We start from the raw sequence: 72,089 nt of genomic DNA on the forward strand, positions 1-72,089 counted from the left end.
GAAAGATAAAAATCATATTGTCATCTCAATAGACACAGAAAAAGCATTTGGCAAAATACAACATCCTTCCATGATAAAAACTCTCAACAGATTGGGTATAGGAAGAACATACCTCAACATAATAAAGGCCATTTATGACAAACTCTCAACTCAATGGTGAAAGATTGAAAGCTTTTCTTCTAAGATCAGGAACAAGACAAGGGTGCCCACTCTCACCACTCTTATTCAACACAGTACTGGAAGTCCTAACTAGAGCAATTAGGCAAGACAAAGAAATAAAAGGGATACAAACCAGAAAGAAAGAAGTAAAATTGTCATTATTTATAGATTATATAACTTTATATATAGAAAATCTTAAAGATTCAACCAAAAAACTGTTTTAACTAATCAATGAATTCAATAAAGTTGCAGGATATAAAATCAACATACAGAAATTCATGGCATTTCTATACACTAACAAAGAAACGTCTGAAAAAGAAATTAAGAAAACTATCCCATTCACAATAGCATCAAAAACAATTAAAATACTTAAGAATAAATTTCCAAGGAAGTGAAAGATCTGTACACAAAAACTACAAGGCTTTGATGAAAGAAATTGAAGACACAAACTAATGGAAAGGTATCCTATGTTCAAGGATCAGAAGATTAATATTCTTAAGATGTCCCCACTACCCAAAGCCATCTATAGATTCAATGCAATCTCTATCAAAATTCCAATGGTATTTTTCAGAGAAATAGAAAAAACAATGTTAAAATGTGTATAGAACTACAAAAGACTCAGATTGGCCAAAGCAATCCTGAGAAAGAAGAATAAAGCCAGAAGCATCATACCTCCTGATTTCAAACTATACTACAAAGCTATAATAATTAAAAGAGTATGGTACTGGCATAAAAATAGACACACAGACCAATGGAACAGAATCAAGAGCCCAGAAATAAACCCCACATATATGGTCAACTATATTTGGCGAGGGAGTCAAGAACACTCAATGGGAAGAGGATAGCTCTTCAACAAATGGTTGTTAGGAAAATTGGAGAAACATATGCAGAAAAATGAAATTGGACCCCTGTCTTACACCACTCACAGAAATTAACTCAAAATGGATTAAAGACTTAAACATAAGACCTGAAGCCATAAAACATAGGGAAGCTCCTTGACATTGGCAAAGAATTTTTGGATATGACACCAAAAGCATAAGCAACAAAAGGAAAAATCAACAACTTAGACTACATCAAACTAAACAGCTTCTGCACAGCAAAAACAAACAAACAAGCAAACTAAACAGCTTCTGCACAGCAAAAACAAACAAACAAGCAAACGCAATCAATAAAATGAAAAGGCAACCTATGGAATGGGAGAATACATTTGCAAACCATATATTGGATAAAGGGTTAGGATCCAAAATAAAGAGCTCATACAACTCAATAACAAAAAAAAAATCTGATTTTAAAATGGGTAGAGGAACATTTTTCCACTTTGGACATTTTCCAAAGAAGGTATACAAAGGACCAAAGGGTGCATGAAAAACATGCTTAACATCACTAATCATCAGGGAAATGAAAATCAAAACCACAATGAGATATCACCTCAATGGATATCATTAGAAGACAAATGATAACAAGGCAAGGATGTTGAGAAAAGGGAACTCTTGTGCCCTGTTAGTGGGATTGTACTTTGGTTTAGTCACTATGGAAAACAGTATGGAGGTTCCTAAAAATTAAAAAATAGAACTACCATATGGTCCACCAATCCCACTTCTGGGTGTATATCCAAAGGAAATGAAAACAAGAATTTTAAGAGATATATGCACTCTTATGTTTATTGCAGCATTATTCACAACAGCCAAGATATGGAAACAACCTGTGTCCATCAATAGATGAATGGATAAAGAAGATGTGAGATATAGACATACATATATATGGAGGATATCCACTTGCAACAACATGGATGACTCTTGAAGGCATCATTCTAAGTGAGATAAGTCAGACTGAGAAAGACAAATACAGCCACGCCTTGTTTTATTGTGCTTTGTAGATATTGTGCTTTTCACAAGACCCTCCACCAGCAAAAAGATTACAACTCGCTGAAGGCTCAGGTGATGGTTAGCATTTTTCAGCAATAAAGCATTTTTTAATTAAGGTATGTACATTGTTCTTTTAGACATAATGCTATTGCACACTTAACAGAACACAGTATAGTGTAAACAAAAGTTTTATATGCACTGGGAAACCAAAAAATTCATGTGACTCGCTTTATTGCGATATTTTCTTTATTGTAGCGGTCTGGAACCAAACGCACAATATTTCCGAGGTATGCCTGTACAGCATGATATCACTTATATGTGGAATCTACAGAAGCTGAGCTCATAGAAACAGACTAGAATGGTGGTTACTGGGGGCTGGGGGAACCGGGGAGATGTTGTTTAAGGGTACAAACTTGCAACTAGTAGATAAGGAAGTCCTGGAGATCTAATGTGCAGCATAGAGACTACAGTCAACAATACTGTATTATATACACGAAAGCTGCTAAGAGACTAGATCTTAACTGTTCTCGCCACAAAAAAGAAACGATAATTATGTGCTGTATTAGAGGTGTTAACGCTATGGTGGTAATCGTACTGCAATAAATAAATGTATCAAATTAACACATTGTACACCTTAAACTCACACAGTGTTATATGTCAATTATATCTCAATAAAAAAATTAAAAATCATAGAGATTATTTTGCACATCTCTATGCAAATAAATGTGAAAATAGGGTAAAATGGATATCTTTTAAAGGAAAGTAGTATATCAAATTGAACCCAGTTAAGTTAAAAAGTTTAAGAAAATCAATTTCCACAGATGAAACATAAGAAATTATCAAGGAACTTTCCCTCCAAAATACACGAGACCCAGATGTTTTCACCAGGGAATTATACTAAACATTCAGAGAACAGATAGTCTCAGTGCTATATAAATTCTTTCAAAAAAAATTAAAGACAATCTTCCAAATTCTTTTTATGAAGCCAATACAATATTGATATCCAAACCAATAATGATTGCACGCACAAAAATAAAATTACCTATGAATAAAAACCTAAATAAGATACTAGCATCCATATGTCAACACCACATTAAGAAAATAATGCACCACGACCACGTAAGGTTTATACATGAAATGCTAGGATGGCTAAACATTTTTAAATTTATTAATATAATTCACAATAAGTTAAGGGAGAAAAATCAAATCATTATCTGAACAGATGTTGAAAAACCCATCAACACAGTTCAACACAATCTATAATGAGAACCTTGAGAAAGCAGAAATAGATACTTCACCAACATGATAGAATATACACACATCAGTTCATAAGCCACCATCATAGTAACAGGAAAACACAAGAGGCAATCCCATTAAGGTCAGGAACCAGGCAAAGACGCCTCCTACCTGCATTACTACTTAACATTGTCCTGGAGGTCCTGGCCAATGAGACAAGAGGAAAACAGTCAGTGGGAAAATAACTGGAAGTAACGTGATTCCTATCTGTAGATGCACATGTAGATGACGAGGGAGCTGGATAGTTTCTTACGGGCGCTGCAACAATTACCATAAACTTAATGGTTTAAAGCAACACAAATTTATTCTCTCATAATTCTGGAGGTCAGAAGTTTGAAATCAGTTTCACTGGCATAAAGTCAAGGTGATGGCAGAGCTGATTCCTTTTGGAGACTCTAGAAGAGAATGCATTTCATTGCCTTTCTAGCGTCTGGAGGCTGCCTACGTTCCTTGGTTCACGACCACTTGGGCACAGTACTCCAACCTCCTGCTTCATTCATCGCATCTCTTGCTTCTGAAGTCAAATATATCTCTGCTTCCCTCTTATAAATATATTTGTGATTTCATTTAGGACCCATCTGGATAATCCAGGATAATCTGCAAAGTCCCTTTTGCCACATAAGGTAGCATTCACAGATTCTGGAAATTAGGATGTGAATAATTTCAGGGGCCATTCCCTAGCCTACAACAGTAACATACTTTACAAATCTCTCACTGAAGAGTTTCAATGATAAAACTAATGCAAACAGTAAAAGAAGTCAGGAAGGTAGCAGGATATAAAAGTAATACACAAAAACCAATAGCATTCATATACACAAATAATAACCATTTAGAAGATATAATGAAAAATAATATGCACTTATTATTACAATAAAAAGATAAAATCCTTCAGAATAAACCTAAGAAATGTTCCAAACATACATGTAGAAAACCATGACACACTCCCAATGAAAATAAAAGTAGAATTGAATAAAAGGAAAGATATTCCTTCTTTTTGATTAAGACATCTCAACACCACAGGATATCAGTTCTCCCTAAATTTATAAATTTAATGCAACCCCAATAAAGGTACTGAACTTTATTATGAAGCTAGAAAATTTGACAGTAAAATTCATATGGAAACATAAACATGTAAGAATAGCCAAGACAACACTAAAAAGGGATATGATGAGAAAATAGCCCTCTTAGACATTAAAACATCTGTCAAAGCCTCTATAATTAAAACAGTGTGGTACTGGTGCATGAAGAGACAGACCATTGGAAAAGAAACCCCTCAAATAGACGCAACACATGTAAATAAAGGTGAAATCTTAAATCAGTGAGGCAAAGACAGTGTTTTAAAGAAATGGTGTTGGAAGAAATGGATGGCTGTTTGGAAAAAAAAGATAAAATTAGATTCATTACACCATACATAAAAATAAAATACAAGTAGATTTAAGGAAAAATGAAATTGTACAAGTATTAAATAAGAGTGAATTCCTCAATAACCTGCGTGTGGCAAAAGGCTCTTTAATTATGATTCAAAATCCATATGCATGTCACAGGAATATCAAAGCCTGCTTGAAAAGACTCCCACTGGCAAAATTTGAGACAATTTGATTATCAAAATAATTAGAGAAGTTATATATATACCACTGAAAACAAACGAACAAATAAGTCCATACTGAAAATGAATGAATGAGAAAAAAGGACTCTTGCCTCTTGCTTAGAGTAGAATCTCTAGAACTGAATAGCAAATGTGGAAAGAGTCCACGTAGTTGGAAAATTAGCCTTTTGACACCATCAGAGTAAAGACTGAGTCAGGACAAAATAATCAATGGATGCTAAATCTAGGGGGGAAATTTACAAGAACCAGAGTATTTGCATGGCCTTAAAGTGTCTTCCCACAGATTGCTTGTCAATTGTAAGAGGGAGAAAAAAAGTAACCACTCTGTAGAGAAATCAGACAATACTCTGGGTGATCAAAATTAATATCACCAAGAAGGGGTAGATGGACATCCTGTGCCTCTGGAAGTGATGCCTAAAATACCCAGTATTACTCATGGAGCATTTCCAACGGGGAATGCAGAACTTGAATCTAATCATGAAGAAACATCAGACTAATCCAAAATAAAGAATATTCTACTCAAAAGGAGAATAAATTCCTCAAAAATGTTAATTTCCTAAAAGGCCAGGAAAGAGTGACAAAATGTTCCAAATTAAAGGAGACTAAAGTGCCATAATTAAATGCAGTAACTGCCACTAGAGTTGACACTGTACTAAAGGGGAAAAAGCCATAAAGAACATTTTGGATCAACTGATAAAATTCGGTTACAGACAATAGAGTGGATAAAACACTATTATTTAAATCAATTAAAATGGAAAACTTGGGGCTCGCCACATGGCCTAGCAGTTAAGTTCGCCGTGCTCCACTTCAGCAGCCTGGGTTTGGTTCCTGGGCACGGACCTATACCACTTGTTGGCGGCCATGCTGTGGCAGTGACCTACATACAAAATAGAGGAAGATTGGCATAGGTGTTAGCTTGGGGCAAATCTTCCTCAGCAAAAAAAAAACAATAGATAGATAACTGTACTGTGGGTACATAAGAGAAAATCCTTATTATAAATACACATTAAATTATTTAGTGATAAAGGGCCATAATGTATGCAACCTTTTCATAACTGGTTCAAAAAACATATGTATGTATTTACATAAAAAGAGCAAATTAAAATAAAATAAAGAGGGCAAAAATCTTGATAATAGGTATATCTGGGTAAAGGATATATAGGTGTTATTTGTGCTATTCTTATTGGTAATTTTTGTGAAGTTTTGATGTTATTTGCAAAGAAAATATTAAAAAACAAATGTATGAAATATTTAGAAAACAAAAAAGGGAAAGGATAATAAATATATATTAAAACACATTACCAAAAACAAGAATTAAATCATCTTCAGTGTACAATAAAAACATAAAAAAATATAGGGACATTATCTAAACAGTTACATTTATATTCAAGAAATATAGACTTCTTATCATAAACATAAATATAAAGCATGACAGAAATCAGCTATGTCATGAGAAAAATTAAATATAAGGTAAAATTAAATTTAGATTTTCACTTCACTTCTTTAAAAAATGACTCTGTATATGGCAATATTTCAATAAGTTTGAATAAATGGACACATATGTATATTTAAGACCTTGGGTAAAGGGGCTATTCAAAATGTTATATATTTACATAAACATAATACTAATCTAATATCTATAACATATACGGTGACATTGTAAAATACAGATTTGCTAAAAATTTTTAAATATGAACTATATAGTGATTTTAATTTAAAAAAACACATAAAACCTCAACAAAGCAATAAATGATGTTGACCAAAGGTGAAATGAATTTAGGCAATATAGGTATGTATGTATTCATAGGCAGACATATATTTAAATGGACATAATATAACTGGTTTTCCACTCAGCAATACCTGAGGACACATTCCAATGGAAATTGATTGTAGATCAGTATCATCATATTTAATGGATACAGCATTGCATCACAGAAATTTGCCTTAATTTATAGATTTTATAAATGTGCTTTGGACAAAAACACTGTGCATTTATCCTTGTTATACCTTTATGCATGATGACGGTTTGCCTAAGAGAACTTGATAGAAATGAGATTGCCAGCTGAAAGAAATGCCCACTAAAATTAATTTTGTGCATGCGTATAAAAGTCACACATATACCCATTGTCCCCAAAACAACGAAAAATTTAAATTTACCAACAGCCACAAGTTTTTCACCACAGTCATATAAAAGTGCTTTCAGCCTATTCCCTATGTCAGCAATCTGTGACATTGCTGATCGCTCCTTTATTCCAGAGAGCAGAAAATGATTTCATAAACCTACATATCATGCTCTTTCTCCTATTTTCTTGCTCTATCTGCTAAACTGAGACAGTCATATCATCTTCACCATTTTTCTTTTGTGATCACATGCACTGTATCAACTCTACTGATCACTCTATATGTGCCAGGGTAATAGTACAACATATTAACCAGTATCTTATCTTCACCATTTCCTCTTAATGAGCCTTTGCCTCTTGGACAAAATGCGCGGGTCTCACAGCACCTCAAGGGAGTATGCTTACAGAAGAAACAGTGGAACAAAATTCAAAAAGCTCAACCTTGGACTGACAAATGCAACTTCCAGCTGCTGCATCCTGAGGCATTGAGAGAACGGGTTATGTGGCACAGCCAGTTTTTCCTGCTCACTCTTGACTAAATGAAGCTGCACACTTGATGAATGAATAGAAATCTGAGAGCAAAGCATGGGGGTTAAACCCACACACCTATAACCATCAAGGTGAGCACTATCAGTCAATAATGAAACACTCACATAGTGTTCAGGGTTTAAACAGGAAAGGTTCTCTTTTCCAGGTATGGATAATGGCGTTCCTAGAATCTCCCCAACTCATAAAGTGAGCAAATCAGGGAAGAGATGGCTGTGGGCATGTCTAGACAGGGAAGGCCTGACATTATAGGTCTGCAGAGACCTTAGACGCATTAGGCCAGAAGCCAATTGTTCTCATGCTCCTGATGACGTCTGAGAAGAGCAGTGGAAATGGAACTGAGAGAAGCCCTACATGTCGAATGAGGGAGACAGCTGTGATTTTTGAAGACTGAGGACTGAGGATCAGATGGACCCTGTACAAGTCATTAGAGGGCAATGTGAATGGATTATATCAAAATAAGAGACCACTAAAAACAACCACATGGTATTACATTTTATGAGCTCAATCTAGGTAAATTCAAAACCCTAACTGTGTGGGGGAGTGGTGAGAACACCCTGAATTGACTGAAGAAACTCTGAATTTCTTAGGTTTATCCAGATGTGATGGAGATTCAGTTTCTGTCACCTGACAAACTGAGGACTCAAAAAACCGAATGCATTATTTAAGCGAATTCTCATTTGCTGAAACTGAGACACTGAGGGGTATTAGTGAAACAGGTAACGTAAATAACACTGAAGTATAAAAATTCACCTCTTCCACTACATATCTTTCTGTAGAGCATTCATCGTTTCTTTAGTTTTTTAAATTTAGCTACTGGAATAGTGGACAATAATGCCTTTATGAGACACCAAAAATAGAGACATTGCTTTACATAAAGAGGTTACCTGAAAAGGAATATGAAGACTGTCCCTTGGAGATAAGAACCACCCAGGAGAAGAATTACTCCAAAGATGTTAACAGCGAGATTCCTTTAGATGGTCATAACATAAGCTGATGTTTCATTTCATGTCTATCACATCTGAGATGTTAATAAACAAACTAAAGGTGAACCTCCTCTCTGATCGGCCGATGTGTTACTCCTGATGGTTTTCACCTGCCTTGCTCCTTTTCACTTACCTGAGCTTATGGCTCGTGTCACCATTCTCTCTTCCATCCATGGCTCTTTCCCATTCTCAAGTAAGAAGATTATAGATGGCTTAGGCCTTCTGCTTCCTGCTTGTGAGAAGAAAAAGAACTTGTCAATGCTGTGAACTTCCCAGAACTGGGAAGCGATGCTTTGGTAATCCAGGAGGAGGAGAATTATAGCTACTCTGGAACCAACTCGATCAGAATGCAGATTCCAGGGACACAGGTCCAAGGTTCTCAGAGGCAATCACCATGGGACAGATCTTCGAAGTCAGAATTTTTACCACTCTTAAGGAGATTTAATATAAACAGAAGTTTTAAAACCAACGGCCACAGAAGGATATGCAGATCATCCAAAGAATGGGTAAGATCAAAGTCCCAGCATTCCGAACATTATGAAACAGGCCACGTGAACCTGCCCATTTCTAATTCCACGGAGCACCTAAAGCTGCAGAGAATAGGAAACAGACATACTGGCAAGCCAGTCATAATTTCCCCCAGAGTCATAATGTAGCACCCAAAGGAATATGGAAATCTTGAGTTTAGGAAGAATGATGTCCTTACACCATGAAACCAGGTTGTTGCCGTTCTCCACCCTCACACTCCTGTACAATCTCTCTGAGCAGGGTCCAGACACGCCCACTCCTCCCAAGAGAAGGTGATGGAAACATTCCTGAAAGTCACCAACCCCTGAAGTGAGAAACCTTTTATGAGCAGGACTGTGCATGCCACTATTATTACAGGGAAAACTTTTTATTAAGAGCATTCATAAAAAGTCCTAGTTTAAGGATTGCCTATATTAGTGTTTATGGTTTTTAACTGCTCCAAGAAAGGTAATTTTGAGCGTCTACAATAATCCTAGTTTTTTAAACTCTCCCTTAACTGCTTTGGATTTTACTATATTTTAAAGAACAAAGAGTTTTTACACACAGGAAAAACAGTAAACAGCAAACAAAACAAAGATTTAAAAACCAAAGTCTATGTTAAGTACAGTGAGTACTTTAAAATCCTTACAAATAAGAAATGAAGGTGGCCTATAGCACAGACCTGCATGCAGTCTTCCATAAATTCCAGGGGCAAATCCCAGCATTCCTCAAAGAGACAACGAGCAAGGAAGGGCTTAAGCTGTTCGCCACAAGACAAAAGGCCAAGCAGGCAATGGTAGAGAAAGAACTTTAATAAGCGATAAGCTACCATATTGGAAGATGGTGGACTGTCATCCTAAAAAAAAACATTTTAGGGGGCTGGCCCCGTGTCTGAGTGGTTAAGTTCGCCCGCTCTGCTTCAGCAGCCCAGGGTTTCGCCAGTTTGAATCCTGGGCATGGACATGGCACCGCTCATCAAGCCATGCTGAGGTGGTGTCCCACATGCCACAACTAGGACCCACAACTAAAAATACACTAAAAATAGTGGGGGGCTTTGGCAGAAAATAAAATCTTTGAAAAAAATAACAACCCATCTTAAAGGGAACTGATTTGGAAGTGACTTATATAATGCAGATGGGGTTGGGGAGGGGCTCAGAAACGTCAGGTGATGGATGACCCCAAAACATTGGGCCCCTCTCCATAGCAGATCTGCTGAATGCAACATTCCTGTGGAATCTAAGAAAACCTCAGTTACCTCCTTATCTGGGACAGAACGAACAGTTTGGGAAGAGGACATAAATTTTCTGCTAGCAAGCTATTCTTTCCACTGGTTACAGATTAACGTGCCTATGTGCAGTTCTAAGCGTTTTTCCAAAGCACATTGTGAGAATAAGACAGGGAGGGGGAGCATGTAGCCAGTCCCCTGCGCAGGGGTGACTGTCCCTCATATTTCTTCATGAGCCACAGGTGCAAATCCAGGGTTGGGCGTCCTATATGTTGCATGCGGTGGATCTTTGGTCTGTGATGTGTCAACTTACAATGGGTCATTGTAGCTGCTCAGTGCTCCTGCGCGATGCTTAGGCAGGCGGGGAGCTGTCAGCAAGCTACTTTCTTCATCAGCGGTCCTCATGTTGTTCTGCAAGACAAACTCAGAAACTTTGGTTACTTGGTTTCCCACATCAACCTTGTGGATACAGGCTCAGTTTCATCCTAATCCAAGGAAATTTCAACTCCACCTAACTAAAACTAAATTCTTGCTCTTATCCCTCCCAAAATGTATACTCCAAAATATTCCTTCTCTAAGTAAATGACAACTCCACCTCCCATTTACTCAGGCTGCAATCTTTGGAATCCACCCTGGATTTGCCTTTTCTCACATTCCACAATTAATTTTTCAGGAAAACTTTGGCTCCTACCTTAAAAATATATCCAGAATCCTGACACTTCTCCCACTTTTACTAACAATAATTAATCACTTTTTTGATTATTGCAATAACCTTCTAATTTTATACTTACAACTTTGCCCACAGATTTTAACAGACAAGCCAAAGTGATATTTTTTCAATATAAGCCAATCATGTCACTCGTCTGTTTCAAGGTAGCTCATGGCTTCCCATATCACTCAGAGAAGAAAAATCCCCGCCATTAGAGTTGCCTACCAGTTTCTACAATCTTGGCCTGATGTTAGCTCTAGGACCTCAGCTGCAACTCTCTTCTTTGCATCTTCAACTTAAGCCACAGAGGCCTCCTCCCTCCCTGGGAGTCCTGTCACAGTCAGACAAAAGTTCCTTTCGGAGCATCTGAAATCACTCTCTTCTCTACCTGGCATAGTTCCCCATCTCTACAAAGCTTCCTTTCTCCCTCTCCTCCTTCCTGTCTTTCACAAAGGTCATATTTACTGACACCCCTATTGAAACTGCATTTCTCTACCAGATTCTATGTCCCTCCCTTGCTTGAATTTTTCTCCATAGGTTGTATCAACATATGACATATCATATATTTTATTTCTCTCTGTGTTACCTATTTTTCTACTAGAATGTAGACTATAACGAATGCAGGCTTTTTTTTGTGACCCATCCTGAGACTTAGACAAGCGTCTGTCCCCAGTGATGACCAGTAATGTTGGTAGAAAAAAATAAATGGATAAAAGGGTGACAAAGATTTCTCAGTCTAATACTTAAATAAACTAAGAGCTTACTATATGCCAGGTTCCATTTTAAGGTCTTTGCTTTTATAGAATTTAGAAGTTAAGAAAATATTAGAAGTAGATAACAGTAATAGTCATTTTATAGATGAGAAAATAGCACTGGGAGGTTAGTAACGTGAATTAATCACACAGCTGGGGGAGGTCAGAATGAGAAGTGGACACCAACATTTATCATGAAGAAAATTTGGATACCATTAAAAAGATGTTCAGGGGGCTGGCCCCGTGGCCGAGTGGTTAAGTTCGCACGCTCCGCTGCAGGCGGCCCAGTGTTTCGTTGGTTCGAATCCTGGGCGCGGACATGGCACCACTCATCAAATCACACTGAGGCAGCGTCCCACATGCCACAACTAGAAGGACCCACAACGAAGAATATACAACTATGTACCGGGGGGGCTTTGGGAAGAAAAAGGAAAAAAAAAAAAGTTCATAACTATGGTTCCAATCACAAAATACAGAAAATAATTTCAGTGTCTACTACAGCTGACAGGTGAAATCAGTCACTGGCCAGGCGGTGTGACAGTACTGTCCCTTTGGAGGTGAGCCAGCAGAGCGCACACTCCCTGATGGCAGAGACCTCTAGCAGCCGTTTGACTGCTGTGTGTCTACAGCCTCTAAACATTGTTTGCCATAAAACCATGATTTAAGCAGTAAGTGATTAATCAATAAATATGATGATACTAACAAATTCTTAAGTATAAAAAAGTGTTACACTATGTTTGAGCAGGATTTTTCCATGTTAGAAAAGACACATAAACACAAATATATATGTGAAAATATTAATAACGGCATCTGAAAGCTGGGTACACAGCTGATTCTTCTCTTTTTTTTTTTTTTTAAAGATTTTATTTTTTCCTTTTTCTCCCCAAAGCCCCCTGGTACATAGTTGTATATTCTTTGTTGTGGGTCCTTCTAGTTGTGGCATGTGGGACGCCGCCTCAGCGCGGTCTGACGAGCAGTGTCATGTCCGCGCCCAGGATCCGAACCAACGAAACACTGGGCCGCCTGCAGCGGAGCGCGCGAACTTAACCGCTCGGCCACGGGGCCAGCCCCCTGATTCTTCTCTTTTTAAAAAATATTTGCATATTCAAATGTCTTAAAGAATTTGAATTGTTTGGTTATTAATGTTTTCTAGAATTAAAAAGAACAAAGGAAAAGATCATTTCTGTGACACTAAATGTACATGAATAAAGCAATCATTCCTATTGAAAGCTACATGCACTGATCTTTTGTTCCAGACAAAATTCTCATACACAAAGCAGGCTGCTCCCAAATTCTAGAGCAAAATAAATGAACAAATATCTTGGAAGAAATGATTTCATATTAAGTAAAATAGGTTAAGCACCTCAATTAGCCTGTTGTCTACTTTGAAACAAGGCTCAAAAAAGCTATTTTCTGCCTAAAATAAGTACACATTCAAGAAATTACATTAACAAATATTTTAAATAATTTAGCAAAATGTAACTATTATTTATTCTAATCATCATCAAGTATCTTTTTTGGTGACAGTTATTGGGCACTTATAGCTCAGACAAGAAGCTAAGCGCTTTTAGACATCTTAGAAAATCTGTCCAGGATAAATATAATTACATATTATCAATTTATACATATGGCAACATGCCCAGAACCTTTTAAATACATGCCTTCCAGCAAAGAATTTACTATTTGTTCCAGCCAACACTTGATGATAAGGTCCCAGTCTCCCAGTCTTTGGGAGAGAAAGAGCTTAACTTTGATAAGAGCCAGTTAGCAAACCCAGATGCGTTTTACATGGACCAACGCTCTTCCCACTTTTAAAACTTTTCACTTCCCTGACTCTACTGAGCCCCCACTCACCACCACCCACTCCCCCCGTCACCCCATTCCTTCATTCTCCCTTTAAAACACCCTGTCATGGCTGTACACACTGAAGCTGAGCTCAGTTCACCCTGGACTTTTTTCTCTATTGCAATAGTATATTACTGATTAAAATCTGTTCTCGTCTTTAATTAGTGTTGGAGTTTGTTTGACATCTCTTAATGGTAAAGGAAGTAAATACTCAAATATCCTGATTTGGAATTCCTAGAAATCAGGGTACTCATTCTCTTACAGAATAAAATGTTTTACAAATGAGGAACTCTGAGCTATTAGTATTGGCCTGACATCTAAATTGATTCTTTTTAGTCTATCCAGAAACACCTAAATCTCCACCACATCAAGCAGATTAGGATCAGATGAAGCGCTCTTTCTCTTCAGAACATCTGAATATAGTATAATTAAGGGAGCTCTGAATTAGCAAACCCTTCCACATCAAAATGACCTTTCCCGGACATAATCAACACAAAAGTGCCTAGAGTGAGGGGCCGGCCGGTGCCCAGTGGTTAAGTTTGCACGTTCTGCCTCAGTGGCCCAGGGTTCCCCAGTTCGGATCCCGGGTGCGGACATGGCACCGCGTGTCAAGCCATGCTGTGGCAGGCGTCCCACATATAAAGTGGAGGAAGATGGGCACGGATGTTAGCTCAGGGCCAGTCTTCCTCAGCAGAAAGAGGAGGATTGCGGCAGATGTTAGCTCAGGGCTAATCTTCCTCAAAAAAAAAAAAAAAAAAAGTGCCTAGCGTGTTATCTATGCAGTTGGTCAATAAATGTCAAATGCATTTGGGTAAATTAATTTCATCAAACTAACCAATTCCAAGGGTGAGAAAGTTTGTCCTTTAGTCCCTTTATTAAATTGATCAGTATCTCATCCCAAATCACTCATTTAAGCACATCAAACCCTTTCTCAAACATCTTCAAAACACGGCTTGCACCAAAGTCCAGTCCCACAGTCGTCAGCCTGGCATTCAGACTCTGGCTGACCTGTCCCCACCCGGGCTAAGAGGTGGTGAATCCATAAACAACTGCCCAAGCCAGGCGGAGAGGTGAAGGAGTGAGGCAGGCAGGGTGTCATCCGGTCAGTCCTTTCGGCCTCAGCATCCAGCGGAGGGAAGGGAAAGGCAGGAGGTGGGACACGTGGACTTCGCAGGCCGGGTCTAAACCAAACTCTGCCAACCCAGAACGCCGACCAACCACAGCGAGAAGGACTTGTTGACAGAGAAGCAGATTATCCAGATTTCTAGGTGAAAAGTCCTTATTATTAATGCTGAAAACTCAGACAAAAACTGTTCTGATCAAGCCAAGCCGCTCCCTGTTCCGCATGCGCACAGCTACTGCATCTTTGCCGGTGTGTAAAAAAAAAAAAAAAAAAAATCAACATTAATGAAGCCCATTGGCCATGACACTCTCCCACACTGTGGCAAGCGCACTGTGCAGCCTCTGAGAATAGCCACATTTCCTGTCCTCCTCCCACTGGCACGTCTTCTCCAACGTGACAAATCCGCCTGGGCCCTCCCACCTCTCCAGCCCGCGGGATCTCGGATATCCCTGCCCTCTTCCTCCATCCACCATCGCCGGGCATTCAAACACGGACCTGCGTGTATTTTTCTTTAAATGTTCCATCCGTGCTGTTCAAAGGAAACTACCTGGTGAGATTGCACATGAACGGAGCAGAGAGTGCTGCCCAAAGCGGCCCCAAGGCCAATGCAGCCAGGACCAGCCCGACCACAGGCAGTCTCCAGGGCAGAGACGGGACTGGACCAACGGACGGCGAGGACGAAATTTCAGCCAATACTCACCTTTTCTCTGATTCTCCTGGCCCACAGCCATCTTCACGTTTTCCTGAGCGCCTTCCCTGGAGATGGGCATAGTCTCCAAAATGCAGATCTGAACTTGAGAGAAATGAGAGGGGCTGGGAGAAAGGCCTAGGATGGAGGTGGGGATGGCAGAAGGCGCCGGCACTGTCCGGACCGCTGCTCACGGAGAACCAGGCCACAGGCCAGCTGCACTGACGTCTGGACTCCAGTAAGAAGAAAAGAGCCTCTGGGGCCACAGGAGTTACAAGTGTGGCTGAGCATCCTTGCGGCAGACGAGGCCGGGCAGGAAAGCTTCCCAGCCTCTAGCTCCACGTGGGCGGGTCCCGTGGGCTGCGGTGCTTCGGGCTGGTTGTCCCCACTGATGCAGGGCTGGCCGGCTGCAGGCCCTGGAAGCGAAAGAGGCTCCAGAGGCTTCTGGAGAGAGAGGACTTTGAATCAGGGAGGTGCGCACACGTTTTTCTTTCGTATGCCCCAATTTAGGGGCCAGATATGTGGGGCCCACATGGAATTTAGGATTGAGTCACATAGCAACTGTCCTAGTTTGCATCACGTCCACTTCAAGAAGAAAATTTTAAAATGGAGTGAGGGGGAACTGTGCTAAATCAAAAAGTTTTAAGAGGTAATTTCATACCTGAAATATCATGTGTGGGTCTTAACTGGATTCTGGTTTGCACAAATCAGCTGCGAAAGACATTTTGAGAAACATTAGGGATGATTTAATATAAACTGAAAATTAGATTTTGTTGGGAATTATTGTTAGTTTTCTTAGGTAACAGGGAAGAGGCCAAGGAGGAAAATAATTCTCCCTAATTTTCAGAGACACACGCTGAATTATTTAGCCATCTGATGATGTTTGGAATTTGTTTTAAAATATTTAAGCTTCGGATAAATCAGTGGCATGGGATAAAATGGAAGGAGACGTACTGTTACGGAACAAACGAAAAAGACCTAAGACCATCTGAACCAAATGCAATAGGTAAACCCTGCTTGGATGGGGATTTCTCTCTGGGAGAAAACGGTATCACAATCAGGGAAATTTGAACGTTGACTTTTTATTACATAACATTTAAAAAATCATTTTTTAGGTGTAAAAGGGTTTCTGAGTTATGTTTTTTAAAATCCTTGTATATTTCGTAAATATATGGAAGAATTTATTATGAAAAATGTTATCTGGAATTTGCTTTAAAATATTCCAGGAAAAATGTCAGTGGGGGAATAGATGAAACATGACTGGTGGTATTGACCGTTGTTAAAGCTGAGGAATAGGTAATAGGCAGATGTATTCTACTATTCTCAAACATTTGTATATGTTTGAAATTTTCATAATCAAAGTTTAAAACGTACCATTTTCAATAGCGTAGTTTAGATAAAAAACAGACTGTAGTGAGGACACAGTGTCAATGTCTGAAGCCATAAATGTGAGAATTGTCACGGTGACTATCATGTGGAGACTGCAGAACCAAAATTAGCCCAGAATAGAAATTATTAATTTTGAAAGATGGAAGTACACTATTTCAGGTTAAACTAGGGTTCAGCAAACACAGCGTGTGGGCCACATCCAGTCACTGCTTGCTGTTATAAATAGGCAAAGTGGTTCTGGAACAAAGTTATGCCTGTTTGTTTACGTATTTTCTCTTTTTTTCCTGCTTTTTCTCCCTCAATCCCCCCCAGTACATAGTTTCATATTTTAGTTGTGGGTCCTTCTAGTTGTGGCATGTGGGACGCTGCCTCAGCATGGCCTGATGACCGGTGCCATGTCTACGCCCAGGATCCGAACTGGCAAAACCCTGGGCTGCCGAAGCCGAGCGTATGAACTTAACCACTCAGCCATGGGGCCGGCCCCTGTTTATGTATTTTCTGTAGTTGCTTTCCTGCAGCAACAATAGAGTTGTATAATATAGAGTGTATACCAACAAAGTGCAAAAATTTATAAAATGGCCCTTTCCGAAAAAAACCTTTCCAACCTGGGATTAAATGAAAGAATACAGTTAGCAAAGGAAGAGATTATGGAAGAAAAAGAAGGAAATTGCAAACTGTCAATTATCCTTTGCTGTGTAACAAATCTCCCCAGAATTTAGGGGCTTGAAACAGCAGTGAGTGATTAGCTATGAACTGAATGGTTTTTCTGCTGGACTCGCCCTTCAGAGTCAGCCGGGCGGTCTGGGGTGGCCTAGGAATGCATCGCTTACTGGCCCCTGACGGGCTGCTTGGTGCAGGGAGCCTCAGCAGGGGAGGGTCATCGCTGCTCCATGTCTCCGTGGAAGGAGCCGCAAAGAATATGTGCCCATTTGCATCCGACCACAAACATCTTCCATTACGACAGCAAAAGGCATTTTCGTTTTTAACAGGTTTTTCACTAACATAATTGGCATACAAGAACCTGCACATACTTAAAGTGTACAATTTTGATATTGCTACCAGGCTTGTAGTGTTTATATACATCATATAATACGTATAAAAAGAAATGTATATAATTAGAAACATGTTATATGTAATATATATAATCATTACTAGCAAGGTAGTGAATATATTTCTGTCACTATAGATTAGTTTTCTCTTTCTAGAGCTTTCTGTAAATGGAACCATATAGCATGTACATTTAAAATACTTTTAGATCTTGGCAACTTGCCCTTCAAACAGGCTATACTAACTTAATTGTGCCAATGAAGTTTGACAGCGTCCCTTCCCTAGGATTACCATTATAATTTGAATTTCAATATTTGGAATATGTTTTTACTAAAAGGTTATTCACTGTTTATCATAAATTCAAATTGAACTGAGCGTCCTGTACTTTTATTTGCTAAATCCAGCAGCCCTTCTTTCTCCCAACGTCTTCCTAATACTAGATATTTGACATTTGAAAAAATCTGAAGGGAAAAATATTATGTTACTATTTTGATTTGCATTCAGAACAAATAAGTAGAAAGAGAACGGCACAATGAAACTAATGAAAAAATAATATATAAAAGAACAGAAATTAATGGAATGTAAAACTGAGGCATTAATAAATCAATCCCAAAGCTGGCTTTAGGAAATAAAGTAAAATAGATGGAACACCTACTAATATCAAAAAGAACCGAAGCACAAATACAGAAATTAAAAACGTGGAAAAGGGAAATAATCAGAAATACAAAAGGTGCTACCAATTATTTTATTACTCACATAAAAAATCTCTAGGTGTTTAAAAATGATATGAAAATCTGCTAGAAATGGATAATATGCTTGGGTTATAAAAGTTGACCTTGAATGTATAAACAACCTAAAACACCAATAACCTCGGAAGAAGTCAAGGAAGTTATGAAAGCGCTAAGCTCCCAGAAGCTACCAGGTTCAGAGATTTTCACAGGTGAACTCGATTTCAAATTTTCAAGGAAAAAAATTATTCCAGTGTAATTTAAAGTTTATAAAGCTTAAAGAGAAGTTTTTATGATTTTTTTTAAAAAATCAGACTATTTTTAAGAACAGTTTTAGGTTCACAGCAAAATTGGGCGGAAAGTACAGGAGAGTTCCCATATGCTCCCTGCCCCCACGCACTCACAACCTCCCCCCCGTCACATGCCACACCTCAGTGTATATTTGTTACAACTGATGAACCTACATCGACACATCATTATCACCCAAAGTCCATAGTTTCCATTAGGGTTCACTCAGTGTACAATTTATGGGTTTTGACAAATGCACAGTGACACGTACCCATCATTGTAGTATCATGCAGAATAGTTTCACTGCCCTAAAAATCCTCTGTGCTCTGCCTGGTCACCCCTCCCTCCTCCCAACCCCTGGCAACCACCGATCTTTTTACTGTTTCATAATTTTGCCTTTTCCAGAATGTCATGTGGTTGGAATCGCACAGTGTACAGCCTTTTCAGATTGGCTTCTTTCACTTAGTAATGTTCATTTAAGTTTCCTCCATGTATTTTTGTGACTCGATAGCTCATTTTTCTGTAGCGCTGAATAATATTCCATTGTCTGGATGTACCAGAGTTTATTTATCCCTTCACCTACTGAAGAATATTTGATTGCTTCTGAGTTTTGGCAATTATAAATAAAGCTGCTAAAAGCATCCCGGGGCAGGTTTTTGTGTGGACGTAAGTTTTCAATTCATTTGGGGAAATACCAAGGAGCACAAATGGGTCATATGATAAGAGTAGTAGTTTTATAAGAAACTGCCAAACTGTCTTCCGAAGGTGCTTACCATTTGGCATTCCCATCAGCAATGAATGCGAGTTCCTCTTGCTCTAATCCTCACCACAATTTGGTCTGTCACTGTTCTGGATTTTACCCATCCTAATAGGTGTGTAGTGTTGTCTGACCGCATGCCTACTTGTGTGAGCAGTGCAGGATAGGTTGCAGAGAGACCGAAATAAAGACCCGGAGACAGTGTATGAGACATAAGAGTTTACTGGGACTTATGTACAGGGAGTCCAGGAGTGGCTTGCTGGATGAAGTTGTGCACTGCTACCGTGAATAGAGAGGGGGTTGCTTAAGTAGGCAGGGGAACAAGGCTGCATGCTTGCCAAGGGGACCATCCTTGCATGACTAGCATTCCAAGGACCAATAGCTCACGTGGGAGGACTCTGTGTTTCTTCAAGATGTGCTGTTGTTTGAGATCAACAGATCTGGGCTGGCCAGGTTGGCATCCTGCCCAGAAGGGGGCCAGAAGGACACATGGTTGCTATAGGACATGTAGGCTAGTGCCCCTACAAGTGCTATCTCATGGACACATGATGTGGACGTCTTTTCGCGTGCTTATTGCCATCTGTATATCTTCATTGGGGAGGTGTCTGTTCAGGTCTTCTGCCCATTTTTTGATCAGGTTGTTTTCTTATTGTTGAGTTTCTGAGTGTTATTTGCATACTGAATTGAACAGAACTTTATCAGATGTCTTTTGCAAATATTTTCTCCCAGTCTGTGGTTTGTCTTCTAGCTCTCTTATCTTTCTAAAAGCGGAAGTTTTTAGTTTTAATAAAGTCCAGCTTATCAATTCTTTCTTTCATGGAGTGTGCCTTTGGTGTTGTAAGGTTATTTTTATGAAGCCAGCATCTCACTGATTATAAAACTTGACAAAGACAGCACAGAATTTCTTCGAATGCAGCCTTGGCCTTAAGATGTACTTCCACTTAGTCTTTAAGTGATTTAGAATGTTAGGGTAAGTTAAATGCTTTTAAATAAATATTTTTGTTTAGGAGAGGACCTAAGGGGAATTTTTCTAAATAAAAACAAAATTAAGAGACAAATCACTCCTCAAATGCCACATGTGGGCCTTGACTGGGCCATGATTTGCCCAAACCAACTACAAAAGATATTTGGAGACTACTGGGGTTTTTAGAAATATAAATAGAGAAATAGATGATATAATTAATAAATTAAAGTCTAGAAGAGTCCAGAAATACAGAAAAGTATAATTTAAAAGTCAGGGGCCAGCCCCGTGGCCGAGTGGTTAAGTTCGTGCGCTCTGCTTCCGGTGGCCCAGGGTCTCCCTGGTTCAGATCCTGGGCGTGGACATGGCACCACGCGTCAGGCCACGTTGAGGCAGCGTCCCATGTGCCACAACTAAAAAATATACGCAACTATGTGCTGGGGAGATTGGGGGAGAAAAAAGCAGGAAAAAAAAAAAAAGAAGAAGAAGATTGGCAATAGTTGTTAGCTCAGGTGCCAATCTTTAAAAAAAAAAAAGTCAGTTCTCCTTCAAGACTCTTCCCATAGTCACTGTGGCAGGAGTAACCTGTTTACTGTTTAGTGAGCGTCTTTCAGTTTGAATTTTGGTTTATGCATTTACATTCTCATAAATGTAAAGCATAGACAAAAATACACACACATTTGAAAACAGTGTTTATTCTCATAAATAGGAAACGTATTCATTTGAGATTTGCTATTTTCAATTAATGACTTGGAGGTATTTTCATGTCACCACACAGAGATCTGAACTCACTGTTTAAAATAATTCCAAAACCATTTATTGGGTGTACCATATTTTTAAAAACTACACATATAGTAATTGGCATTGAGATTATTTCTAGTTTTTCTCTTATACAAACAATACTCCGATCAGCATTCTTGTACAAATAAATTTATACACATGTGCAAATGTTTTCTTATCTGAGAGAAATATTTTTTATCTGTTTATTATCTGAGAGATAAATAAGTGGAAGTGCAGGGCTCAACATCTAAACTACCACAAAATGGCACTTTAAATAGCTATGTCATCTAATTGCAACAATAATTGTCTGAGTGCCCTTTTGCTCTCTATCTCTGCCAATAGTAGGTATTTTCAATTCTTAAACTTACCAACCTAAAGGTTAAAAGATATTAATCTACTTTTTAAAACTTGCATCCAAGTCAAGAAAGTAGAAGGAGAACCACAAAAGGAAGCTAGGGAAAACAGAAAATGATTCAAAAAAGAATAAATATTAATGAATTAGAAAATGTAGCACTGCTAACTAAATTTGAATGGTGGTTTCAGTAAATGAAATAAAACAGATAATACACTTGATGTTACTGTGAATGATTCTTTTCTTTATTCCTCTTTCAGATACTTCATTGCTAGTTTCCAGAAACGCAAGTGGTTTGGTATGTTGATTTTGTATCCTGCAACTCAACTGAGTTCATTTATTAGTTCTAACAGTGTTTTGGTGGAGTCTTTAGAGTTTTCTATATATGAGATCACGTCATCTACAAACAGACAAATTTACTTCTTCTGTTCCTATTTGGATGCCTTTTATTTCTTTCTCTTGCCTAATTGCTCTGGCTAGGACTTCCAGTACCATGTTGAATAGGAGTGGTGAGCGCTGGCATCCTTATCTTATTCCTCATTTTAGAGGAAAAGCTCTCAACCTTTCATTTTTGAGTATGATGTTAGCTGTGGAGCTTGCCATATATGACCTTTATGACAAGATATGTTCCTTCTATGCCCAATTTGTTGAGAGCTTTTATCATGAAGGGGTGTTGAATTTTGTCAAATGCTTTTTCTGCATAAATTGAGATGATTATATGGTTTCTATCCTTCATGCTATTAATGTTGTATATCATGTTTTTTGACTTGCATATGTTGAACCATCCTTGCATCCCAGAGATGAATCCCATTCGGTCATGGTGTATGATTCTTTTAACGTGCTGTTGAATTAAGTTTGCTAATATTTTGTTAAGAATTTTTGCATCTATCTTCATTAAGGATAGTGACCTATAGTTTCTTTTCTTGTAGAGTCCTTATCTGCCTTCGGTATCAGGATAATGCTAGTCTCATAAGTTTGGGAGTGTTCCCTTCTCTTCAGTTTTTGGAACAGTTTGAGAAGAATTAGCATTCATTCTTTAAATGTTTGGTAGAATTTACCAGTGAAGCCACTAGGTCCTGGGCTTTTCCTTGTTGGGAGGTTTTTGATTACTGATTCAATTTCCTTAGACATTATTGGTTTGTTCAGATTTTCTATTTCTTCATGATTCATTCTTGGTAGGTTGTATGTTTCTTGGAATTTATCCATTTTTTCTAAGTTATCCAATTTGTTGACTTGTAATTGTTCATAGTAGCTTCTTATGATCTTCTGTATTTCCATGGTGTCAGTTGTAATGACTCCTTTTTCATTTATAATTTTGTACAATCGAGACCTCTCTTTTTTTTCTTGGTTAGTCTAGCTAAAGGTTTGCCAAATTTATCTTTTCAAAAAACCAACTCTTAGTTTCATTGATTTTTTCCCCTATTGTCTTTATAGTCTTTATTTCATTTATTTCTACTCTGATATTTATTATTATATTTCCTTCCTTCTGCTAACTTTGGGCTTAATTTCTTCTTCTTTATCTAATTCCTTGAAGTGTAAAGGTAGGTTGTTTATTTGAGATCTTTCTTTTTTCTTAACGTAGGAATTTATCACTATAAAATTCCCTCTTAGAACTGCTTTTGCTGAATCTTGTAAGTTTTGGTATGTTGTGTTTTTGTTTTCATTTGTCTCAAGATACTTTCTGATTTCCCTTTTGATTTCTCTTTGACCCATTGTTTGTCAGGAGCATGTTGTTTAATTTTCATGTATTTGTGAATTTTTCAGTTTTTCTCCTGTATTAATTTCTAATCTCCTACCCCTGTGGTCATAAAAAATACTAGATATGATTTTGATCTTCTTAAGTCTGTTAAGGCTTGCTCTGTGGCCCTACATATGATGTATTCTGGAGAACATGTGCTTGAGAAGAATGTGTATTGTGCTGTTGTTGGATGAAATGTTTGGTATAAGTTTGTTAAGTCCATTGGTCTATAGTGTTATTCAGATCCACTATTTCCTTATTCATTTTCCATCTGGATGATCTATACAATGTTGAAAGTGGAGTATTGAAGTCCCATACTGTTACTACAATATTATTGTAATATTGTTACAATTATTGTAACTGAAATAGTATTGCTGTCTATTTCTCCCTTCAATTCTGTTAACATTTGCTTTAAATATTTAGGTGCTCCAATGCTGGGTGCTTATATATTTACAATTGTTATATCCTTTTGATTAATTGACCCCTTTATCACTATATACCGACCTTCTTTGTCCTTTGTGGCCAGTTTTGATTGAAAGTCTATTTTATCGAAGTATAGCCTCTTTTGGTTACCATTGCATGAAATATCTTTTCCCATCCCTTCAACTTATGTGCATCTTTAAAGCTAAAATGAATCTCTTGTAGGCAGCACATTGTAGGGTCTTGTGGGTTTTTTAAAAATCCATTCAGCTTTGTGTCTTTTGATTTGAGAATTTAGTCCATTTACATTTAAAGTAATTATTGATAGGTAAGGACTTATTATTACCATTTTGTTCATTGTTTTCTGACTTTTTTTAAAGTTTGTTCCTCTCTTACTGTCTTCCTTTATAATTTGTTTTTGTAGTGGCATGCTTTAATTCTTTTCTCTTTACCTTTTGTGTATCTGCTATAGGGTTTTTTCTTTGTGGTTACCATGAGGCTTACATAAAACATCTTACAGGTATAACAGTCTATTTTAAGCTGATAACAATATACCTTCAATTGCATACAAAACCTCTACACTTTCTCTTTTCTCCCCACATTTTATGATATTGATGTTGCATTTTACATCTTTTTATATTGTGCATCCATTAACAAATTATTGTAGCTATAGTTATTTTTAATATATTTGTTTTTTAACTTTTATTTTAGAGATCAAAGTGATTTACACCCACCATTAGAGTATTACAGTATTCTGAATGTCTATATATTCACCTTTACCAGTGATTTTTATGTTTTCATGTTGTTACTTAGCATGCTTTCATTTCAACTTGAGGAACTCGTTAAAATTTCTGGTAAGGCAGGTCCAGTAATGATGAACCCCCTTAGCTTTCGTTTGTTTGGCAATGTCTTTCTCTCTCCTTCATTTCAGAAAGACAATTTTGCTTGTTATAGTACTCTTGGTTGGCAGGGTTTTTTTCTTTCACTACTTTGAATATTATCATCTCACTCCCTCCTGGCCTGCAAGGTTTCTGCAGAGAAATCTGCTGATAGCCTTATGGGGGTTCCCTAGTGTGTGAAGAGTCATTTTTCTTTTGCTGCTTTCAAAATTCTCTTTATCTTTGATTTTAACATTTTGATTATAACGTGTCTTGGAGTAATCTTCTTTGGGTTGATCTTGCTTGTGGTCCTCTGAGCTTCCTGTAACTGGATGTCCATATCTCTCCCAAGATTTCAGAAGTTTTCAGGTATTATTTCTTTAAATACACTTTCTTCCTCATTCTCTCTTCTCCTTCTGGGACTCCCATGATGCAAATGTTTGTTTGCTTGATGGTATTCCATAATTCACACAGACTTTCTTCACTGTTTTTCATTCTTTTTTCCCTTTTGTTCTTCTAACTTGCTAGTTTTAAATGATTTGTGTGCTCGAGTTCACTTATTCTTTCTTCAGCATGATAAAGACTGTTGATGAAGCTGTCTACTGAAATCTTCAGTTCTGTCATTGTTTTCTTTAGCTCCACGATTTCTGTTTGGTTCTTTTTTTATGATTTCTTTCCCTTTATTAAATTTCTCATTTTGTTCATGCAGTTTTCCTGATTTCTTTAAGTTGTCTATCATGTTCTCTTGCATTTCATTCAGGTTCTTCAAGATGATTATTTTGATTTCTTTGTCAGGCAAATAACAGATCTCCATTTCTTTGGAGTTGGTTACTGGACCTTGATTAATTTCCTTTGGTGGTGTCATATTTGCCCGATTCTTCAGATCCATGTAGCTTTGTGACAGTGTCTGTACATTTGAAGGAGCAAACACCTTTTCCAGCCTTCCACCTCTTCCAGTCTTTACAGACTGCTTTCAACAGGTAAAGACCCTCTCCTGTCTGTTCCTTGGACTAATGAAGTTACCTCTGGAATTGTAGTCATGCTAGTTTGGAGCTGGTTACAAGACTGTTGCTAGGTCTGCAGTGGGGTCCGCAGTTGGCAGGTTTGTTTTCAGGGGCGTGGATCCTGTCTGGATGAGACTGCCTCTCACACCTGGTTCAGTAGGCTGGTGCTGGGACAAGGGTCTGCTTCAGGGTTTGCAGTTGGATCCTTAGATAGTGGGACTATAACCAGGTACATAGATGGGTGTGGCTCCCATTAGATCCCTGGGAGGGCTGCTACCTACTGGATTGGCCCCTGGATGAAGGACTGGCCCTGGACCATGGCTGAGAGGGGCTGGAACCAAGCTCCAGGCCTGTTTCAGGTTCCACAGCCAAAACTGAGGTCTGCGAACTGGCTGTGCAAGTACAGATGGGTGTGTCTCCTGCCAGGTCCCTGGGTGGGCTGGATTGCTCCCTGACTGTGGCTGGTAGGGCTGGAGCCCAGTTATAGGATCCTTCCAGAATCTACAGTCTGACTCATTTGGCGGGCTTACCTCCAGGGATTCCCAGACTGTGGCTGAGAGGAGCTAGAACCCATTCACAGGCCACTTTGGGATCAACAGCTGGGATTGAGATCTGTATGCCTACCACCTGTTGCACAGGTGGATGTGAATCCTCCCAAGGTCCCTTGGTGTTTATGGTGCTGGTGACAGAACCAAAGTCAACTGGGGCTGTAGCTGAGTTCCCAGGGTACAGAGCTGTTCCTGGGTCTGTAGCCAGGATCATGGTTGGTGAGTCAGCTGTCTGTGTATGAACCTACCTTCTCAAAATGGCTCTCCCCAGTCTTCACTGCATCAGGGTTTCATTGTCTCCAGCTGGATCACAAAGAACCCACAAAGTCACTTTTGTCCATGGGTGGATGGTATGCCAAAATTATTGTTGTCGAGGAGATACAAGTAAGGGATGTCTTATTCAGACATCTTGCTAATGTCACTCCCTAGATTCAATTTCTCTAATACTTATAGGACTATTCTATGTTTCATCTCATGTGAGTTTTGGTAGGTTTTTAAAAAAAGAATTGGTCTATTTTGCATAAGTTGTTGAACTTATGGGTAAGAGTTACTCATAGTATCTATTTATTATCCTTTTAATGTCTACAAGGTCCCCCTTTTCACTCTCGATATTGATAATTTCTCTATTCTCTTTTTTTTTTCTTTGTCAGTCTGCCTAGAGATTTATCATTTTTATGGATCTTTTCAGAGAACCAACTTTTGGTTTATTTTCCTCATTGTGTTTCTCTTCAATTTCATTGATTTCTCCTCTTATTTTCTTCATTCTCCTCACGTTGGATTTATTTTCTCCTTCCTTTTCAAATATCTTTACTTTGAAGCTTAGATTACTGATCTGAGAGCTTTAGACCATCTAATGCTATAAATAACCTTCTAGTTACTGTTTTAGCTGCATCCCACAAGTTCTGATATGTATTATTTTCATTCAGTTTAGTATGTTCTTAAATTTTCCTTTGAGACTTCCTCTGTCCCATGGATTGTTTAGGAGTGTACTGTTTAATTTCCAGGTGTTTGGAGAGTTTTCTGCTATATTTGGGTTATTAATTTCTAGTTTGATTCCATTATGGTTGGAGAATAAACTCTGTATGATTTCAAGTATTTTGAAATTCTTGAGATGTATTGTATAGCCAAAGATATCGTTGATTTTTTAAAAATATATCCTGTGGGTACTTGAAAAGAACGTGTGTTCTGCTGTTGTTGGTTGGAGTGTTCTATAAATGTCAGCTGGATCCTGTTAAGTTCAATTATTTTAAATCTTTGATAATTTTCTGTCTAGTCATTCCTCCAATTACTCAAAGAGGAGTACTGAAGTCCCCAAGTATAATTCTGGATTTGTCTACTCACTTCAATTGTTAGTTTTCACTGCATGTATTTTGAAGCTCTTTATTTGGTACATACATATTTAGGTTTCTTATTGTCTTCTTGGTGGATGGACTCATCACTTCGTAGTGTACCTGTCTGTCTCTGGTAAATTTTTTGCTCTGAAGTCTACGTTATTCTGTACATCTTTTTCCATCTATTTAAATTTTTTGTTGAGGTGAAATTCACAATTAATGTACAATTAGCCATTTTAAAGTGTACAATTTAGTGCATTCACAATGTTATGCAACCACCACCTGTCTCTAGTTTCAAAATTTTTCATCACCCCAGAAGAGTACTCCATACCCATTAAGTAATTACTGCCCATCTTTTCTCCCCCATACCCTTGCTTTCTGTCTACGAATTTGCCTCTTTTGGATATTTCATAGAAAAAGAATCATACAATGCGTGACTTTTTGTGAATGGCTTCTTTCACTTAGCATAATGTTTCTAAGATTCATTTAAGTTGTAACATGTATCAGTACAGTACTTTATTGTTTTATGGCTGAATAATATTCCATTGTATGTACCACAATTTGTTTATCCATTCATGTGTTGATGGACATTTGGGTTTTTCCACCTTCTGGCTATTGTGTGTAGTGCTCCTGTAAATATTCATGAACAAGTATTTGTTTTGAGTACCTGCTTCAGTTCTCTTGGGTATATACCTCAGAGTGGATCTGCCGGGTAATGTGGTAATTATGTTTCACGTTTGAGGAACTGCCAAACTGTTTCCCACAGTACTGCACCATTTTACATTGCTACCAGCAATGAATGACGGTTCCTAATTTTCCACATCCTTGCCAACACTTCTTTTGCTTTTTTATTATAGCCATTCTAATGGATGTGAAGTTGATCTTATTGTGGTTTTGATTTGCATTTCCTTAATGACCAATGATGTTGAACATCTTTTTATGTGCTTCTTTACCATTTGTATACATTCTTTGGAGAAATGTCTACTCAAGACCTTTGCCCATATTTAAATTGTGTTGTCTTTTTGTTTTGAGTTGTAAAAATTCTTTATATATTCTGGATACTAAAGCCTTATCAGATATACAATGTGCCATTACTTTCTACCATTCTGTAGGTTGTCTTTTCACTTTCTTGATAATGTTTTGTTGCATACATAAAGTTTTTAATTTTTATGAAGTCCAACATATCTATTTTTTTCTTTCACTGCTCATACTTTTGGTGTCAAATCTAAGAATCCATTGCCAAACAGGTCATGAAGATCTATTCCTATGTTTTCTTCTAATAATTTAATAATTGTAGCTCTTATATTTAGGTCGTTGATCCATTTTCAGTTAACTTTTGTACGTAGACTGAGGTAGGGATCCAACTTCTTTCTTCTGCCTGTGGTTATCCATTTGTATGCAGCATCATTTGTCGAACAGACTGGTCTTTCCCTGTGAAATGGTCTTGGCACATTTGTCAAAACTCAATTGGCCCTGGAAGTTTGGGTTTATTACTGGACTTTCAATTCTGTTCTGTTGGCCTATGTGTTTATGCTTATGCCAGTCCTACATTCTCGATTACTGTGCTTTTGTAGTTAGTTCTGACATTGGGAAGTATGAGCCCTCCAACTTTTTCTTTTTCAATATTGTTTTGGCTACTTAAGGCCCCTTGAAATTCCATAAATATGGTGACCAACTTTTCATGTCAGCCTAAAAGGCCATTAGAATTTTGATAGAGATTGAAATGAATTGGTAGATCTCTTTAAGTAGTAGTGACATCTTCACAATATTGTCTTCCAATCTATGAACATGGGATGTCTTCACATTTACTAGGATCTTCTTAAATTTTGTAGTTTTAAGTTTTGTAGGTTTATTTTTTGATTTTTGTATTTTTCAGTGTATGAGTCTTTCACCTCCTTGGTTAAATTTATTCTTAGGCATTTTATTCCTTTTGATGCTATTACAAAGGGAATGGTTTTCTTAATTTCTTTTCCAGATAGTTCATTGATGTTCTATGAAAATACAACTGATTTTTGTGTGGTGATCTTGTACTCTATAACTTTGCTGAATTTGTTTATTAGATCCAGTAGTTTCTTCGTGGATGCACTTGTATTTTCTACATATAGAATGATGTTGTCTGAAAATAGAGTTTTACTTCTTCCTTTCCAATTTAGATGCCTTTTATTTTTCTTTCTTATCTAATTGTTCCAAATATGGCTTTCAGTACTATGTTAGATAGGACACTCTATTCACAAAACAATATCAAAATGAAAATGAAGAAGTGAGAAAAGCAAATACTACTAAAAAAGGCAAGTGTAACAAAACTGAGAGCAGACTAATTAGAAACACTGAATGGGACCTGAGGTTGCTCTAAGGTTTTAAAAAGGAAAATTCATCATGAAGAAATGTTATTAATTTCTATAGATCTAAATAATTTAGCTTTGAAATGTATTAAGCAAAATTTGATGAAAATACATGGAGAAATGTTTCCTAACATGATCATAAATTTATTTACTATATCACTTACAGAAATGGAAGCACTAAGTTTTTAAAAATAATTAAGGCTTATTTCTTCTGTTGGGGTGAATACAATGGTCTTTGTTCTATTAATATTATTTATATCTTCATTTTTATCACAGATCTAATTTTACACACGTTAAACATAAATTAATAAATAAAAATAAAGAGATCATTAATACAAAACAACAGGAGAATGATAAGGTAACTATATAGAAAAATATCAAAATTTCCCACCTTTTGTGTTAATTTTGGTATAATATTGTTAAAAGAGGTATACACACGTTCACACATTCAACACTTGCCTTTACATACACATACAAATCACAGAGCTTGATTAGATTCAAAACCAAACTTTGTGAATTAAAATAGAAGAAATCACAAAATACATTGACTACAATGCTAAAAAATAAAAAAATAAATACTAAGAGACTGCAAAAATGAATATATCCATCTAGCCATTGATAAGCAGTCTTTGAAACAGTAATTCTTGTCTAAAAGAGAAAATAAAAATGAAAATTAAAGGCCACTTAGAAATGAATTGACTTTCAGGAGAACAGTAAAAGGAAGAAGATAAATGAACTGAATTATGATTAAATAGGCTTGCCACAGCAATACAATAAAAAAGAAATTACCTTGAGATTAGTAAATATCAACATAAATTAACAAAATATGAAATAAAAAGACACACTGAAGAGACGACTAAAACCATAAAGCTGCTTGTTTGATTAATAAATAGAAAAAATATTTAGCAAGAATATTCAGAAAGAGACATAGCCACAAGCATGGAGGAGATTAAGCAATTATATAATTTAGTTCTAAAAGTAAACATGCCCCAAGATTTCTGTGTTTTTTCTAGATAGAGTAGTATACTTCGGATTGTAGTTTATATCTGTCAGTGGGTGTTAACAAGCATTTTCTTCGTATTTGTTTCACTTGGTAATTTTCTTCTATGCCTAGTTTAAATTATATAAAGCATAGCTGTTAATTGTATGTTAGGTATTATGACATGTACCAAGTTTTTCCTGGTGGTGTATGTGTGCAGTGTTTTTCACTGTGGAATACAGACCATAAACATCTAGAAACAACACACTTAAAGGTGAAAAGTAAGGCGTTTCGCTTTCACTTGGGTTTGAATATCTTCTACCAAAGAAACAAATCAGTGAGAAGAGTGGCACTATTTCCTATTTTTTCAAATCTCTTTAACGTCTGGTTTAATAGAAGATAGCTGGTATTTTATATGTGCTCCTGCATTCAATCTGTTGAGATAAATAAAGAAAATCTGGCCTCACACAGATATAGAGTTAGAAAATGGAGGAGTATTCTAATGGACTTTTCAGATACTTGTCATATTATTCTTTGATACTACACTAAAAATCAACAAATGGTAATTTCTTAAAGGTTTCTTGTAATGCAGAATCTGGCCTTTATCTCTTTAAATTAAAATCCATTTGTCTATCTTATACTTTAACATACTCACGAATGATTTTGCAGCATCATGCACTAATCATTTGGAAAATATTGGTTCAATGAACTAGGCAGATCTTCCAAATACTGACATATTTCATTATATGGTATTATAAAATCACATTTATTAATCTCATCATAAAGGACTAAGTATTAGGAAGTTGTCAAGTTCAGCATGGCAGGTATTTGTTTTTCAATACTCTAATTTTTTCCTTGAGAGTCAAATTAACAAAAATTACTGTGTTTTCAAAAATCACTTCATTCTTGACAAAATGTCTACCAAATATCCAAATCTGAATCATCTTATTCGAAATTTGTCAGTTATTCTTTCAAATAAGAATTTGTCAGTTATAATTTCAAATAAAATTGGTGTCAGAGAAGAGCATTTCTTTGAAACAACCTCATACTTCAGCATGAAGAAGGGTTCTATGCATATTTCTTTTTTCATCACATAAAATATTTAAAAGATGTGCAAATATCAATTTTAATATCTTGGTTGTGATACTATAGTTTTCCAAGATGTTACCACTGGGGTAAACTGAGCAAAGAGTACATGGGATCTCTCTATATAATTTCTTACTATTGCAAATGAATCCACAATTATCTCAAAATTAAACGCATAATTAAAAAATTTGTACTCAAGGGTCAAGATTTAACTAAATTAATTTTTACTGTTTTCTGAAGACCATTCTCAAGTGGAACTGGCACTTCTTACAAGTATGCGGTGGTAAAGAATACAATAACTAGTTGTACGGCTTGGTGACACTACTTTGATTCACGCTAAAGGGCCAGCAGTTTTATCTACCATTAATTCTGCACCGTCTGTGCAAATATCAGCACAATAGGAAAAAAGCAAATAATGCCTCAGTGTTATTATGAAATTGGTTTTAACCATGCAGATTGCCTGAAAGGACCCTCAGACACCCTCTGACCACACTTAGAGAACCACTGTTCCATAATAATAATTTAAAATAGAATTAAATGAAATAGTTATATTAAAACTTACTGCCACTCATTTTAAAATAGAACATTTCAATGGTGATCATAACAGGTTTATGGGTGTGAAGCAATACTCATTGTTTCATACTGTTTATCATCTTTTCTTCAAAATGTGCTCCACGCGGTACAGTCTATTTACCATGGAAGTGGTAGGACTGGGCAGTAGCTGCTCTGGGGCACTTTTTCTGTTTTTTTAAACATCTAGAGCTGTCACCTCAGGATATGAAATATGGGCACTAGTGGACGGCTAATCCAGACAGGGACTGGAAAACAATTAAAACACAAGACTGAGAAGATTCACGTATTTGAATACTCCATGGTACTTGCCTCCTAATCAGCTTCCACATTTGCACACAGATTTTCATGCCAGGCCCAGGTGAACAGCTCAGGTCACCTGTCCCAATTCTGTCTCTTCTGAGAGGTTCTAAGCAGAGGGACTGATGTGGGTTTAAGAGTCAGCAGAGGTGTGGGCCCAGCCACGTGGCTGAGTGGTTAAAGTTCCTCATGCTCTGCTTTGTGGCCTGGCTTTGCGGGTTCAGATCCCAGGCACCGAGCTACTCCACTCACCAGCCACGCTGTGGCGGTGTCCCACATACAGGAAGGTTAGCACAGATGTTAGCTCCGGGCTAATCTTCCTCAAACAAACAAAAAAAGAGAATGATTGGCAATAGATGTTAGCTCAGGGCGAGTCTTCCTCAGCAAAAACCAAAAAAAGAAGAATCAGTAGAGGCGGCCTGGGCAGGGCCAAAGTGTGGGGCTTCTTTCTATCCCTTCCTCAGAACATTTCCAGCTTTCTCTGTTTGGCTGCTTCTCCACAGAAACTGTCTCCCAGGATTTGGATCTCTTTGAATCTACTGGAGTCTTCACATACCAGCAGTGTTCTATTTTTTTCTTGTTGAGAATTTTAAGCAATGTAAGGCAAAATCTTTTAGTTTTACGGGCCAATTATCTTGAAAAATGAAGTATTCCTTCTGAAAGTTAAAAAACAGTGTATGATATATGTTTAATTTTGGAATCCTTACTTTTGTGACATGATTTTATGGAAAAGAATAGTTAAATTCTAAGACTCAAAGAGATTAAAACCCAAAGGGTAGTTTCCTATTGAGAGGGAGTAAGAACATGAGGTCAGGAATTCCCATGGGGAGGGAGAGAAGGGCAGACCTGGCCAACTGTTCCGTCCAGGGTAAGATTTCATCATTTTTCACCAAGTTCTGCTCACTCCACTCAAACTTAGATCTTGAACAAAAATTAAGACTCCTATTATACCTCATTTTATTTGAGAGAGTGATTCCCTAACGCTAACTCCTTTGGATACTGAGACTGTGGGACCTATGTTTATTTTTTCCCTAAATTGAGAGCCAGTGACAAACACTGAAACTTGTCCTTGCCATTTTCACACTAACTTGAAATCCTGCTTCATCACTTTCTGAATACTCATATATAAATGAGGTTTTTTCTCTATTTTTATATGGTTCTAAAGGTCTATTCTAAATACCTGTACACAGGTAAAAAGACATGATATTGTACACAGTTCCTTTATTTTTCCGCCCATTCTTGGAAATTTTATTTTCCAAATAAATTTCAGAATCATTCAGTCAAGTTTCATGAAAAAAACTGGAACTTGGCCCAGGATTATAAGTTAATTTGTGAAACACTGCCATTTTCAAAAAAGAAGAGCCATCTCAACCAGAAAAATAGTATATTTTGCAATGGTTAGAAAGACTTAAACTAAAGAATTACGTCTGGGATATTGTATCGTAATTCAAAGAAAAATAGAAAGTAATTTCATTTTCTATTTCTGTATTTGCGTGCGTGTTTTCTTCATAAAAGCATATAATGCATTTCTAGTCTAAATATATCGGTCAATAAAATTATCTTCAGTATGGATTCAACCTGGAAACCAGAGAAAGCCCCAGGAAGCAAGCAAAGGTATGGTATTCCCAAAAATGGACACCTCTTCCCAAAACCTAGAGCTAGGATAGTTACAGCCTTTCTTACCTGTCAGCCTTTGTACAATAAAATCTTCTTCTACCCACATACTCTCTCTGTCCCCACGAATTCACCATTTCCAGAACTCTCCCTGAAGCTGACTATGCTGGGCCATGCTCTGGAGAAGCAAGAATAAATCAGTCATGGTTTCTGTCAAGCCTCCTGTTCTCAGAAGGTCAGCCGGACACTAGAGACAAGCTCCAGTATTGTTGTTTCTGTAACATCCAGGTTACTGTGGAAGGACTATTCCAGTGTACTTGGGGAAAGACACTGGAACAGTCTGTTCCCTAATTTCAACCTCTTTGGAAGTAGTCCCTTCCTCAAGTTACCTGAGACCTTCCACAACCACCAGCCCCACCAGGGAACCGAGAGCTCCTGAAAACGCAACAGCAATTCTCCTTCAGGTGGATTGCAGATGTTGACTCTTACCATTAACAGCCTCGTGAACACTCCCATCACACATAAGACGTCTCCACTTTGGTGCCTGGCAATGGCGGACTTATTACTAAAGCCACGGCCCTGAGAGTGACCTCTGGTGTCTCATGAAGTGTGACTCTTGCCTAAAGGTCTCACTACACTCCTTGGACACACGAGGTTTCGATCCTGTGTGTCCTCTGATGTCTGATGAGGTTTGATTTCCGACTGAAGCCTCGCCCACACTTCCTGCAAGTATAAGGCTTCTCTCCTGAATGGATCCTCTGGTGTCTAACAAGGTGTGACTGCCGGCTAAAGCCCTGCCCACACTCCCTGCACACATGAGGCTTCCCCCCCGAGTGTGCCCTCTGGTGTGTAATGAGCGTTAACTTATCACAAAAGCCTTGCCCACACTCTCTGCACACAAAGGGGATACCTGCGTGCGCCCTCTTGTGCCTAAAGAGGTTTGGCTTCTGGCCGAACCTTCTACCACACTCCCTGCATATGAAAGGCTTTTCCCCTGAATGTGTCCTCTGGTGTGAGATGAGGGTTGACTTATCATTAAAACCCCGCCCACACTCCACACAGACAAACGGCTTCTCCCCTGAGTGTGTCCTCTGGTGTGTGATGAGGGTTGATTTCCGGGTAAAGCCTCGCCCGCATTCCCTGCACACAAATGGCTTCTCCCCTGTGTGTGACCTCTGGTGCTTGTTAAGGTTTGACTTCAGGCTAAAGCGCTGCCCGCACTCCAGGCACGTGTAAGGTCTAACCCCTGAGTGTGTCCTCTGGTGTGTCTTGAGGTTTGATTTCCAGCTGAAGTGACGCCCACATTCTGTGCATACATAAGGCTTCTCTCCTGTGTGTGTCCTTAAGTGTCTAATGAGGTGTGACTTCTGGCTAAAGCCTTGCTCACACTCCCTGCACACATACGGCTTCTCTCCTGAATGCGTCCTCTTGTGTCTGATGAGGTGTGAATGCTGGCGAAAGCCTCGCCCACACTCCCTGCACACATAAGGCTTCTCCCCAGAGTGTGCCCGCTGGTGTGTGATGAGGTTTGACTTCAGGCTAAAGCTCTGCCCACATTCCTTGCACACATAAGGCCTGACCCCTGAGTGTGTCCTCTGATGTGTGAAGAGATTTGATTTCCAGGTAAAGCCTCGCCCACACTCCTTGCACACATAAGGTTTCTCCCCTGAGTGTGTCCTCTGGTGTGTGACGAGGTTTGACTTCCAGGTAAAGCCTCGTCCACACTCCCCGCACACATAAGGCTTTTCTCCAGAGTGCATACTCTGGTTTTTGGTGAGGACTGACATATTGCTAAAGCTTTGTCCCCACTCACTGTACATTCGAGGTATCTCCCCTGTGTGTGTCTTCTGGAGGCTGAGCAGGTTTGACTCCTTGATAAAGCCTAGCCCAAACTCTCTATATTTGATTGTTCCAAATCCTGAGACTTCTAAACCGTGCAATACTCTGTCTGTTTCCTCAAAGTCTGTCCTCTGGGCTGGGCAGGGCCCTATATCCACCTCTCTGCTGTCTTCCTTGGACCTTACTGGCTGCTCTTCTCGTGGGCTGGAGAACGCCTTCGAAATGCTGCTTGTGCTTCCTCTCCCAAACAAAGGCTTGGAGTCGTCTTCTCTCTCTTGGATTTCTGCTTTGTTGCTCGAGCAGGTTGGATCAGAGAGTTGCTCCTGCTGCTGGTTCTGATCTTCTGGATAGTGTGTCCCTGGATGGAGAGGATTTCCTGCACATAAACTTGACAACAGCTGAGGGAGATGACTGAGCCACACATGTTGGCTGAGGGCTTGCCGACTAGAGAATGCCAGAGGGCAGGAGGGACAAGGCTGAATTTCTAGCTTTGATCCTGCTGAAGAAAGAATGTTTTTAGTCAGAGTAGTCATAGGTAGGGCTGCCAGGCCATTTTGCTTTGCCCATTGGTCATTCATAATATGTTTATCTCACAAGCTGTTTCCCATCCAGCCATCCTTCTCAAGATCTATTTTTCATTTCACTTGATGCGTTATGTTTTCTAATTGCAGGAGTTAGCAAACATGCTCAGTGGACCAAATCGAGCCTGCAACCTGCTTTTCTATGGCCTGCCAGCTAAAAACGGTTTTCACCTTTTTAAAGGGTTGAAATAAAAAGAAAGAAAGGAGACAATGCAACAGACTGTATGTGGCCTGGAAAGCTTAAAATATTTATTATGCGGCCCTTTATAGAAAAAGTTTGTTGACCCTTGTCCTATTGAAATGTAGAAAACTCACACCAAGGACGTATTTTCACATTACCCAACAGATTAAAAAGTTTCAGGGGTTCTAGAAATGAACCAAAAACATACAATAAATTGAGACGTGTTTATTCATGAAAAACAGTGAACTTCAGATAAGAAGAGTGGGAGTCTGTGGCATTATTGCCTGGAGCCGCTCTCACCCTTCTAATCCCGTAGCGTGGGTGGTATGGTAGCTATACCAGGGCAGGCCAGAAAGGATCAGTTTTGCTGCTGCGGGAGGGGGCTCACTTGATTTGGGGTGGAAGTTCCAATGCCCAGTGGAACTGTCAATAAATGCAGTGATCTAGGCAGTAAATGAACAGGGAAGGCCAGTGACTGCTATCTGAGATTGAAGTCTTGGTTGTGACAAAAAAAAAAAAAAAAGACTGTCAGACTATCCAGCAATGCAGCAGGGACAGCCTGCAAGTGAGAGAGCCAGAGAGGGGCTTGATAAGCTCCCCACACAACCCTAGCTGACTGGAAGGCTGTTGGCAAAAGAAGGAAAGACTTCCGGGGGCCCAAGCTCTGCACATACCCCTGCCTGACAGAGAGGCTGCAACCAGGTCCAGAGGAAAAATGAGCGGGATAACTGGAAAGTAAAAGGCCAGAAAAGACTTGAAAACTACTGGAACATTGAATGCACTCCCCAGCTCATGCACTTATCCATTGGCAAAGGTAGGAAGCCTTACTGGCTCAAAGTATTTGAATATAACCTATAGCCAATTTTTGCAGACCACTAAGCTCTGCAGATACAAGGTTGAAATCTAGGAAGCCAGGATTAAATACAAACAGAAGAATAAAATAAAAAATCAAGGAGAAACATCATCTTCACAGAGGAAATATATTCCACATATTTAGTCTAAAAAAGTTACTAAACAAAGATCACAACAACAATACACAGGCAGGAAATACAATCAGATACTAGAAGGGCTACAATATAATATCTAAAATATCTTGTTTTCAAAGAAACAGGAAAGAGTGACTCACACTCAGGAAAAAATGCAGCCATAGAAACTGTTGCTGAGTGAATCCTAATGTTGATTTACCGGAATGGTTGGGGGGGGGGGGGGAGACTTCAAAGCCGATACTAGGAATGTATTCAAAGAAGTAAAGAAAACAATGTGTAAAAAATTAAAGGAAAGTAGGATAACTTAAAAAATAAAGAATTTCAATAAAGAATAGAAACTATTAAAAGGAAACAAAAAAGAAATTCTGGAATTAAAAAGTAAAATAACTGAAGTTACAGCGTTACCAGAGAGCTAGACTAGCACATTTGAGTTTGTAACAGAACCAGTGAAGCTGAAGAAAGATCAATAGAAATTACCTAAACTGAAGGACAGCGTGAAAGATTGAAGAAAAACAAAGAGCCCCAGAAACCTGTGGGACACCATCAGGCAAACCAACTCACGTGTAATGGGAACTCAGGAAGGAGAAGACAGAGTGAAAAGAGCAGAAAAATACCTGAAGAAATAGTGGCTAAAAAGTCCGAAATTTGATGAAAAACATTAATCTACAGGTCCAAGAAGCTCAACAATCCCCAAGATAAACATAGAGATCCCTAGTTAGACACATCAAACTGTTGACCATCAGAAAAAAAGACAAAGAGAAAATCTTGAAGGCAGTAAAGGAAAAATGACTCCACACATTTAGGGTGAAAACAATATGATTAGTGCTAACTTCTCATCAGAGACAATGGAGACCAGAAGGCAGTGGAATGACATAGTTAAAGTGCTGAAATAAAGGCAAAAAAACTATCAATGAAGAATTCTAATCTCACAAAACTATCCTTCAAAAATGAAACTGATATAAAGATATTCACAGAGTAACAAGTACTCAGAGTATCCATTGCTAACATGAAATAATAAGTCCTTCAGGCTGAAAAGAAATGACATCAGACACTAATTCAAATCCACAGGAAGAAATGAGGACTACTGAAACTGGTAAATACATAAGACACCATATGTATATTTTTCTCTTTTATTTTCTTAATTTCTCTAAAATGCATAAGATTATTACAAAAGCAATAACTATAACACTATACTGTGGGCTTTATAACATATATATATAATTATCTTACTAATTAGAAGTAGATTGTGATAAATTAAGATGCATATTTTAATTCCTAGAGCAGTGGTAAGAAAATAACTCTAAAAAAAAAGAAGAAGAATTAAAAAATCAAGAGAATTAAAATAGTACACTTAAAAATTTTTTTAACTGATTTTCTGCAAAGGTGCCAAGACAATTCAATGGGGGAAAGCATTCTATTTTTAACAAACAGTGCCAGGACAATTGAATATTCATATGCAAGAAAATGAATTTAGACTTTCATCTCATACGATACACAAAAATTAACTCAACATGGATCACAGCTCTAAATGTAAAAGCTAAAAGTATAAAACTTCTAGATGAAAATCTTCATAACCCTGGCTAAGCAAAAAGTTCTTAGTTACACCACCAAAAGCACAGCCCATTAAAAAAATTGTTAAATTGGATATCATCAAAATTTAAAACTTTTATGCTTGAAAAGACACTATTAAGAGAATGAAAAGACAAGCTACAGACTTGTCTCTTTTCTGAAACTTCACTTCATAGAGTTAAAAATATGTGAAAATCCTATATCTGATATAGGACTTCTGTCTAGAATATATGAAAAACTCTTACAACTCAAAAAGAAGACAAACAGTTCAATTTAAAAATGGGCAAAAGAATTGAATAGCTATTCCACCAAAGAAAATATGCAAATGGTTAATAAGCACCTAAAAAGCTCAACATCACTAGTCATTAGGGAAACGTAAATTAAAACCACAATGGAATACCGCTACACACCCAGTAGGATGTCTATAATCAAAATTAGAGACGATGACAAGGGTTGTCAAGGATGCAGAGAAAATTAAACCCTAATACAGTGGTAACAGAAAATGCAAAAATAGAAAATAGAAATGTAAAATAGAAACATACAAGGGGCCGGCCCCGTGGCCGAGTGGTTAAGTTCGCACGCTCTGTTTCGGTGGCCCAGGGTTTTGCGGGTTCGAATCCTGGGCGTGGACATGACACCGCTCATAAAACCATGCTGAGGCGGCGTCCCACATGCCACAACTAGAAGGACCACAACCGAAAATACACAACTATGTACCGAGGGGCTTTTGGAGAAAAAGGAAAAATAAAATCTTAAAAAAAAGAAACATACAGCCACTTTGGAAAACAATTTTGTAGTTTCTTAAAAGGTTAAACATATCATAAAATCCAGAAATTCTACTCTAGTTAACTACCCAAGAGAAATGAAAACATATGTCCACATCAAGACTGGTACATGACTATTCTTAGCACTACTCACAATAGCCAAAAAGTGGACACTGTCCAAACGTCTATCAACCTGTGAATGAGCAACCAAAATGTATATCCATACATAAAATATCATATTGCAATAAAAAGGAATGAATTACTGATACATATGGCAACACGGATGAACCTGAAAAACATTCTGCTAAATGAAAGAAGCCAGTTACAAAAGATTATATATTTATGATACCATTTATATAAAATGTCCAGAAACAGCAAATCTATACAGCCAGCAGATCAGTGGTTTCCTGGAGCTCAGATGGGAGGAGGGATAGATGCAAATGGGCACAAGGGAACTTTCTGGAGTGACGGAATGTTCTACAGTTGGATGGAAGTGATGATCATACAACTCTAAAAGTTTACTAAAAATAAATGAACTACCACTGAAAATAAGTAGATTTCATAGTATACAAATCACACCTCGAAGAAGTTGTTAAAAAAGCAGCACCTGTGGAACTTTATACTTCTAAAATGTCAATGTTATAGAAGACAAAGGAAGCTTATGGAAATGGCCTATATTGAGGGAGACTAAACAGACACGACATGTAAATGCACCACCTAAACCTGGACTGGATCACGTTCTAGAGAGGAAAAAAGATATTATTCTGTCTACCGACAAAATTATAATATGAGGTATTATTAGATAAAATTACTGTATCAAAGTTAAATTTACTGAGATTGATTACTGTACTATGGTCACATGAGAGATTATCGCCATTCTTAGAAAACCTTTTAACAAACATCCACATATGAACCTACGTATACACACACATATATATACATAAACATATACATAAATATATACACGTACATATTGAGAGAGGGAAAGAGAAGAGAGAGCAGGCACACAGGAGAACACAAGCAAATGATGAAGCAAATTGGGTAAAATATTAGCAGGTGATTTCATGATGCCATTTTATAATAATCACATGCCATATATATTTACACACACGTATATACACGTGTGTGTGTGTGCAGAGGATATAAAGGTGTTCTTTATTTTTATTTTTGAAAATTTTCTGTAATTTTGAAATAATTTCCAAATATCGAGTCAAAAATAAAAGGATGAAGCCTACTTCTGAAAATGGCAGCAGACTGAATTGGTCACAAGAATCCCGGCAGAAAACAATAATAAAACTGGATAAAATACAACAAACAGCTATTTAAAGGCACTGGGAAACACTCAAAAGCAACCAGAGGCTGGTTGGAGGAGAGAGTTTATGTTCAAAAAAGTGCAATGGAGGGGCTGGCCCCGTGGCCGAGTGGTTAAGTTCGTGCGCTCCGCTGCAGGCGGCCCAGTGTTTCGTCGGTTCGAATCCTGGGCGCGGACATGGCACTGCTCGTCAGACCACGCTGAGGCAGCATCCCACATGCCACAACTAGAGGAACCCACAACGAAAAATACACAACTATGAACCGGGGGGCTTTGGGGAGAAAACGGAAAAAATAAAATTAAAAAAAAAAAAAAAGTGCAATGGAGGGGCCAGCCCCATGGCCTAGTGGTTAAGCTTGGTGCACTCCGCTTTGGCGGCCTGGGTTCGCAGGTTTGGATCCTAGGTGTGGACCTACACCACTCGTCAGCCATGCTGTGGCGGCAACCCACATATAAAATAGAGGAAGACTGGCACAGATGTTAGCTCAGGGCCAATCTTCCTCAAGCAAAAAAAGAGGAAGATTGGCAACAGATGTTAGCTCAGGACTAATCTTCCTCAGCAGCAACAAACAAACAATGGGAAGGGATAAGAATTTGATTTGTGACTCTCTTGCCCAAGAGCACTCCCAACACACACAACTACAGCAGTGGAAAAATAGTGCTGAAACGGCATAGCCTGACTGGGTCAAGGTGCCAGAGAGGATTCAGAGCTGCAACAGAAGCTGCAGGTATGGGTTAAGAATAGAAGGAAATTTAGAGTCTTAAATCCTCATATGGAAAAAGACAGAAGGCTGACAAGTAATACTGTTAAACAGTCATCTCAAAAAATTAGCAAAAGAATAGCAAAATAAGCCCAAAGTAAGAAGAGGAAGGAAATATTAAATATAAGTTCAGTCACAATACATACAATAGACATGATCAACAAAGCCAAAAGTTGCTTTTTGAAAAGATTAGTAAGTTTAACAGACTTTTGACAAGAGTGAGAAAGAAAAAAGGGAAGGCAAAAATATATAGATGAAATAGTATTCTACATATGAAACATTAAAGACAGAATCATAAATTATATGATAAACACCAAAGAACTAGAAATTAAACACCAAAGAATAAGACAAATCATTGGATTAATAAAACCATTCAGCCACGCTGCTGGATATACCATAGACGATCATTATAGTGAGACATTTTAGTTATACATGTCAATGAAAAACAGTTATAAACATTTAGCTTTTAAAAATATAACTCTCAAAACAGCAAAAAATAAGCCTATGTATAAATTTAAAGAAAAATGTCCATTTACAGAAAATTATAAAACTTAGCAAAAGTTTTGTAAGTAATGAAGTTCTGTTAGTAATGGAGATGCATTAATAAATAAGTGAGAGCAGACAGCATACAACAGAAAGACAATGCTGTAAAAGATGTCAATTCTCTTCAAATTAATTAAAATATTAATATATGTATATTAATTAATAAATTCAATGTAATTACAACAAAATCCTGATAGGCTATTTTATGAAATCTGACAAGCTGATTGTAAAACATCAGTGGGCCAAAACTAACTAAGACATGGTGAAGAAAAAAATGGGAGGGCTTGACCTGCCAGACAGGAAGACATTGTAAAGCTGTGGTAAATTAAAACAGTGTGACATTGGTGCAAGGATACGCAAACACAACAATGGAACAGAACAGAGAGGCCAGAAATTAATCCGTGCGTGTACTGAAATTCAAAATATGAGAGAAGTGTCATTTTAGGAAAATGAGGAATTATTCAACGAATGGTACCAAATCTGATGGCTATGCATTTAGAAATATATAAAACTAGATCCATATCTCCCAAGACTTAACAAAATCCATTCCAGAGAGATTAAACACCTAAGTGTAAAAAGCAAAATATTTTTGAATTTATAGAAGAAAATCTAAATAATGTCTTTATGATCTTGACGAAAGGAATTCTTAAATCAGACACACACGCAAAAACACCATACAAAAAAAGATTGACAAATCCAACCCCAACATTAAAATTTATAAAATTATTATGAAAGGCCATTTACACAGTGGGCAAATTTTATAACATTCTTGAAATAAAAAACTTTTACTGACGGGAAACAGATCAGTGGTTGCCAGGGGTTAAGGCTGGGGGAGGACAGCAGGAAGGATGTTCTGTGCAGTGATGGAACACTCCGTACGCTTAATGTGGTGGTGGTGGTTACACGAGTCTACGTATGTGACAAAATTTCATAGTACTATAGAACAACAACAACGAAGCACACGTAAAAACTGATGAAATCTGAATCCGAATGAGGTCTGTAGTTTACTTAATAGCACTGTACCAATGTCAACTGCCTGGTTTTGAAAGGTACTATGCTTATATAAGATGTAATTGGAGAAAGCTGCGTGAAGAATAGATGGGAACTTTCTATATTATTTTTACAAATTGAGACAAATTACTTCAAAGTTAAACAACTTTTTAAAGACCAAATAGATCACAGACTGGCAGAAGACAGACAGAACACATGTAACTGACAAAGAATTCATTCCCAAGATTTATTGAAAAATTTCTGCAAATGAACAAGAAAAAGAAAAGCCGGGAAAAGGTTTGGACAGGCAATTCATAGGAAAGGAAACATCAATGCCAATCAACCTACGAACATATCAAAAGACGCTCAAGCTCAATGCTAATCAAATTAAAACTACTGTGAGAGGCCATTTCACCCCCAAAAGATGGTCAAATACTAGAGTCTTCGTTGCAGTGGCCCTAACAAACTAACGCGGCAACTGCGGGGAACAATTTGGCATTACCTAGTCAGACTGAACAAGTACGCGCTCTTGGACTCAGCTACTCTACTCTTAGGTATGTAGCTTAGAGAAACAGGTGCTGACACACCTAAGGGCACAGGTGTGAGAATGTTCACAGCTGCATTCTTTAATAGCCAAAACTGGTAAAAACATCCATGTCCAACAAAATAGAATGGAGAAATGAACTGTATTATAGGTATGCATATCATACAATAAATGCTATACAACATATATCAACGTGAATAAATCTTACAAACTTAGTGTCAGTGGAGAGCAAACTACAGAAAGATACACATGGTATGATGACACTGATATACAGTTTAAAAATATGCCAAACAACACTATAGATAGTTGAGGGATTTATGAACTAAAGCAAAAAGCCATGAATGGGAATTATAGATCGCTAGTTTTGAAAAACAGTCCCTTTGGGCAGGGAGGTGGGGAGGTTTCTGATAGAGTCTGGGAAGGGGAGACGGAGGCTTCGACTGTTTAGGTAATGTTTTATTTTTTAAGCTGGGATGTTGGTACATGAGTATGCATTTTCTTATTATTCATAGCTTTCTGTAATCTTAATTATTGAGTAATAAATTTTTTAATTATAGGAATTAGAAAGGTGGAGATAATCAAAGTACGCTTAGCCGAAGAGAAAATGGAAAGTGTCTAATGCTCATGGGGTAGGTGCAGTTTTTAAGATCAAGAGGAGAGAAAGCCCGTAAGTGAGGAACGACCAAGCACGGTGGAGAAGGCAAGCCAAGTGAGAGGAAGGAGGCTCCCAGGTGGAGCAGAGAGACAAGGAAACCGGGAAGGCCCCTCCCTCACCTGGAGATGATATTCTGGAAGGGAGATCACGCCAGGCAGCCTTACTGGGGCCCAGGAAGGCCTGAAGAAGAGCTTCCTCCCAGGACCCAAGAGATGCCTCCTCCCTCCGTGTGCCAAGCTGCAAAGTCCCGTCTGCCCCGTCTCACACTCACCTGGACAGAGGCCCAGCGGACATTGTCTCTCCTCTATCCAGGGCTCGTCCCCTTGCTCCAGCTGAGAAATGAGTTTTGGTTTGGAAAGTGGAATTTCTGCTCATAGGGAAAGAAAACAAGGGAACTCTAGGTTATGGCTCAAGGGGCCATTCCAGAACTCAGAGCCAAAATGGGGAGGGAAACCCAGAGGGTGGTACAAAGGACCTATGAATAGTGAACTCTCTAGGAGGGTTGAGTAAGAAAAGGGGAGTCCAATCAGAAAAACTGCACATTAACACTTGGTCAATGACAATCTCCTGAGTTTGGAGCAAGCTAAAATAGAGAGCCCCAGCCTTGGGAAAGAGGCCTGAAAATGCAGTGTCATGTTGTGTACAACATGAATAAATCTACCTCCTTTCACTACACTAAATCCTGATTTAACCCGAGGAAAAAGGTAAATTATTGTTTTTAAGCCCAACACTAAGACAAAGCTGCTTCGTGGGCAGCCTTTCCTTGTAACATGTAGAAAATACCCTGTGGGCAGATTTTAAGCGCTAAGGGAAGCCATCCTTACCCAGTGAGACCAGGTGGCTGTAGGTCTCCAGCATCACTTCCCTGTGCAGGGTCCTCTGAGCAGGGCTCAACAACCTCCACTCCTCCTGGGTGAAGTCCACGGCCACATCCCTGAACGCCACAAATGCCTTGAACACAAAACACACCCCTGCTCATCCAGGAGTCCGCCTTGCTCACAGTGGGGATCAAAAGGCTTCCCCGAGAAATGCAAATCAAAACTACACTAAGATATCACCTTACACCCGTTAGAATGACAAAAATATCTAAAACTAATAGCAACAAATGTTGGAGAGGTTGCGGAGAAAAACGAACCCTCATACACTGCTGGTGGGAATGCAAACTGGTGCAGCCACTATGGAAAACAGTATGGAGATTCCTCAAAAAACTAAAAATAGAACTACCATACGATCCAGCCATCCCACTACTGGGTATTTATCCCAAGAGCTTGAAGTCAGCAATCCCAAAAGTCCTGTGCACTCCAATGTTTATTGCAGCACTGTTGACAATAGCCAAGACGTGGAAGCAACCTAAGTGCCCATCAACAGACGAACGGATAAAGAAGATGTGGTACATATATACAATGGAATACTACTCAGCTGCAAAACAGAACAAAATCATTCCATTTGCAATAACATGGATGGACCTTGAGAGAATTATGTTAAGTGAAATAAGCCAGCGAGAGAAGGATAATCTGTGTATGACTCGACTCATACGAGGAATTTAAAATTATGGACCAAGAACAGTTTAGTGGATACCAGGGGAAAGGTGGGGTGGGGGGTGGGCACAAAGGGTGAAGTGGTGCACCTGCAACATGACTGACAAACATTAATGTACAATTGAAATTTCACAAGATTGTAACTATCAATAACTCAATAAAAAAAAAAAAAGTCTTCCCCGAGGGAGCTGGAGATTTCTAGACCCTACTTTGGACTGTAAAGGAAGGGTAGCAGAGTATGCCACTCCAAAATATGCCACTTTGGCATCAGGATTACTTTGAGCTGAAGGCAATTAAGAAGCAAACACAAGAGGGGCCAGCCCAGTGGCATAGTGGTTAGGTTCACACACACTGCTTTGGTGGCCCAGGATTTGTGGATTTGGATCCCGGGCACAGACCTACACACTGCTCATCTAGCCATGCTGTGGTGGCATCCCATATACAAAATAGAGGAAGACTGGCACAGACATTAGCTCAGGGACGATCTTCCTCACCAAAAAAAAAAAAGCAGACACAAGAGAAGCTCTAAAAGCAGACCATAAATTTGTAAAGGTGTCCCCCATCCCCTCTCTACCAGGGGGAATAGAAGTTAATCACCAGACAACTCTAGACCCTTATGAGCCTAGAGACGGGCCCCAGAGGAATCTTACCTAACTAGCCCCCATCTTCCATTAGTTCCCCCATATATTTACCTTCCCACAATTTGCTGTCCTAGAAACTCAAAATCCTTTTCCTTTGTCTTGTCACTTCTCTAAAAAGTTATTGTTCTTTCACTAAGACGCTATATGAGCCCAAGTTCTAACCATCCCTTTGAGTTACTCATCACTGAGTCCTGCCATGTGTATGCATGATGGACATGTTAATAAACTTGTTTATTTTTCTTGTTAATTAGTCTTTTGTCAGTCTAATCTGCAGGGCTCCAGCCAATGAACCCAAGAGAGGCAGAGGAAAAAAGAATTACTTTCCTCCTCTACATGACCTTGGTCCCAAGGGTCAAAGTCCTTTATTCTCATATCTCTGTCCAGCCAGCATCATTTGTGCAGCTATTGCTATCAACATCCTAGGCTTGCTGCTGGAGGGGATAAAAGCAAAACAAAAAAAAGTTCCTTCACATCGGGAGCTTTAAATCTAGTCAGGGAAAAGAGGGAAATATCTCTCTCTCTCTCACACACACACACACACACACAAATTAAACAGTAAAAAATAATCATCTTGCTAAGCATTTATGTTCTAATAGCAGCAGGTGAGCCCCGGGGGGGGGGGGGGGGGGCTGGTGTGAATAACCCACCAATATGTATACTTGACAGCAGGACTCATTCCTTCCCCTCCCTCACACTGCCACTGCCCTGCTCAGGCCTGAGGAATGGAGGTGCAGGGTGGTAAAGAGCCTGGACTCAAACCACACTGCCTGGATTTGGAACTCACCTGCCCCCAGTTAGGGTACCTTTAGGCAAATTAGCTAACCTCTCAGCCTGAACTGAGAGTAACAGGGTGGTGGAGGAGCCGACGAGCGGACGGACGAATGACTCGGACAACTCACTGCTGCAACAGTAGGTGCTCAGGGAGGACTCCCCGGCCATTCCACGTAAAATTCCCCCTCCTGCTTTGCTGTCTCCCTTCCACTCTAGATAATGCGTGTGTTATTCGTCTTTATTTTCTGATTCCCTCCTAGACTGTCAGGTCCCTGTGCGTGGTTTACTGCTATGGCCCCAGTGCCTGGAACAGAGCCTGCGATCACTAAGCAGGCAAATGCTTCTAGAGGACTGAATATGCAATTATTCCACTGGCAAAGTTTCAGATGACCCTCTGCCACCTGGAAAGCTGTACTTTGGAGGCTGGAATAGACAATGGTCCTCGGCACAGCAGTTTTGGGGAGGCGTCGGCATGCAGGTGCGGGAGGCGTGCAGAAACCAAGTGCAAATGAGCCAAGGGATCCAGGTCCGGGATTCTTCCTAGCCCAACCCTTTTCTGTCTTTTAAAATGGGGTACGATCTCCAGTCCACAGGTTTAGTTTGACCCATGCACTGCTTTAAAACTTTTTTTAATATCAATTATATATTGGGAGATTTCATATGAAAATCTCAACTTACGGGCCCTGTTGAGAAATCCGTAAATCTGACCACTCTGGGCTTTGCACAGCTGGAGGCCACAAATGGCTGAAGGTGACTTATACTGGGGGTCGTTAGCCTAGGCATGTTATTGGCAGACTGCTGCAACTCCCACCTTATCCGTTTCGCTCATTTAGGTACACGCCTGGTCTCTTTGGTGATCTGGCTTTGCATCCTCTTCTCAGAACACCACCACTCCTTGAGGGATGACACTGTGTCTCTCAAACTGATTCCATGCTGTGCCCTCCCCATGGCTCTTACCTTCTCAGGAGACCCTCCCCTCAATTTCCTGTCCCGTACCAGCTCAGCTGTTCTCCAGTGGGGCTGGGCTGTGAAATGGCCTTAAGACACTACCCCACTTTAGGCCCCCTCTCCACCTATAGTAATAGCAGTTCTAGAACCCAGCCTGCCCCCATGTCATTAATCACAAAGAGCACAGGCAGGACAAATGAGAGTTGTGGTTCTTATCCCTCATCCCTGGCTGTACTTTAGAGCTAACTGTGTGGTGTTTTAAATTATGGATTCCTGGGTCCCACCCCAAATCAATAAAATCAGACTCCGGGGATAAGGCTTTCATACTCTTAACGGCTCCTAAGTATAGTCATGGTTGTGAATCACGGGGCCGGAGGACCTCAAGAGGGAGGTTACTGAGGGACAGACAGATCAGGGCAGGTTTCACGAAAGGGAGGTATGATCTTAGTCTGAAAAGGCAGGCAGGATTTCAAAGGATCAGAGAGAAGAGGGCTAGGCAATCCAGACAAGGCACGTGGGATGGGAGGGAATAAGGAATGAAAACTGGCTCGTTGGAAAAGACAGCAGGCAGGTTGTGCAGCCTACAGCGGGTTTGAAAAGCCATACGAACATAAAACTCTATGCTTTTCTGTGCATTTAAGGCAATATTTGAGTACTACCCTTGAATTGATGGTAGAAAGCACATGTAGCAAAACATCCATTGTTGAATCTAGGTAGAAGGCAGATATGTGAGTATCAACATACAAGTCTTTGTATTTTTTCTATAGGTTTGAAACTGTTCATAGCTAAATATTGAAGAGGAAAGACTATTCACTCATTCAGGTATTTGCCTAGTGCCTGTGGTGATTAGATTTTACAACCCTTCTCAGAATGAATGCGCACACACACACATCCCCTTGAAAACCCCCGACAAAGAAGCTACATTAGAGACCATCCTACGTTATTTCAACAAGTTTAACACAACTGGTATTCCTGCAGCCCTGGAAAAATTAATGGTGTCTTTGTATGAGAACCATGCATGTAGGTGGTAGGGTAAACACTAAATGGATGACTCACCGTGATCCATTCCAAACTTCTCCACTGGGGAGCAACACGGCGTGGGGAACTAAAGTCAAGTCAAAGGGAGGCCTGACTGACGTACAAATAACCCATCCCCCTGCCAGCTGAAGAATGGATCTACAGCTGACGCTAACCAGCAAGCCACAAGAAGCCTGCTGTAGGATTCCAGCAAAAGACTTCTTCATTTTTAAGATGGAATAATGGGAAGCCAATACTTTTCCTGATGCTCATAAACACAGGCACAGGTTACCCAAAAGCAGCAGCATAGCCTAGTGCACTGGCTTTCAGTGTGGTCCCTGAACCCATAACACCAGATCTCTTGGGAACTTGTTTGAAATACAAATTCCCAGGCCCCATCCTAGAACCAATGAATCAGAAATTCTGGGGGTGGGGCAAAGCAAGCTGTTTTAACAAGCCTTCCAGGTGATTCTGAGTCACAGTAAAGTCTGAGAACTACTCAGTGGCTAAAGCACACTCTGGAGACAAACTGTTCAAATGACAGCCCTCCTCCCATGACTCTGCATCAATAACTTAACATCTCTGTCTCAATTTTCCATAAAATGGATATTATAATAGTACTTACCTTTTGGGGTTGTTCTGAGAATTAAACAAAGTTGCTATTGGTAAACATCCTACGCCTCTGAGGGGAACCAGCCTGGGTGAGGCTGACACTGTGAAGAGCAGAGTCGAGTGGAGGAATCTAAGAGCCCCAGTCGTTGACACGCTTATGACGGTAGAGGACCAACCCCAAAGCGTGTCCTGGCTCTGGACTTCCTTTCATGTGAGCTAAGTTACTTAGTGTTTAGAACAGTCTAAATGGAGTTTCCTGCTGCTTGCAGCCCAGAGCATCCTAATTGACTGGTGGATTGTTATAATTGATGGCCCCCAGTGAACCATGCCTCCCTGTTTCTACCCTTTATGAGTTCTCCTCCTAAACTATCTCTAGGCTTGACCACATGACATCCTTTATCTTATGGGACATTAGCAAACATGATGCAGAGGTTTAAAAGGCATTTGGGTTTGGGGCTGGCTGGCTTTCTTTCTGTGCAGGAAACCTTGAGGCCACCATGTAAACAAACTGAGCTTGCCTGCTGAAGAGGCCACACAGAGAACCAAGAAACAAGGTACCTCAGCTAACCAGCCTCTCAACCACCAGACAGGTGAGATCATCCAGCTCCAGCTGAGCAGCCAGCTGACTACAGCCACATGAGTAAGCCCAGGTAAATCAACAGAACCATTCAGCTGTGCCAAGATGAATCGCTGACCCACATGACTATGAACCAATACGTGATTTAAGCCACTAAATTGGTACACAGAAATAAAGTGCTGTCATAACATATACCCATAACATGTGGCATTAGCTTTGGGAACAGGACATGCACAGAGGCTGGGAAAGCATCTAGGAAACTGTTAGCAAAGGTTGGAAAAGCAGTAAACAAACTGTTAGCAGAAGCCAGAAAAGCAGTGAGGAAACCACTCTGGCAGCTTAAAAAAGACAACACATGCTATGTATTAGCAAAACTACCACCTGCACTAATTTGGAAAAAAGAAAAATATGTAGTGAACTTTCAGATCTGGCTAAAGAGATCTCTGGAAAGCCTGTTAAAAGTTTCAGACAGATGCTTCTAACTAAATATGATAACGTATAGAAAGAGAAGAGCTAAAGAAGCAACTCCGGCATTTGCAAGCCTAATTTAGAGGAAATACAGACAAGCCAGGACTTGCTGGGTTGGAAAATAAAACTGTTTTATATCTCCAGTCTCTCCAGCCAGCAGAAGTCTCAAAATAAGAAACGGCCTCAGGGTAAAGATCAAGTTTGGCTGAAAGACCCAAACTTTAGGACCTCTGAAAGTTTAAGCTGATGTCTAGGAGACTCTAAACTAGACAAAAGGGATTCAAGATTCTTACAGGTATTATCTCACAGCACTGACACCCTGACCAAAGCTGAGAGGCCTATCTGGAAAAGAACTGTGGTTATAATTTTTGTTTAATAGAGTGGTCTTATAATCCGATACATGGGAAACCCAAAGAGTTTTTAAAGAAATTTTATCAACTTGACTAAAAGGGCTAGAGACATTTCAAACTGAAGAGGCCTCCTATGTGTCGTCTCCAATTCCTCCCCTTTTTGAATGGGTGTGTCTATTGCAGTTTTCCTGTCCCCGTCTCACCACCGCATATTAGGTGGGTGGCTGGGGGTAGAGGGAAACAATGACTTGTCTTTTCAGTATACAGGTTTCCGACTTAAAGAAGTTTCACTGAAGAAGCCTTAGCCACATCCAGACTGATATACATAAGATACTGGGCTTTGAGTCTGTGATGAAACTTTTGGGGATCCTGGGGGAGGGGTGAGTTTATCTTGCACATGGGAAGGATATGAATCACTGGGATCAGAGGGTGGTTACAGTAATGAACCCCAATGAATCCTGTGTCCCTGTATCAATACCCTTGTGTTATCCCCTTCCACAACAACTCTGGACTTGGCCATGAGACTTGCTTTGGTCAAAGGGACACTAACAAACATGACACAAGCTGGGGCTTAAAAAGTGTTTGTTCGATGGGGTTGTCCTCTCTTGCTGTATAGAGAAACCCAAGACTATCATTTGATCAAGCCCAAGCCCACATGGAAAAGAACCAAGAAGAACTAAAGTACCCTAGTCAAGCAGCTTGGTAAAGTCATGGACGGATGGTCATCTAGCTCCAGTCAAACTGTCAGCTGACTGCAGCAACATGAGCAAGACCAGGTGAACCCCACAAAACACCCATCTGTGCCCAGCTCTAAATGCTGACCTACCAAACTGTGTGCTAATAAGTGATTTTGCCTTAAGTCAATAAATTTTGGGGTGCTTTATTATGCAGCAAAGCCTAACTGATACACTGATAAAGAAGTCATGTTACATGAAAAATGCTTTGCAATAATATCACCCTTGACTTGATAAGTTGCTCATGCAGTCAGAAACGCCTAAGATAGATTTAGAGAGCAATAGATTCATTCCTCCCATTTCTCACTTACGGGCATGAAGCCATTAGATGGGAAAGAAGACAGATTCATGCGAACAACCAGAATAGTTATTTTTCTCCCTTTTTCCAGCTGAGTGCCTAGAAAGGCAATTTATCTAAGTCAAAGGTGTATATGAGATGACTCTGATGTGGTAGCAATAAATATACTTTCTGAATGAATAATCAGGACATGATGTCAGACACAGGACAACACATTTGGAATGAGGACTGTCCTAAATATCTAACACACTGTCATGAGCCACTAAAATCTTCTGAACAGAAAAGTGATGTTACCATAATGTTTGGGGAAAATGAGGATTACAGAAACATACAATGGGTAGCAAAGGACCATGTCAACATGTGAAAACAAACCAAGACACTATTGTGAACATTCACGAGAGAAGAAAAAGATTTGCACTGGCAGGTCTGCCTTGGGAATGTACAACTGCACAATGTAACAATAAAAACAAAAAACCTGCACAGTGTAAAGCAAAGACATCGTGAGGGAAAAAGGGAGTCTCAGAAAAGGAAGAAATAACTGATAGGATTAAATGTTTGAGAACAGGCAGGGTTCAAAGCTCCAGCAGGTAAACGGTCATTGCTATTTAGCATGTCATATTTTTGTTTGAAGAATAAAAACAAATCTATAAAAGAATTTCTTGCACAAAGTTGATCACAGAAGCATTATTTTACAACAGTTAAATGTTGGGAACAAGTTAAACGTTCGGGAAATATTTAATCCATTCAATGGACTGTTACAGAAATTACTTCTGGTGGGATGAGTGTTGGCTGTTCCTTCATCTATAAAAATGGGTCTCAGAAGATACACTGTCACTAGCTTTAGTAACATGATTTAGTAACTATGATTTAGTAACTATGATTTTATCATTAAGGTTTGTCAAAATGCATGTAGGTAGGGGGGGTGTGTGTGTATGTGTATAAATGAAATCAAATCCCAGTGATAAAGGAATCCCAAAATAAAACGGAAGACTCAGAAGTGTGCAGGCCGTGCTTTACACATCACTGACTGTAGTCTATTGTGTTCTGCACACGGCAGACATTCAGCAAATCTGTTCAGCAGGATCTATGAAAAAATGCTTAACGTTAGTAACATCATGTGCTAATCCATCTCATTTATCACAAATTCTAATTTCTCCTCGCAGGCAAAGGTCCTTGCCAGTGATACCTAATGTCCTACTGTGTATTTGCCTAGATCGTTTTGTATAATTCAGATGTCATACGTATGAGAGTACCTGGAAATTCTACTCAAACCCGCTGAAATACGTGGTTAATTTTATGCCCCAAAAAACACACCAAAACAAACAACAGAAACTCCTTTGTTACTTAGTTCCTTCAAATTAATTTATTTAACGTTGTGGTTCCTTCATGCACCAAACATTTCATGTGTGCCAGTTACTCCTCGAGGCACAGAGGTCTCATTTTAAACAACTTATCCATTCAAATGCTTGTGCCCTTTGATCAATTTTTCCGAAAAGTATTAGGGGCAGGAAAAGTCAGCTGACACAAACTTCTAGCTTTTCTCAGAAAATCAGAATGCTTCCCTATTAGCAGTATGAGCAGTGAAAAAAGTACACTCAAAAGATTCAATGTTACCTTGGGAAACGTCCTGAATTGGATTTCTTATGCATTCTTGGTAGTTTCAAATGAATGAACTATTTTACAAATGAGAAACACACAACCCTCACAGTTCTGATAACATCCAGGAAATTATAAATCTCCATCACGGGAGACCAGGATTTAAGAATAAATCAAGATCTCTTTTTCTGTCTAAATTCTACTCTGATTTGTTGATAAGGACAGTCAAGGCAGATCTGAAATAACCAAGTTAACCCATATCAAAAGTGACCGTAAACCAACCTACTGACTGTGTGTTGGTGCTCAATAAATGTTAATTGCATTCAACTAAGTGAAGGTCACCATAATCGCCATTCTCAGGGGTTAGAAAGTTTCCCCTTAAGTCCCTATACGCCCATTTCATTGATTTCCTTATGTCAAATCCCTTCTCAACATCCTCTAAAACTCAGCTTACTCAAAGACAAAGCCTACACTCCACAGTCTGGCCACCCAGACTCAGAGGTGGGAAATGAAAATCCTTCGGGGGCCAGGTAGGTAATAAATATTGAAGAGGCAGGGAAAATGTTAGCTGGTCAATGGTTTCAATCTCAGTATGGAGGATACTGTAGCAAATGCAGCAAAACAGACTCTGCAGGACTTGTCCAAATGATGAAGACACTTTCAGCTCAAATTCCCTGACACCAGAGCACACTGCAGACTTATTTTCAGAGAAGCAGGAAATCTGTAATTTTGGGAGAAAGCTCCCCATTGCCAAACGCTGAAAATGCTCTCAAGTGTAAAATTAAGGTCAAACCATATCAAACTCCTCTCTGTTCCACGTGTGGACAACTAGTCTGTATCTTCACCTGTACATATTTAAAAATCAACCTCATGTAAGTCTAATGGCCACTAAAATCCTCCCACACTGTGGCAAGGGCAGTGTGCCCAACGGCCCAGCTTCTAAGACTCACCACACCTCCTGCCCTCTTCTCACTGGTATGTGTTCTGCCAACTCTCCAACTTACCAAACCCTCAGGGGCAGCTCAGACAGCCCTACTTCTCCTGGAAGCCCTTCCCAACCACTTCAGGCATCTCTGCTGTTCCTGCCCTTCATCCTTATCACTGGACAATTAAGCATGGACGTCCCTGTATTTTTATTTAAACTGCTTCATGTATGATGTTCACAATTTACTTCGTGGATGACTGTGGCATGGATAGAGCAGACAGGAATGCTGAGGAAGGACTCCTTGTAAGATGAGCCGCCCCTCCAGGACCAGGAGTGGACTTTGCCCAATACCAACAAGGCAGCCTCCAGAGCAAGAAAAGGGAATGGATCCATCCTGTTGACAGCCAAGATGGAATTTACAGGAAATCCTCACCTCTTTTTTGGCTTTCAGGAGCCCCGTCGCCATTTTCCCGGTCTCCTGAGTGCTCTCCCTGGAGAAGGGCAAAGTCTCAGAAGACAGATCTGGGGACGTGAAGAGAAATGAGAAAGCGCCTATGTGGAAACCCTCTCCCCACGAGTTAAAGCGGGGTCTGCTCCAGAGCCCCATAACTGGAGGCTGGGAGGGTCACAGAAACCACCAGCATAACCCAATTCCCACCCAGGCCCTGAAAAAAAAGGACGCACGGTGATCGAGCATCCTCCAGCTCAGGCCCAAGCTCCGGGCAGGGAGTGAAGCCCATGCTCCCCAGCAGCTGACTTAGGGTCTGTCTCTAACTCTGCGGGCTGGAATGAAAGGCAAACGGCCTGGCGGTGACTACAGGAGAGCGCCCGCGAGTTCAGAGGCAGCTCCGCCTCTCAGCCTGCGTACCCGTGAGTAAAACTGGGACGAGCAGAGCGATGTGCTAACTGGATGAGGCTACGACTACAGGGCACTCACGGAACGCTGGGCGCACGCTGCCAATCCTGAGGCTGAAGCCGGGGGAACCAAGCGCAGAAGCATTAAAAGGACCCAGACCGGCAGGCTCACGCCGCCGCCAACCAGCCTTACGGGCGGGACCCACCGAGCGGAAGTGCTCCTGTACGTCAACGCCACACGCTGAGGGGCAACCGTGAAGGAGGACGGAAGTGGCCGCAGAGGCCTCTGGAGAATGTAGTTTTGGAGGTAGAGGGGCGGTGGGTGAGTTGGCCTCGCCGAGGCAGGGTGACTTTGCGCCTCTCATACAAGCAAGTTTAGGAGTTCATGGTGAAGATGCCCAGACCGCGAGGTTCACAAGCTTCTCCTCCGAAGGCTACTGAGGTCTGTGGACACCGAGAGCGCCGCAGCCACACCCGAGGATTCTGGGAAATGTGGTCCTGGCGCCCAGCCGGTGTTGCAGCGGCGGGAGGCCAGACCGTGCGCGCCAACCTCGGGCGGCGCGGATGCTAGATCTCTGCCCCGTGCGTCCTTCCGGAGCAGCAACCAGCGTCGGGACCGGCGGCTGTGGGCTCGGCTCCCGGCAGAAACATAAGGGGTGCTATATACACCTCTAAATTTATGCTTTCTAGTTTCGCTAACTCTAAAATTAATTTGGAGATCCATCAAGACAGATAACGTGAAAAAAATGGGAAGTGTCACAACTAATGGGTGAAAGAAAATAATCATTAGGTGGTGACTGCGAATAAATGCCCGACCAAGACAAAAAGAATTGTCACCTCATGCGAAAAGGCTGAAAAGGGGTTTAGAAGAAAACTGTGGCCCTTAAAGGAATGTAAGACAGAAGAAATCAGGTCAGAATGTCAAGAAATTGGAAATGATTCTCCATGTTAGAAAAAGAACATGACTAATGGAAAGAGAGGAGAGAGGGAGGCAGTAGTCAGACTCCAAGGGTGTGGGGGTCGATGAGAATAAAGGGGGCATCAAGAGAGATGGAGTGTGTACCTAAAATCATTCTCTAGAGCTGTGCTGTCCTGGAAGGCAGCCACCCATCACATGTGGCCCTGAGCATTTGAAATACAGCAAGGCCAAATGGAGATACGCCGTAAGTAGAAAACACATTCTAGATTTTGAAGACACAGTATAAAAAAAGAATGCCAATTAACTCATTAATAACTTTTATGTTGATTAAATGTTGAAATATTTTGGATATATTGGGTTAAGTATATTATTAAGATTATTTCACCTGTTTCTTTTTTTTCCTCTAAAGAGTGGCACCTAACAACTGTTGCCAATTTTTGTTTTCCTCCTTCTTCTCCCCAAAGCCCCCCAGTACATAGTTGTATATATTCTAGTTGTGAGTGCCTCTGGTTGTGCTATGTGGGACGCTGCCTCAGCATGGCCTGATGAGCAGTGCCATGTCCACACCCAGGATCCGAGCCAGTGAAACCCTGGGCTGCCGAAGCAGAGCACGCAAGCTTAACCACTCAGCCATGGAACTGGCCCTCAGCTGTTTCTTTTTAATTTCTCTAAAGTGGCTACTAGAAAATTTAACATTTCATATGTATCTCACATTATATTTCTATTGAAAAGCACCACTCTGGAAAGAAGAGTCTCTAGGGAGGTAGGAACTTGGGGACCACAGTAGAGGTGGAGGGAGGGAAGTGACAGACACCCCTGGTGAGTACCTTCGTACCTTCAGTTGCTGACAGTGGGGGACACAGGAGAGATTAAAGTGTAAACACGCCCCCATCTACACAGAGCAGGAGGGGGGCATGGGTGACACGAGTAGGTGCAGGGCTGACATACAAAACTACTTAGTTTTATAAAAATTTTTAAGCGATACTGTTAAATCACTGACGGCTCACAGAACAAATCATAGTAGAAATGAGAAATACTACGGAGCAAATGATACATAAATACCCAACATCAAAACTGGCTGCTGGGGCTGGCCCCTTGACCGAGTAATTAAGTTTGCGTGCTCTGCTTTGGTGGCCCAGGGTTCACAGGTTTGGATCGAGGACCTACACACCACTCATCAGGCCATGCTGTGGTGGCGTCCCACATAGAAGAACTAGAAGGACTTACAACTAGGATATACAACTATGTACTGGGGTTTTGGGGAGAAAAACAAAAAGAGGAAGATTGGCAACAGATGTTAGCCTCAGAGCCAATCTTCCTCACCGAAAAAAAGCATACCTAAAAAAAGTAAAAATGGCTGCTAAGGAGAGAGTCCCACCGCTCCACCTCCCCCACCCCACCCCACCCCATAAAAGTACCAACTGTAAAAGAATTGAAGCTCCCCATGAATAAGCTGAGATTGTGAGAATGTTTCTTTTTGGAGCAGGAACCTCATCTCCACAATGGTGTTGAAGGTGCCCTCCACTGTCATCTCTCTGCTATGCCCTTTTTGATTAAAAGTTACCTCTGATGCTAAGTGAGAAATCAGTAAGAGAGAGAAAACTTGGGAAAATCTAATTTGGACATTTAAGAAAACAAAGTTCAAGATTCACTGCTAAGGAGAATGAATCTTCATGGGAAATATAAGATACTTTCTCATGAACATTAAAGAAAATTTTAACAACCAAAACTCGGATTTAGGGTAATCCAAATGAGATTTTAATCTCCCTAAAGGAATTATAATTTCCCACCAAGAGTTCTTTACAGCTAGGGGTGGAAAATTGTCTTTACAGCTTTTCACAAAGGAGCAAAACCAAATATCCAAGATCAGGTCTTCCCACTCTGACAGGAACTGGTCCTGAGAACAGAAGAGGCATACAGGACCTCGACCTGGAAACGACTCAGGAAATCTGGACTATTCCCTCAGGAGAGATCCATGATGGAAACCTGGCATCATAAATCAAACAAACATAAATCATAAAACAAACATACAAACAAAACCAGATAGCTCTTGTGAAATGGCTGGAGCCTGAGGTCTTCAGATGGGTCATTTTCTATCCTGGGGTCTGAAGAAGCCAATTATAACCCCTTAAAACGAAGTGAACAAAATAAAGGGGAAGAAACTGGGGAGAAAGACAGCGGAGAAGCTGAAAGGGATTGCTTACTCTTTCTCTCCAGCCTTCAAGGCTCCTCGCTGCTGGGGGTCCAGTCCCAATTCTAGACCAAGAAATGGGAGGATTTCAGAGTGAGTAGTGGTTTCCCTATTTTCTCTAGTTATTAAAACGTTCTCAATTGTTTATGTAAAAATTAACAAAACCATCAGAGGTGACTAAGACTAACACACAGGCTATAATACACATACCATCTCCCAGTTACCTAGCCACAAGGTGAAGGATTTTAAACAGTTAGGGTCATTATCTCTATTATCGCCATGACATCGGGTCACACACAAACCAGCAGGTGCCATATAGACTGGATGTCTCAACTAAAATCAGTATGCTGTGCATGGAGAAGCACTGAGCTTCCCCAGCGGGGCGGCACACCAGGAGGTGACACACGTGTAGCACAGTAACCCAAGATAGTTTACTATCACACACAGTCAGGAAGGGATGCCCACCATGAAATGTTTACACAATAAAGCTGCAGTTGGGCTGGGCTGGGAGTGGGTTCTGAGAAAACTGCACATCCTGGTAGAGGTGGGGGGGGGGCAATCAGGCTTTGAGGAGACATGTAATCCAAAATTACACCTGTGCAAACGCACACAATTAAGATCACACCACGCTGAGTGAGGTGGGTCAGGAAGGACAGAAAGCAGAGGAAGAGACTGAAAACATAAAAGGGCTTCTCTGTAAACTGTTAGGGGAGTAAATGCCAGCTGTACCTCCAGGAAGTGGTTATGGCAGCATTCCTTCAATTAACAGGGCAAAGGCTGGAGCAGCAAGGACCAGATGAAGGCCAGGCACTGCCCCGGAGTCATCAATGTGAGCTGGCAGCCAGCCACTCTGGATACCACCATTTTCCCCACGACGAATCAGAGGCACAGAGAAGTTCCCTGGTGGGTTCAAGGTCAGACAGCTGGTAAACAAAGGCTGGATCTGGGATTTGAATGAGGCTGTTGGCCTCCCAGGCCTGTGCCTGATGCTCAGTGACAAAAAATCAACCTCACATAGTAATACGTGCAAAGAAAGTCTCTCTCCACGTCCCTCAAGTTATTCTTTTTGGTTGGTATTTCCTCTGTGAGCTAGACATGATAGAAGAAAATGAAAACTCAAGAAAGTAAGCACACTTCTAAACTGAAGAACGGTCAGAGAAAATGCAACATACAGAGGGATGAAAATGCCACTTGCAAAACCAGCAAAATGAGTCCAAAGTCTGACTTACAAGGAAACTTGCCTTCAGATACATCCAAGACAGAAGAAAAGGGCTGGGAAAGACGCTCCTAACCTCTGCTGAGGTGAGAAAACGATAAGCACAAACAGAAGGAAATCAGACCAAAAAAAAGACCAATTTCTAAAACACTGCTGAGTCCAAGACAAATGAGAAAGTCCTGCCCTGACCAATAAACCAGAGCAGAATCTGGGCACCTCAAATCTCGGGAGGGGGCCTGAGCCCGTGCTATGTTCCAGACCCTTCTTACACCTGAGAGTCCTTGAACCCGTCTCATAATATTGCTATAAAATACATGAAATAAAGGCATGGGATTTCAAATGACACAGAAATGCAGCCATCCCAATATTTCTAAAAATTTTTGATAAATAGATGTGTCACTGTAGCAGTTTAAAAAAAAAGGCTGCACATTGCTGGACACTCCTCCCACTGAGAGGTGGAGTCTATGTTCTGTCCCCTTCATCCTGAGTGGACTTGTTGTTTGTAACCAAGAGTAGAGTACAGTCTAAGGGACAGTAGGTAACTTACAAGGCTGAAGCAGCTTCCCCCTTGATCACTGCAACACTTCCCTTTGGAGCCCTGTGCCAGGTAAGTCCGACTACCCTGAGACTGCCATGCTCTGGGAAGCCAAGGCCATATGGAGAAGGCACGTGCAGGCACCCTGCCGGACGGGCGCAGCTGAGTCCAGGCTTCCACACATCCCAACTGAGGCACCAGGCACGAGGGAATGAGCCTTCACACGGTTCCAGCCTCTAGCTGTTGAGTTTCCCTCCAGAGGCCACAGGCATTGTGGAACAGAGATAAGCTGGCCACGTTTGTGCCCTGTCTGAATTCCTGACCCTACGGAATCCATGAGCATAACAAAATGGTTGCTTGAGCCGCAAAATTTTGCTTAATTTCTTATGCAGTAATAGTTCCTAAAACAGTCACTTTAACACATTAGTAACAATATCGAGTGGCAGGCCATCATTAAGAACTGTCATTGGGAAGCAATGACAAATACAGTGCCTATTTGAAGATGCTGTAATATGACATAAAAACTGCTCTGGACTCCACTGCTATCAAAGCCCCATCCCTGGGAGTCCTACGTTCAGGATGGAAGGAAACACTCCATTTCAGTGAGAGAAAAATGAAAATTTAGATGGGAATTTCTCATGGACTCCTAAAAGGTGGCTCATGGAACTGAGGGTTAGTAAGAACTCATAGCCCATGGAGCTGGGAGTAAGAACCTATGAGTTAGAGGGAGTCAGCGGCGTCAAGGCTGGTCATGAAGCAGCTGACACTCACTAACTCAAGTTCGGACAAGAGAGAGGAAAGAAAAGAATGATAGCTCAGCAGGGATGTCAGAGAGATATCCAGTCATGGTTTCCAGACACCCAGAAAAGGGGACACCAACGAGTAAAGGATTCAGTATGAAGGTGTGGAGAAACATCAGGAGGAAACATTAGTGGTTAATGCTGGATATTACCACGGCTCTCACATAACAAAAACTTAGTTTAATTTTAGGTACAATGTCAGGAGTACAGGGATGCTGAGAATTAAGGAAAAGGCCATGAAGAGTGTGGGGGTTGCTTTATAAACCCCCAAATCTCCTCACCTCATGAAGATGAGGACCTGAAGCCCACATGAGGTCTCTCATCCAAACCTATGAAATAAATCCTGTGAAAATAGAGATCCACCAATTAACATTTTAAAGGCGCTGGGAAGGTAGTTATTACCATTATTAAAAGAGTCAAAACAAGGATTATATTTTTTCAAACAAAATCCCAAAACCTCTTTAACTGGCTGTTCCTTTCACAAAAGCCACTTTCTATATAACTGCCAAAACATAAGATTTTAAAGGAATTGGGGAATTATAACCAATATTAAGATATCAAAATCAAGAACTTACTTTCCTTTAAAAGAAAAAAAAATTCAAAGTAACTTGCTGCGCCTTTCACAGCAATTTCTCAACATTTTACGAAGCATGAGAAGTTGTTAAAATCAAGACTAAAAATTGGTCTTAACAACGAAAAAAAATTCCAAAGCCACTGTAACCGACTGTCCTTATCTCAGACATTCCACTAAATAATACAGGTGGGCAAGAAAGGGATTTTAAAAAGCTTGAGGCTCAATACTATTATTAACACAGCCTAAACCAGTAATTTATTTTATTTCATAAACTTGAACCCGTCGGTCAACGCCTCTCGCAGGGCGTTCTGTAAAATACATCTGCGGAAAAATAAAAGGGCGTTTTGCCTGGATAGGCTGAAAAGTCCCGGTTTTGACCTTCAGTACCGACCCCCCGCGGGTCGGAGTCGGGAACCCGCGTGCTTGAGCCCCGCGCGGGCGTCCACCCAGCCGCGTGCAACCGGGAGAGCCGGGCCCGGCTCCTCGGTCACCACTCGGGTTCAGAGCCCGAGTCCCGGTTCCCGCCGTCTCGAGGGCCGAGGTGCCAACCGCGCCCAACGGTCCTGGAGGACTCTCGCCGGGACAATACCAAGCTGCGGAGCGACGCCGAGCACTCGCTGCTGGGACCGCCTCTACCCGCCCGCGGTTCGCCGGAGGCTTCGTTTGGGGGCGGGCTTCCGGAGAAGGTGGCCAATGGGAAACACGAGCAGCTGTTGATAGGCAGGACTCCGTTTCCAGGCAACGCAGAGGGGGAAGGGAAGAAGGACGATCCTCAAATATGGACAGAGCTCTTAGCCAATAGGTGTGTAAGGGAGGGGGCCGTTTCTCACATTGGCCAATAAGAAGCGTTTGCGGCCGACCCGCCTACAAACAATTTGGGTTTTGCGGGTTGCGGCGCGAGAACTGCTGCGCGCTCGTGTCGGACCTTGCAGTCGCTTTTCGCGCGGTGGGCTGCATCTCGGAGATTTGCACCGGGCCTTGGAGACCTTCCGGCCTTGTCCATGTGTTACGACCTTGTCTACACCGAGACCCGACTTTCCACACAGCCGGTCTCATTATCAATGAGCTAATCATAAATAATAAAATAAAGGAAATGGACAGGGGAGACATTAATGCTTGAATTCAAACATACGCTTTCGGTGGAGGGCCCGCCCTTCTTTGCAAAACCGCGCTCGGGGGCGAGCGGCACGTTTCTAACCAGCAATCGGAGCACAGAGCGGGCAGGCAGCAGGGCCTTGGGTTTAATTCAAGTGACTTGTCAGTGAAGTCGCAGGGTTTGCAGGTATTTCAACGTTGCACCGTCTGCCTCAGTTCCAAGAGCAGCGCTAGGCTTACAGGCAACCGCGACCCACTGGTTTAATTTCAGCAAACTCTATTTTGTGTGGGGATCTGGAATTCTCTCTGAAGGGAACATTTTAAAATTTTCGTTTCAAAATTTCTATGGCCCTCTTGCATTTTTTTGTTGGGTTCCCCAGGGACCCACGGGCCCCTTCAGTGAGTTCATAGAGTTCAGAGCCACATCCTTCCACTCCGCAACTGTTCCCCAAATACAAGAACGGTATCATGCAGAAAATATGCATAAAAGTCTTGCCATTGTTCACTATAGAACCCCACATTACAAACTGATGAAAACTGAGAATTTTAACCCGAATATATTTTTCCTGTATTTGAATCCAAACATTTCTGTCTTCTTTACAATATTAGGCAGAATTTCAAAATCCATCAGTAAACCCCTTAGGTTTATTGTATGTACAGTGCCCCCTCCACATATGTAAGATTAAATGCAGGTCACATCCCCTGCCAGCACTAGGGACTGACAGACCCACATCCCAGTTTATCCACCTCAGTGCCTTCTAAGGTGCCGAAATCAAACTGCTCGCCCCAGAAAATGGGTGCCTCAAGAAGTCATGGCTTAGCCGTTACAGTTCGGTGGGTTCTGCTTCAGGGGCCCAGGTTCGGCTCCCCAGCACAGAAGCACACCACTGGTCTGTCAGTAGTCATGCTGTGGCAGCCGCTTGCATAAAAAGAGTAAGATTGGCAACAGATGTTAGCTCAGGGCGAATCTTTCCCAGAAAAAAAAAAAAGAGAGAGAGAAATAGTGGCTCAGCAATCCCACTCAGGTAAATACTCAAGAGAAATGAAACCATATGTCTACACAGAAACTTGTACATGAATGTTCTTTGCATTCATAATAGCTCCAAAGTGGAAACAACCCAATGCTCATCAGCAGAGCACAGATAAGTAAAATGTGGTTTATCCATATAATTGGATACTACACAGCAATAAAAAGGAATGAAGTATTGATACATGCTATAACATGAATAAACCTTGGAAACATTATGCTAATGATTTCATTAGTAAAAGAAGCCAGTCACAAAAGACCACATATCATGTGATTTCATTTATATGAAATGTCCAGAGTAGACCAATAGATAGAGACAGAAAGATTAGTGGTTGCAGGGGAGGGGGAGTTGGGGGCAAATAGAAGGGTGACTGCTAAAGGATATGGGATTTCTTTAAGAGTAATGAAAACGTTCTGAAATTGACTGTGGTGATGTTTGCACGACTCTGAATATATTAAAAACCATTTAATTTTACACTTTCAATGGGTGAATTGTATGGTATGTGAATTATATCTCAACAAAACTGTTAAATAAAAGAAATAACAATGTCTGTGTGTATTTTTATGTAATATTTCCTCAAAAGTCCACATTTTTGCAATTGACCAAGAAATCAAGATTTAGTTCCTGTCATTTCAGATGCTCTAAACCCATTTTATTCTACCATAATTTCTGAAACAACATCTCACTGGAGTTTTGCCATTAGTTCCCAAAGCATTTTACTCCTAAGATTTTCATCAGAATGTTTCCGGAAACAAAATATATATTTAGTGATCTGATACAAATAAAAGACCTTTATGATCTGCAGAAGCCAAGAACAGATAAAAACCCAGTCATTCTTATGAGTCTTTAATGTCCCTGAATTATGAGAATTGTGACTTCCATGATTAAAAATAAACATGTATGACAAAGATTCAGTACGGGACAGGCATAAATAAACTGTAATCCATACTTACTGGGATGAGGTCTTGAAAGATGCTATCACAGTAAGAAAAAAGAAAAAGAAAAGGCAGAGAAATTGCATTGGCTACCAAGGTGTTAAAATCTACCTAAGCCGGTTCTTCAGCACACACGTACATTAAATGGATGTGTGAAACCATCCACACAGTCTCCTACGAATGTGTCCCCTTATTAATCGGTCTGTGGAGTGAGAGATGGGAGTCAGGGATGGGAGAATCTGCGGTGTCAGTGATGGGATGTCTGTGGAATCAATGAGCAGTCTACCTGTGAAGGCAGGACCTGTGGGGTCATCAATCAGGATGTGCGTGTCAGTGGTGGAGATTCTGTGGGGTCAATGACTGTGTGATATTAGGCACTTGCCACTTTGTATTTGGGGTCCGGCCAAGTGTACCAATTCCCTCAACGGGTCCGGGCCGGAGGGGCGCCCCTTCTCAAGGACGTGAAGAGTGGGGCTGGCGATGTTTTTTTCAGCTCTTAGAGACGTCAGACACATGCAGCCTTTAGGAAGTTTTGGTCTGGCCCGAGCCACCTGACGCGAGCGACGCAGATTATGGCTCTTGGCGCGGTTCTGATCTGGGCAGTTGTGTTGATTTGTCCGTGCGGTGCATGCATGTAGGCGGTGGCTTTGAGTGACAAGAGGACGGGGAAAGGACTGTAATTGACAGACAAGGGCTCCTCGGGCTGGATCGACAAAGGCTTGAAGAAAAGCCTCCCTAAGCACAGCAGGGGCCAATGGGAGGCCTGACGGGAGGTACCGCTGGGCGTAAGCGACTGACAAGAGCTGGCCCTCCCAACAACAAAGGAGCTATCCGAGGCCTGGGAGGCTGGGCCGCGGGCCTGTGAGTGACCGGCAGGGGCGGGCCCTCCCAACGACAAAAGGCCCTGGGAAGGAAGCCTGTACGTCTCAGGACACTGAGATGTTGCTACGGGAACCAAGGGCCTTTCAGGTCCCTGATCACATTCTTTCTCGGACAGTTTCTCTGTGTAACTGGGAGATGTGGCAACGTCAGGTAGTATCATTCCTGGCAGCAAACCTTTGCCTGCTCAGGTTTCCCAATCTCTACGAGGTGCACCTTCTCCCTGCAGGGGTCTGAGTGGATGGTGGTCCCCAGTCTCTTCTCCCCTGGACTGGAGTGAAATTGGCCCCGGGGGTTCAATCTGTACACATCCTGGGTGGAGGGCATGGTGTCTTTGGACTTTTAAAATATTCAGTTTTTGCAGTTACATTTGTCAGTCTCTTCCTTTATGGTTTCTGGATTTTCTTATATGCAAAGGTATTCTCATCCTTCCACTAAAACAAAAACGTCTTTACTTTCTCCTAATTCTATTATGGTTTTGTCTTTTAAATTTCTCTTGGCGTTTATTTTGGGGTACAGTGTGAAGTAGAGACGTAACTGTTTTTTCCTAGGTGGATAAACAGTTGTCCTAACACCAGTTGCTGAAGGGTCCTCACTTCCCACCGTCTTCTAAGCTTGTCTGTTACTGTCCCAGCACCACGCTGAAGCTTTGTGGAATATCTGACTGCTGGTATGGCAAGTCCTTCCAATATGCAATTATCTCCCAAAACTTTTCTGACTCTTCTGGCCCACTTCATTTTCCAAATGAATATTAGAATGAGCTAGGCAAATTCTATTAAAGAAATGATGCTGGGATTCTGATTGAGATGGCCTAGAATTTATAGATTATTTTAGAAAGAACCGACATCTTCACACTAACTCTACCCCTCCAGAGTTATGGTATCCGTTTCCTTAAATTCAGGTCTTTTATGTCCTTCAGTAAAATTTTATTCTTTTATTTATATAGCTCTTCCACAATTCTTGCTAGATCTATTCTGAGGCTTTATTCTAAGGTTTTATTTATTTTTATAATGGTTTATATTGTGATTATTTATTACATTTTCTAAGTGATTGTTACTGGTGTGTAGATTTTTTAGCATTGATCTTACTCATTTTAAGAGTATAAAACATATGTATAAATAGGTAGTTTGGTTTTGCTTACATAAATTATGTATATTGTTTTGTACTTGGTTTGCTTAGTTAACATTATCTCTTGGGAATTTTTCCATTTTGGTACATAGAAATATTTCTGTTTTTCTTTTAAACTGCATGTTGTTTCATAGTAAAAAGGAACCATGGTTATTTACTCATTCTCATACTGCTGGATATTTAAATTATTTTCACTGTTTCATTTGCATTGCCACAGTATAATGAGCATTTTAAAAATGTTTACCTTCATTCATTTATGTGACATGTGACTATTGCTCCAGGTTGGGATTGCTCCCTGAAGAGTCTGTGATTTTCAGCCATTAGTGGGCACTGTGAGGCTGTCTGGACAAATGTTCTTTCCCAGCAGCCACCTGTGAGTGTGTCTATTTCTACCCCAGCTGCCAACACGTGACACTCAGGATCATTTGTGGCCCCTTGGACCTGTGGACTCCCAGTCTACAGCTGCAGGGAATAGGCTTCTATGTGCGCCCCCCCCCCCCGCCCCGCCCCCTTTCTTGCTGGCTGCTCTTTCCTTCTAGAATTTCTGTGAGATAAGAACACAACAGACCTTCAGAATCCTCCATGACCTTCATGTGTTATTTCATACTTGCCATTTGTACTGCATCCTGGCACATTCCTCGGATCTGTCTTCCTGTTCAACATGTCCATCTTAAACTATTCATTCTTCCATTCAGCTTGTTTATTATACTGTTTTTATTTCAGTGATTTCATTTTTAATTTCCAAATTATTTTGATTATTTTTAAAGAAGTAATAATGTCTCACATCTCTCTGAGCAGAGTGATTGGACTCATTCTAACGTTCTGCCCTGTTTGCTTTATTTGTCCCATTCCTTGGTTCTATCAGTGCTTAACTTTTTAACTACAACCTACCCTGAATGTTTCTGCATGTTAACATCTTCCCCTAAATGTTAACATCCTACATAACCCTAATACAATTACCCAAACCAAAAACTTAACATGATACAATACTAAGCGGTTTTCTCCTACTAGGATATTTATGCTGAACATATTTGTATGCTTATGACTTAAACTCACTGCTCCCTTCATATTCAAGGATCCCATTTATTTTCCTTTCTTGTCCTTTTCTTTCCTGCCTTTTCTTCCACTCGTTTAGTATTTTTCTCATCTAGTGGTATAGAACTTTAGTCCCTTTTTGTTCTATTGAATATTATTCCTTGCTTTCTGTATGTCTGATATTAATATTGCCATACTTGAATCTTTTTTAACATTTTCCTATGATATCTTTTTCAAAAATCCCTGTATTTTGAACCCATAATCTGTTTTAGTTATCTCTCATAAACAGCATGTAGCTGAAAATTTCTTTTTCAATCTTAGTGTCTTTGACTTTCCATCCAACAACTCAACACATTCTTCTACTGAATCAGTAATAATAGTGACAGTAAAACCCATAGTAAAATCAATTTGAGTAATTATTGTGTCCAGGCCTTGTGCAGTATTTTACATAGATAAAATCTATTTGTTATAAACAATGGATTATATACCATTTCATCCTGAAAAAAGATATAGGTAAAATTATTCACATTTTTCAAATGTAGAAAATAAGACCAGAAAAGGCACTAGAAGTCTTTGCCCAATGTAACACAGCAAGTGGAAAGGATTTGTACCCATAAAGACTGGGTTCCAAGTCCACAAGTTTAGTCACTATGATATATGGCTACTTTTGGACTCTTTTTAAAAATTGTGCTTTCTTGTTCTCTATCCTTCAATCGTTTTATGAGTTTTCTTTCTCCATCTATTTAATTACATATGGAAAAGTCAGTATTCTCCCTCCAGTTCCACCGTCTGACCCAGTTCCAGTGTTAACAAGAAATGAACATCTTTCCACAGTGTTCTCCAGGATTTATATAAGTATTTGCAAACATATAAAAAACATATGTTTTCATTATTTTATTTAAACCATTTTACTTTTTTCATATAACAATTTACCATGGACAGCACTTCAGGACAGTAGATAAAAAGCAAACTCATTCCTCTTAAGAGTTAAAGTATCCTCCTTTATATGATAGGATATAATGATAGGATAATATGAAACGAGATATATATAGATATACACATAAATGATTTAAGATGTTGAAGTACTTTTGTCACCAAAGCTAAGGCTTCAATAAATACCCTTTATTTATATCTTTATGAGTTTTTAGTAGATAAGGTTCCAAAGCCTCACCTCTGACTGACCTTCGGGCTCTGTGCAAGCAGGAAGTGAAGGCTAAGGCTTACCTACAAAATGCCTAAGTGTTGAAGGTGTGCCACCACACACACACACACACAGTACATCTGCAAAGACTAGGGGGTTATTTTTAGTTCCAGGCAAAAGAAATCTTGGTCAAATCACTAGCTCACGACAAACCAATGGAACAGAGACTTCTGTGACTATGCATCATGAAGAATATAGACCTTACAAGATTAGTTCAGAACAGTCACTAAACAAATTAATACCAAGAACTATTACAAGCAGCAAAAACAAACTCTAGGAAAGGGAGCAAAGATGATTTCCAGAGTTGCCATATTGTAATATTAAAGATGTCTGGTTTTCAACAAAACATTACAAGGCATGCAAAGAAACAAGAAAGTATGGTTCATACACAGGGGAAAAAAAGAAATTAATAGAAACTATCCCTGAAGAAGCTCAGACATTGGACTGAATAGACAACAATTTTAAATAAATTATTTTACATATGCTCAAAGAGCTAAAGGAAACCATGAGAACAATGCCTCACCAAATAGAAAATATCAATAAAGGAAAATAATTTATAAAAAAGGAACCAAATAGAAATTTTGGATCAGAAAAGTACAATAATTGAAATAAAAAATCCACTAGAGGACACAACAGATTTGAACAGGCAGAAGAAACAACTGGGAAACTTGAAGATACGTGCAATGAAATTATCCAGTCTGAGGAGCAGAAAGGAAAAGAAAGAAAAATGAATAGAGCCTAAGAGACCTGTGGGGCACTTTCAAGCATACAAACATACACAAAGTGGTAGTCCCAAACTGGGTAGGGAAGGGGAAGAAAGAATATTTTAAAAAACTGGACACAAACTTTCCAAATTTGATTAAAAACATGAATCTATACATCTAAAAAACTCCAAGTGGAATAAACTGAAAGAGATTGACACCAATATACATTATAATCAAGTTGTTGAAAGCCAAAGATAAAGAGAGAATATTTAAAGCAGCAAGAGAGAAGCCACTCATTATGTACAAGGAATCATTAACAAGATTAATAGCTGATTTCTCATTAAAGACCATGAAGGCCAGAGGCAGTGGGATGACATATTCAAAGTGCTGAAAAAGAAAAATCAAAACTGTTAACAAGATTTCTATATCCAGTAAAACTACCCATTAGAAAAAAAGGAGAAATTAAGACATTTCCAGATGAACAAAAACTGAGAACGCTCATCACTATTGGTCTGCCCTTTAGGAAATGCTCAAGGGAGTCCTTGAGGCAGAAATGAAACGACACTAGACAATAACTTGAATCCACATGAAGAAATAAAGAATACCAGCAAAGGTAACTACATAGGTAAATATAAAAGTCAGTATTAGTATCTTTTGGGTCTATAACTTGTCTTAATTCATATATGAATTTAAACAATAATTATAAGTCTATGTTGATGGACACATGTATAAAGATGTAATTTGTGACAATAACAACAAAAAGAGGGGCAGAGCTGTAAAGAAGCAGAGTTTTTCTATACTATGGAGGCAAAGTTGGTATTAATTCAAACTAGACTGATATAAGTTTAAGATGTCAACTGAAATCCCCAGCATAACAACTAAGAAAATAAAAAATATACAGAAAGAGAAATGAGAAGGGAATCAGAATGGTACACTACAAAATTCAAAAATAAAAGAAGGCAAAAATGGAGGAATTTGAGGAACAAAACATGTATAATATAAAAACCAAAGAGCCAAATGGCAGGAGTCCTTTCTTATCAGGAATTATTTAAATGTAAATGGATTAAACTCTCTAATTAAAAGGCAGAGATTGGCAGAATGGATTTTTTAAAATGATTTACCTATTTGCTGTTTACAAGAGACTCACTTTAGATCCAAAGACACAAAGAGTTTCAAAGTCAAAGCATGGAAAAGACATTTTATGTAATTAATAGAGAGCCCTGGGATGGCTATAATATCAGAGAAAATAAACCTG

The 72,089-nt window shown here is 39.9% G+C and overlaps 1 protein-coding gene across 3 annotated transcripts; it reads right to left on the reverse strand.

Annotated features, from left to right (window-relative positions):
• Positions 1-32,101: 32,101 nt before the first annotated feature.
• ZNF875 (zinc finger protein 875) lies at positions 32,102-56,836 on the reverse strand. 3 transcript variants are annotated; one of them, XM_070498548.1, is made up of 5 exons: positions 56,677-56,823; positions 56,173-56,261; positions 46,089-46,215; positions 45,536-45,631; positions 32,102-36,874 (listed from the first exon to the last, which is right to left on the reverse strand). In XM_070498548.1, exons 2-5 carry the CDS (start codon positions 56,203-56,205, stop codon positions 35,172-35,174), a joined length of 1,959 nt encoding a protein of 652 aa, XP_070354649.1. In that variant the 5' UTR covers positions 56,206-56,261; positions 56,677-56,823; the 3' UTR covers positions 32,102-35,171. The 3 variants fall into 3 exon arrangements, with proteins under 3 accessions (XP_070354649.1, XP_070354648.1, XP_070354650.1); XM_070498547.1 differs by having other exon boundaries at positions 32,102-36,877; XM_070498549.1 differs by lacking the exons at positions 45,536-45,631; positions 46,089-46,215 and having other exon boundaries at positions 56,173-56,230; positions 56,677-56,836.
• Between the last annotated feature and the right edge of the window lie 15,253 nt (positions 56,837-72,089).

This window comes from Equus asinus, chromosome 26 (genome assembly GCF_041296235.1).
Source record: "Equus asinus isolate D_3611 breed Donkey chromosome 26, EquAss-T2T_v2, whole genome shotgun sequence".
NCBI classification, from domain to species: Eukaryota; Metazoa; Chordata; class Mammalia; order Perissodactyla; family Equidae; genus Equus; species Equus asinus.

Excerpts from the sequence above, each read along its gene's own strand:
- ZNF875 (XM_070498547.1), bottom strand. The coding sequence starts at position 56,205 with ATGGCGACGGGGCTCCTGAAAGCCAAAAAAGAG. Across the intron at positions 46,216-56,172 it reads TCCTGAAAGCCAAAAAAGAG|GCATTTGTGGCGTTCAGGGA; the intron begins GTGAGGATTTCC and ends TTTGTGTTCAAG. Across the intron at positions 36,878-45,535 it reads TCCGCTGGGCCTCTGTCCAG|CAGGATCAAAGCTAGAAATT; the intron begins GTGAGTGTGAGA and ends TTCTTTCTTCAG.